Below are 72,089 nucleotides of genomic sequence, written 5' to 3'. Positions count from 1 at the left end.
GGAGAGTGCAGATGACTCTGCAACACCGATTGAGCAAACATGAGGTCCTCCTCAGCCAGGATATCAAACTTATAGTATTTTGCAAAGGTGTTTGAACCCGACCAAGTAGCGGCTCGACACAGCTGTAGTGCCGAGACCCCTCGGGCAGCCGCCCAAGAAGAGCCCACTTTCCTGGTGGAATGGGCCTTGATCGATTTCGGTAACGGCAATCCAGCCGTATAATGCGCCTGCTGAATCGTGTTACAAATCCAGCGAGCAATAGTCTGCTTTGAAGCAGGGGCACCAATCTTGTTGGTTGCATACAGGACAAACAGCGCTTCAGTTTTCCTGACTCTAGCCGTCCTGGCCACGTAAATTTTCAAAGCCCTGACCACATCAAGTAACTCGGAATCCTCCAAGTCACGCGTAGCCACAGGCACCACAATAGGTTGGTTCATATGAAAGGATGAGACCACCTTAGGTAGGAATTGAGGACGGGTCCGCAACTCCGCTCTATCCATATGGAAAAACAGATATGGGCTTTTATGTGATAAAGCCGCCAATTCTGAAACTCGCCTAGCCGAAGCCAAGGCTAACAACATGACCACCTTCCACGTGAGATATTTCAACTCCACCATTTTAAGTGGTTCAAACCAGTGTGATTTTAGAAAACGTAACACCACGTTAAGGTCCCAAGGTGCCACCGGAGGCACAAAAGGAGGCTGAATATGCAGCACTCCTTTTACAAAAGTCTGAACTTCTGGAAGAGAAGCCAATTCTTTTTGAAAGAAAATGGATAAGGCCGAAATCTGGACCTTAATAGAGCCTAATTTTAGGCCCAAATTCACTCCAGTTTGTAGGAAGTGAAGGAAACGGCCCAGATGGAATTCTTCCGTAGGAGCATTCCTGGCCTCACACCAAGAAACATATTTTCGCCATATACGGTGATAATGTTTTGACGTTACATCCTTCCTAGCCTTTATCAGCGTAGGGATGACCTCAACCGGAATGCCATTCTCTGCTAGGATCCGGCGTTCAACCGCCATGCCGTCAAACGCAGCCGCGGTAAGTCTTGGAACAGACAGGGCCCCTGCTGCAACAGGTCCTGTCTTAGAGGAAGAGGCTACGGATTTTCTGTGAGCATTTCCTGCAGATCCGGATACCAGGTCCTCCGTGGCCAATCTGGAACAATGAGGATTGTTCTCACTCCTCTTTGTCTTATTATCCTCAACACCTTGGGTATGAGAGGAAGAGGAGGAAACACATAGACCGACCGGAACACCCACGGTATCACTAGGGCATCTACAGCTACTGCCTGAGGGTCTCTTCACCTTGCGCAATACCTCTGTAGCTTTTTGTTGAGGCGGGACGCCATCATGTCTATCTGTGGCAGTTCCCACCGACTTGTAATCTGTGTGAAGACTTCCTGATGAAGTCCCCACTCTCCCGGATGTAGGTCGTGTCTGCTGAGGAAGTCTGCTTCCCAGTTGTCCACTCCCGGAATGAACACTGCTGACAGTGCGCTTACGTGATTCTCCGCCCAGCGAAGAATTCTGGTGGCTTCTGCCATCGCCACTCTGCTCCTTGTGCCGCCTTGGCGGTTTACATGAGCCACTGCGGTGACGTTGTCTGACTGGATCAGAACCGGTTGGTCGCGAAGTAAGGTCTCCGCTTGACTTAGGGCGTTGTATAGGGCCCTTAGTTCCAGGATGTTGATGTGAAGACAAGTCTCTTGACTTGACCAAAGACCTTGGACATTTCTTCCCTGTGTGACTGCTCCCCAACCTCGGAGGCTTGCGTCTGTGGTCACCAGGATCCAGCCCTGAATGCCGAATCTGTGGCCCTCTAGAAGGTGAGCACTCTGCAGCCACCACAGGAGTGATACCCTGGCCCTGGGGGACAGGGTGATCAACCGATGCATCTGTAAATGTGACCCGGACCACTTGTCCAGTAGGTCCCATTGGAAAGTCCTCGCATGGAACCTGCCGAACAAATGGCCTCGTATGATGCCACCATCTTTCCCAGGACTCGAGTGCAGTGATGCACTGACACCTGTTTTGGTTTCAATAGGTTCCTGACAAGAGTCATGAGTTCCTGGGCCTTTTCTATCGGGAGATAAACCCTCTTCTGGTCCGTGTCCAGAACCATGCCCGAGAAAGACAGATGAGTCGTAGGAACCAACTGCACTTCGGGATATTGAGAATCCAGCCGTGTTGCTGTAACACTTTCAGTGAAAGTGATACGCTGTTCAGCAACTGCTCTCTTGATCTCGCTTTTACGAGGAGATCGTCCAAGTACGGGATAATTGTGACACCTTGCTTGCGCAGGAGCTCCATCATTTCCGCCATTACCTTGGTGAAAATTCTCGGGGCCGTGGAGAGACCAAACGGCAACGTCTGAAATTGGTAATGACAGTCCTGTACCGCAAATCTGAGGTACGCGTGATGAGGTGGATAAATGGGGACATGAAGGTATGCATCCTTTATGTCCAGGGACACCATAAAATCCCCCCCTTCCAGGCTTGCGATGACCGCTCTTAGCGGTTCCATCTTGAACTTGAACCTTTTCAAGTATAGGTTCAGGGATTTCAAATTTAATATGGGTCTGACTGAACCGTCCGGTTTCGGGACTACAAACATGGTCGAGTACTATCCCTTTCCTTGTTGGAGGAGGGGAACCTTGACCACCACCTGTTGAAGATACAATTTTTGTATTGCATATAACACTATCTCCCTTTCCTGGGGAGAAGTTAGTAGGGCCGATTTGAAAAATCGTCGAGGAGGCACTTCTTCGAATTCCAGCTTGTAACCCTGAGAAACAATTTCTATTGCCCAGGGATCCACCTGGGAGTGAACCCAGATGTGGCTGAATCTCCGAAGACGTGCCCCCACTGGGGCGGACTCCGCCAGTGGAGCCCCAGCGTCATGCGGTAGATTTTGTAGAGGCCGGGGAGGACTTCTGTTCCTGGGAACTAGCTGTGTTGTGCAGCTTTTTTCCTCTGCCCCTACCTCTGGCAAGAAAGGATGCACCTCGGACTTTCTTGTTTCTTTGTGACCGAAAGGACTGCATTTGATAATGCGGAGCTTTCTTATGCTGTGAGGGAACATAAGGTAAAAAATTAGATTTTCCAGCTGTAGCTGTGGAGACTAGGTCCGAGAGACCTTCCCCAAACAATTCCTCACCCCTGTAAGATAAAACCTTCATATGCCTTTCTGAGTCGGCATCACCTGTCCATTGCCGTGTCCATAGGACTCTTCTGGCAGAAATCGACATAGCGTTTATTCTAGAACCCAGTAGACTAATGTCTCTTTGAGCATCTCTCATATATAGGACAGTATCTCTTATATGCCCCAGGGTTAGTATCCTTATCTAGGGTATCCATCCCCTCAGATAAGGTATCCGTCCATGCCGCTACAGCACTATACACCCAGGCCGACGCAATTGCCGGTCTGAGTAAGGTACCTGAATGTGTATAAATGGACTTCAGGGTAATCTCCTGTTTGCGGTCAGCAGAATCTTTGAGGGAAGCGTGTTAATGCTTTGTCCACCCTAGGGGAGGATTCCCATCGTAACCTATCCGTTGACGGGAAAGGATACGCCATAAGAATCCTTTTGGAAATCTGCAGTCTTTTATCTGGAGATTCCCAAGCTTTTTCACATAACTCGTTCAGCTCATGTGAGGGGAGAAAGGTTATCTCAGGCTTCTTTCCCTTGTACATATGTACCCTCTTGTCAGGGACAGGGGGTTCCTCTGTGATGTGCAAAACATCTTTTATTGCCATAATCATATATCGAATGGATTTTGCCAATTTTGGCTGTAACTTTGCATCATCGTAATCGACACTGGAGTCAGAATCCGTGTCGGTATCTGTGTCAACAATCTGGGATAGTGGGCGCTTATGAGACCCTGACGGTCCTGCGACATAGTATCAGGCATGGGTTGAGACCCTGACTTTCCCAAAGCTTCAGCCTTGTCTAATCTTTTGTGCAATGAGTTTACACTAGCATTTAAAACATTCCACATATCCATCCAGTCAGGTGTCGGCGCTGTCGGCGGAGACACCACATTCATTTGCTCCCGCTCCTCTCTAACATAGCCTTCTTCCTCAAACATATCGACACACGCGTACCGACACACCACACACACAGGGAATGCTCTTTCTGAAGACAGTTCCCCCACAAGGCCCTTTGGAGAGACAGAGAGAGAGAGAGTATGCCAGCACACACCCCAGCGCTATATAACCCAGGAATAACACAGTAACTTAATGTTTACCCAGTAGCGCTGCTGTATGTAATTTGTGCCGAATTATGTGCCCCCCCCCTCCCTCTCTTTTCAACCCTCTTGTCTACCGTGGCATAAGCAGGGGAGAGTCCGGGGAGCTCCCTCTCAGCGGTGCTGTGGAGAAAAATGGCGCTGGTGAGTGCTGATGGAGAAGCCCCGCCCCCTCGGCGGCGGGCTTCTGTCCCGCTTAAACTGTAAAATTGGCGGGGGCTCATACATATATACATATATATATATATATATATATATATATATACACAGTGCCCAGTTGTATATATGTTATATTTTTGCCAAAACAAGGTTTATATTGCTGCCCAGGCCCCCCCCCCCCCCCCCCGGTACCCTTACAGTGAACCGGAGTATGTGAGGTGTATGGGAGCAATGGCGCACAGCTGCAGTGCTGTGCGTTACCTCAATGAAGATCATGAAGTCTTCTGCCGCCTCTGAAGTCTTTTTTTCTTCTCATACTCACCGGGCTTCTATCTTCCGGCTCTGCAAGGGGGACGGCGGCGCGGCTCTGGGACGGACGGCGAGGGTGAGATCCTGCCTACCAATCCCTCTGCAGCTAATGGTGTCCAGTAGCCTAAGTAGCAGGACCTTGCAACTCAGAGAGTAGGGCTGCTTCTCTCCCCTCAGTCCCTCGATGTAGGTAGTCTGTTGCCAGCAGTGCTCCCTGAAAATAAAAAACCTAACAAAATACTTTCTGTCAGAAAGCTCAGGAGAGCTCCTGAAAAGCACCCAGTCTCCACTGGGCACAGTATCAAACTGAGGTCTGGAGGAGGGGCATAGAGGGAGGAGCCAGTGCACACCCAGAACTAAAGTCTTTCTTAAAGTGCCCATGTCTCCTGCGGAGCCCGTCTATCCCCATGGTCCTTACGGAGTCCCCAGCATCCTCTAGGACGTTAGAGAAACAAGTTTGTATTAATAAGACCCTGACTGGGTCAATCAGTGTGAGGGAAGACCCACTCACTAGATTCTCAATGCTGATTATTCCTGTTGCGGAAAAGATGTAATGCGTCTGTGTTATTGACTGTTGTCCCATCTACCATTGTGGGATAGAAAATACCCTGAAGTTCAGAAAAGAATATTAAGTGGTGATTCTACTGTTAGTGTTACGTCAAAGGATTGAGCCTTCCTACTTCACTGGATATTCCCTGGAGGTCACCTGTCCAGGTACTGATCCAGCCCACCACCGTTTGGCTTCCAAGGTCAGATGAGATTGGGTATAGGCATTGATGTATGGTAGTAGAATAAGGCTAGTATTCCTGACACACTAATGAGAGTGCACCGAAAAAGGAAAGCTTGTTCCCACCTAGGTTGGGGTGCTAGAGACAGCCTGGAAACAGCAAAAAAGGAGGGGAAAAAAGGTAAATTGGGAAAGGGGAAACCGGGGACTGGAAAAAGGGGGGGTAAGAAGAAAAAGGAGTGGATCTGCTGTCCACGTTAGACAGGGGTGCGTAGCCCCAGGTCAAAAGACAGGGATGCGCTACCCTGAATCGTGGATGAGAGTCCACTGAGTGAATCAAAATAAAAAAAGGAAATAAAGCCACTATGGTTATGTGTGAGTTGGTGTTAAATTGAGAGCCATCAGTGTGACTAAGAATTATGCAAGAATTATGCATTATGTTGTATCAACAATAATTGCATTACAACTGGTAAGTCCCAACAGCAACACTTACAATAGGGTATAGGCCAGTGTGTTGTTTTACATGTCATACTCAGTATTGTCGTCTGTCACAGGATTCCTGTGTGGCACACACCAACATAAAATGACCAGCAAAAAAAACAGCAACAACTGAACAGGTAACCACAGAAGAGAAAACCTGCAGAAAACTCAACGCACCTAGGTAGGCGCCCAATATCCTTTATGGACTATGAGAAAAGGATTTACCGGTAGGTAACTAAAATCCTATTTTTCTAATATCCATAAGGGATATTGGGGAATTAGTACGATGGGGACGTCCCAAAGCATCCAGAATGGGCGTGAATGTGCTGAGACATCTGCAGCACCGCCTGCTCAAACTGGGTATCAAACCTGTAAAACTTCACAAAGGTGTTCTTCCCCGACCAGGTAGCAGCTCAGCACAGTTGCAAGGCTGACTCTCCACGGGCAGCCGCCCAGGAAGACACCACTGATCTTGTAAAGTGGGCCTTCAGAGATTGTGGAACAGGTAAAGCTGCCGACACATACGCATGTTTCATAGTACGCCTAAACCAACGAGCAATTGACTGCTTAGAAGCAGGGCAACCCTTTTTCTCTTTCATCCACTAGGGTACACTGTAGTCTTATACAGTGGGGGTGAAGCTTGCAACAAGAGGTGTGGCACCATCTAAAAATTAGCATTGTCTGCACCGCCGGCTCCTCCCCTTCACATCCCTCATTCCCCAGTTTGAAAAATTGTGCTGGAGGTACAGCACGTGGAGCACTGAGCTCCTGACTCAAATTTCTAAAACAGTGTGCTGCGTCCACCTAATAAAAGGGAGACAAGGGTTATTTATATTGGAGAGACAATGATCCCTTTTGAAGGGACCTGAATCTCTCAACTGGAGATCCTCTTCGTTTCACAGCAGCAGTCTGAGTGAGTACTGGTTATAAAAGAACCCAAGTACTGTTAGTTTTTCATTATTTTATTTTTATTTTTTGTATTTTTTCCCTAGAGTAAAGTGGCTGGTTTTTACATATGAAGCGCCACAATAATAGCTCAGTCGGATCCCCGCAGCAGCGCGCCGGCTGGCGCCCACCCCCTTCCTTAGAAGTTAGCGCCTTACACTGGAGTCATGAGCGCTGACAGGCGCCGCTACGGGACATGGTTAGAGCGGTCCCGGCGCGTGCCCACTGGCGGGGAGAGGCGCTGCAGTGTGTGCTGTCGTGCGGCTGAGATTCCCTTAGCCGCGTGCGGGGGGTATCGAGAGCACACAGGGGAGGCAGAGCGCGACTGTGGACTCTGGCGCCAGGGCTCCGTTTTCAGTGGGGAACACAGAAAAGTTTAGGTGTCCACTTTATTCCAATAGCGGCCATTTCATAATCCCATACAGGCGCCAATATGAAACTCAAGATAGCCCTCCCCCTCTTATGGATTATCAAATAGGATGGAAGAGGGACTTTTATTATGGCAGCAGCCCCCTCTGCTGGCAAACCTGGTCAGAGACTTAGTATCAGAGGGATTTTTTGTTATAGTATCAGCTCCTCTGCTGGTAAAACTTAAGTACTGTGAGGATCTCCTGAGAAATAATTTTTACTATTTATATTTTCAAAGGAATTCTACTACAAAGATCCTGAAGAAAATACTAGGAAGCAAGCGGATACAAACTCTACCATCGTAGCTGATTTACAGTTGGTGTGAGGGTTACAAGTCGGCAGGTGTTTTAAAAAAAAATTTTTATTATTTCTTTTTTCCTGTTCCTTTCTCTATATAAGGACAGGAAAAAGAATTCCAGCCGGATCCGATACCGTTCCGTCATCTCTCACAGTCTTTCTCGCCCTAGTTTAAAGGGTGAAAGCGCTGCGTAATACCCTGGTAAGGTTTTCAAACAACATGTCTAAACCAACTAAGAACTCCAAAACCTGTTATGTTTGTATGAAATGTAACAAGAAGAGCACGCGGGTTGGCAGCTCCGGGGTGTGCGAATCCTGCTTAGACAAGGACGCTGCACCTGGGAGCAGTGCTCTGGCTAGGTCATGGGAAGACAACCTTGCAAACAATCTCCAAGGAGATGGCAGAATCACGCAAGCAGCAATCGGAATGGGCTGCGGGATTCTCAAAGATGATGGAGGAATTTCTTATCAGGTTAACACCGCCCGCACAAGCAGAAACAAATGTGCGCAAGGCAGTTTAAAGACCTCTTCCTATTATACCGGAAACAGAGGAGGAAGAGGGTCTTCTCATTGATACAGAGGAAGGCGAGTTAATTGAATCTAACCTAGACGCCGATTTTCCGGAAGAGGACACGGCAATCTCAGATCTTGATTCTTAAATTGACACGGTAAAGGAGATCCTAAACTTTAAGGTAGAAGAAGTAAAGGAGCCAGAAGATTTCGAATTGTTCGAACCCCAAAAACCGCGTTCAGCAATGTTTCCCATTCCTAAATCCCTCTAATCTCAAATGGAGGAGGCTTGGAAACAACTTGACAGACTCTTTCAATTTCCAAAGAGGATTCAAGTAACTTATCCCCTACCTAAGGGTGTAATGGATAAGTAGGAGACTCCACCAGTAGTGGATGCTTCCCGAAGAAGACAATCTTACCAATACCTAATGTAACGACTTTAAAGGATGCTTCAGATCGTAAGGTTGACACAGCTTTAAAGTCTATTTTTGTAGCAGCAGGTGCAGCACAGAGACCTACGATCGTCTGTGCTTGGGTTAACAAGGCCATGGGAGCATGGTCTGGACATATTGTATAGGCTATTGAGGAGGAAAATAGCTTAGAGATTACCCAACTGGCGGAACACAGTCGAGATCTGCTTCATATTTGTGTCAAGCCTCAAATATTAGCAGGATAACATCGCGCATCTCCACATCGGCCATATCGGCTAGACGGATTTTATGGCTCAGAGAATAGCAAGGAGCCTCTGACACCAAGAGGGCGGTAGAATCTATCCCCTTTGGGGGTGAGATGCTTTTCAGTCCAGAGTTGGACAAGTGGATTTCGCAAGCTACAGCAGGGAAGTCCACCTTTCTGCCTACTCCTTATACGAGAGCCACTCCACAGGTTAGGAGAGGTTATTCGTGACCAGCGTTTAATTCATTTAGATCACAGTCCTTTCGAGCCCGAGGAAGAAGTTTCGGTACACAAGTACGTGGGGGTAGAGGTAGAGGCCGCTCACAGGCAGCAACCAGAAAGCAGGAAAAACCTGCTAACAAAACCGTGGCATGACGGCATCCCAGCTCATCTGGGTTCCCCCTTGGTGGGCGCACGTCTGGAAGGTTTTCAGGACATCTGGGCCAAAACCTCTCCAGAACTTTGGATAAACAACAATCTCTCAGGGATACAAACTGGATTTTCAACAGAGGCCTCACAGTCAGTTTTTTACAACGGGATTGCCTCGGTGCCCTCAGAAAGCAAAAGCACTACTGACCGCAATTCAAAAATTGCTACGGTCAGAGGTCATTATTCCAGTTCCCGCCTCTCAGATAGGAACAGGTTTCTGCTCCAATCTTTTTGTCGTGCCAAAGCCAGACGGGACGGTCAGACCAATACTCAATTTAAAAGTTTTAAACCAGTTTCTAAGGGTCTACAAATTCAAGATGGAATCAATCCAGTCGGTCACTGCAGGCTTAGAACAGGGCAAGTTCATGGTATCCATGGACATAAAAGATGCATATCTGCATATTCCAATCTGGACTCCTCACCAGGCTTACTTAAGGTTGGCACTGGTGACGGATCACTACCAATTCAGGGTCTTGCCGTTCGGTCTATCAGCCCCAAGAATCTTTACGAAGATCATGGCAATCATGGTTGCAGGATTGAGTCTGTTGGGGGTCACGGTCTACTGATCAAGGCATCATCTCAGGAACAGCTGATCAAGGATGTTCAGACATCTCAATTTCTCATTCAACATGGTTGGGTTGTGAATTTCCAGAAATCCAACTTAATACCAACTCAACGGATTCAATTCCTCGGTCTCATCTTGGACACGGTACAATTGAGAGTATTCCTACCAGAGAACAAGGTCCAGGGCCTACAAAGATTAGTGGCTCAGGTACTGAGGACACAGTTTCTCTACACCTCTGTGTCCAGCTTCTCGGGAAGATGGTGGCGTCGTTCAAAGCTCTCCAATACGGCAGACTTCATTCCCGACCATTCCAGATGAACCTCATTGCTCAGGGAGCAGGTTCGCACTGGCTTCTCTATCGAAGAATCCGACTTCCACCACGCATACGAACCTCATTAATTTGGTGGTCGTTGCACAGGAATCTCGCAGTAGGCAAGAGATTCAGCATTTGGGATTGGAGGATCCTGACAACGGACGCTAGTCTCAGAGGTTGGGGTGCCGTCTTAGAGGATCAGTTTCAGGGCAGATGGACGTTACTGGAGAGCAGCCTACCCATAAACATTCTCGAACTAAGAGCAGTTTACAGTGCGCTTCTCTTAGCCGAAGACCTAGTCATGGGTCAACACTTAAAGATACAGTCAAACAATGTCACGACGACTGCTTACATAAACAGTCAAGGAGGAACAAAGAGCAGGATGGCGTTAAAGGAAGCGCCAAAGATCTTGTTGTGGGCAGAAAGGCGAAACATCATCCTCTGGGCAGTGTTCATTCCAGGTGTGGAGAACTGGGAAGCAGATTATCTCAGTCGCCAGGACATGCATCCGGGAGAGTGGTGCCTACATTCACGGATTTTCGACATGGTGGTGAGTAGTGATGTGCACCGGACATTTTTCGGGTTTTGTGTTTTGGTTTTGGATTCGGTTCCGTGGCCGTGTTTTGGATTCGGACGCGTTTTGGCAAAACCTCACCGAAATTTTTTTGTCGGATTCGGGTGTGTTTTGGATTCGGGTGTTTTTTTTAAAAAAAACCCAACAAACAGCTTAAATCATAGAATTTGGGGGTCATTTTGATCCCATAGTATTATTAACCTCAATTACCATAATTTACACTCATTTCCAGTCTATTCTGAACACCTCACACTATTATTTTTAGTCCTACAATTTGCACCGAGGTCGCTGGATGGCTAAGCTAAGCGACACAAGTGGCCGACACAAACACCTGGCCCATCTAGGAGTGGCACTGCAGTGTCAGGCAGGATGGCACTTCAAAAAAATTGTCCCTAAACAGCACATGATGCAAAGAAAAATGAAAGAAAAAAAGAGGTGCAAGATGGAATTGTCCTTGGGCCCTCCCACCCACCCTTATGTTGTATAAACAGGACATGCACACTTTAACAAACCCATCATTTCAGCGACAGGGTCTGCCACACGACTGTGACTGAAATGACTGGTTGGTTTGGGCCCCCACCAAAAAAGAAGCAATCAATCTCTCCTTGCACAAACTGGCTCTACAGAGGCAAGATGTCCACCTCATCATCATCCTCCGATTCCTCACCCCTTTCACTGTGTACATCCCCCTCCTCACAGATTATTAATTCGTCCCCACTGGAATCCACCATCTCAGGTCCCCGTGTACTTTCTGGAGGCAATTGCTGCTGGTGAATGTCTCCACGGAGGAATTGATTATAATTCATTTTGATGAACATCATCTTCTCCACATTTTCTGGAAGTAACCTCGTACGCCGATTGCTGACAAGGTGAGCGGCTGCACTAAACACTCTTTCGGAGTACACACTGGAGGGAGGGCAACTTAGGTAGAATAAAGCCAGTTTGTGCAAGGGCCTCCAAATTGCCTCTTTTTCCTGCCAGTATACGTACGGACTGTCTGACGTGCCTACTTGGATGCGGTCACTCATATAATCCTCCACCATTCTTTCAATGGTGAGAGAATCATATGCAGTGACAGTAGACGACATGTCAGTAATCGTTGGCAGGTCCTTCAGTCCAGACCAGATGTCAGCACTCGCTCCAGACTGCCCTGCATCACCGCCAGCGGGTGGGCTCGGAATTCATAGCCTTTCCTCGCACCCCCAGTTGCGGGAGAATGTGAAGGAGGAGCTGTTGACAGGTCACGTTCCGCTTGACTTGACAATTTTCTCACCAGCAGGTCTTTGAACCTCTGCAGACTTGTGTCTGCCGGAAAGAGAGATACAACATAGGTTTTAAATCTAGGATCGAGCACGGTGGCCAAAATGTAGTGCTCTGATTTCAACAGATTGACCACCCGTGAATCCTGGTTAAGCGAATTAAGGGCTCCATCCACAAGTCCCACATGCCTAGCGGAATCGCTCTGTTTTAGCTCCTCCTTCAATGTCTCCAGCTTCTTCTGCAAAAGCCTGATGAGGGGAATGACCTGACTCAGGCTGGCAGTGTCTGAACTGACTTCACGTGTGGCAAGTTCAAAGGGTTGCAGAACCTTGCACAACGTTGAAATCATTCTCCACTGCGCTTGAGTCAGGTGCATTCCCCCTCCTTTGCCTATATCATGGGCAGATGTATAGGCTTGAATGGCCTTTTGCTGCTCCTCCATCCTCTGAAGCATATAGAGGGTTGAATTCCACCTCGTTACCACCTCTTGCTTCAGATGATGGCAGGGCAGGTTCAGGAATGTTTGGTGGTGCTCCAGTCTTCTGTACGCGGTGCCTGAATGCCGAAAGTGGCCCGCAATTCTTCGGGCCACCGACAGCATCTCTTGCACGCCCCTGTCGTTTTTTAAATAATTCTGCACCACCAAATTCAATGTGTGTGCAAAACATGGGACGTGCTGGAATTTGCCCAGATGTAATGCACGCACAATATTGCTGGCGTTGTCCGATGTCACAAATCCCCAGGAGAGTCCAATTTCCAATTGGGGTAAGCCATTCTGCGATGATCTTCCTCAGTTCCCGTAAGAGGTTGTCAGCTGTGTGCCTCTTATGGAAAGCGGTGATACAGGAACGAGTTGGCGTTTGCGAGATGCTGCTACTGGTGCCGCCGCTGCTGTTCTTGCTGCGGGAGGCAATACATCTACCCAGTGGGCTGTCACAGTCATATAGTCCTGAGTCTGCCCTGCTCCACTTGTCCACATGTCCGTGGTTAAGTGGACATTGGGTACAACTGCATTTTTTAGGACACTGGTGAGTCTTTTTCTGAGGTCTGTGTACATTTTCGGTATCGCCTGCCTAGAGAAATGGAACCTAGATGGTATTTGGTACCGGGGACACAGTACCTCAATCAAGTCTATAGTTGCCTCTGAATTAACGATGGATACCGGAACCACGTTTCTCACCGCCCAGGCTGCCAAGGCCCGAGTTATCTGCTTTGCAGCAGGATGACTGCTGTGATATTTCATCTTCCTCGCAAAGGACTGTTGGACAGTCAATTGCTTACTGGAAGTAGTACAAGTGGTCTTCCGACTTCCCCTCTGGGATGACGATCGACTCCCAGCAGCAACAACAGCAGCGCCAGCAGCAGTAGGCGTTACACTCAAGGATGCATCGGAGGAATCCCAGGCAGGAGAGGACTCGTCAGACTTGACAGTGACATGGCCTGCAGGACTATTGGCTTTCCTGGTTAAGGAGGAAATTGACACTGAGGGAGTTGGTGGTGTGGTTTGCAGGAGCTTGGTTACAAGAGGAAGGGATTTAGTGGTCAGTGGACTGCTTCCGCTGTCACCCAAAGTTTTTGAACTTGTCACTGACTTATGATGAATGCGCTGCAGGTGACGTATAAGGGAGGATGTTCGGAGGTGGTTAACGTACTTACCCCTACTTATTACAGCTTGACAAAGGCAATACACGGCTTGACACCTGTTGTCCACATTTGTGTTGAAATAATTCCACACCGAAGAGGTGATTTTTTTTGTATTTTGACACAGGCATGTCAATGGCCATATTCGTCCCACGGACAACAGGTGTCTCCCCGGGTGCCTGACTTAAACAAACCACCTCACCATCAGAATCCTCCTTGTCAATTTCCTCCCCAGCGCCAGCAACACCCATATCCTCATCCTGGTGTACTTCAACAGTGACATCTTCAATTTGACTATTAGGAACTGGACTGCGGGTGCTCCTTCCAGCACTTGCAGGGGGCGTGCAAATGGTGGAAGGCGCAAGCTCTTCCCGTCCAGTGTTGGGAAGGTCAGGCATCGCAACCGACACAATTGGACTCTCCTTGGGTATTTGTGATTTAGAAGAACGCACAGTTCTTTGCTGTGCTTTTGCCAGCTTAAGTCTTTTCATTTTTCTAGCGAGAGGATGAGTGCTTCCATCCTCATGTGAAGCTAAACCACTAGCCATGAACATAGACCAGGGCCTCAGCCGTTCCTTGCCACTCCGTGTCGTAAATGGCATATTGGCAAGTTTACGCTTCTCCTCAGACGCTTTTAATTTTGATTTTTGGGTCATTTTACTGAACTTTTGTTTTTTGGATTTTACATGCTCTCTACTATGACATTGGGCATCGGCCTTGGCAGACGACGTTGATGGCATTTCATCGTCTCGGCCATGACTAGTGGCAGCAGCTTCAGCACGAGGTGGAAGTGGATCTTGATCTTTCCCTATTTTAACCTCCACATTTTTGTTCTCCATTTTTTAATGTGTGGAATTATATGCCAGTATCAATAGCAATGGCCTACTACTATATTTACTGCGCACAACTGAAATGCACCACAGGTATGGATGGATAGTATACTTGACGACACAGAGGTAGGTACAGCAGTGGCTTTCAGTACTGCTATATATAGTATACTGGTGGTCACTGTGTCAGCAAACTGCAAAACTAAAATGCACCACAGGTATAGAATGTAGATGGATAGTATACTTAATGAATGACGACACAGAGGTAGGTACAGCAGTGGCCTTCCGTACCGTACTGCTATATATAGTATACTGGTGGTCACTGGTCAGCAAAACTCTGCACTGTACTCCTCCTAAATAATATTAATTATACTGGTGGTCCCCAGTCCCCACAATAAAGCAGCACACTGAGCACAGATATGGAGTGTTTTTCAGGCAGACAACGTATACTGGTGGTCACTGTCAGCAAAACTCTGCACTGTACTCCTGCTATATAATACAGCTGCTCCCCAGTCCCCACAATTAAGCCGTGTGAGCACAGATATATTATGCAGCACACTGAGCACAGATATGGTATGGAGCGTTTTTTTCAGGCAGAGAACGGATAAAACTGGTGGTCACTTATCAGCAAAACTCTGCACTGTACTCCTCCTAACAGCTGCTCCCCACAATTAAGCAATAAAGCAATCAAGTTCAACAATAAACGGAGAGGACGCCAGCCACGTCCTCTCCCTATCATCTCCAATGCACGAGTGAAAATGGCGGCGATGCGCGGCTGCTTATATAGAATCCAAATCTCGCAAGAATCCGACAGCGGGATGATGACGTTCGGGCGCGCTCGGGTTAGCCGAGCAAGGCGGGAAGGTTCGAACCTGCCTCGGACCCGTGTAAAATGGGTGAAGTTCGGGGGGGTTCAGTTTCCGAGAAACCGAACCCGCTCGTCACTAGTGGTGAGGAGATGGGGTCTACCTCAGGTGAACCTAATGAGGTCTCGGCAAAACCATCAGCTGCCCAGATATGTGTCCAGGACAAGAGATCCAGCAGCAGGAGTGGACGCATTAACACTTCCTTGGGGTTGCAGAACGGTTTACATTTTTCCACCTTTCCGACTCATTCCCAGGGTTCTGAAACGGTTGAAACGAGAACGAGTGTGGGCAATTCTAATCGCACCAGATTAGCCCCACAGGTGTTGGTACTCCGTCAAACGGAGTCGCCATAAGTCTGGGTAGATGAACAGTCCTTGTTGAAGATCTCTTCTTATTGGCAGAGGCCAAGGGTCTTCTACGGACATGTCCAGAAAATCCGCGTACCAAGCCCTCCGAGGCCAATCCGGTGCAATCAGAATTGCTGGGACTCCTTGATTCCTGATTCGCTTTAGCACCCTTGGGAGCAATGGAATCGGAGGAAACAGACCAGCCAGTAAGGCCAAGGCGACGTCAGTACATCGACTGCCCTCACCTGAGGGTCCCTGGTTTGTGAGCAATACCAGTGAAGCTTCTTGTTGAGTCGAGAAGCCACCATGTCTATTTCAGGGCAGTCTCACCGGTCGATGATCTGCTGAAACACCTGATGGTGGAGACCCCACTACCCCAGGTGAAGATCGTGACGACTCGGTAAGTCCGCTTCCCAGTTGTTCTGCTCCTGGAATGAAGATTGCGGACATAGCTCTTGCATTTCTTTCTGCCCAGAGGAGTATCTTTGACACCTCTCACAAGCAGGCCCTGCTTTTTGTCCCTCCTTCCTGGCCTGACGTGACAGCTGTATTATCCAGTGCATCTGAAGATGTGATCCGGACCACTTGCTCAGGAGATCCAATTGAAATGTTCTGGCATGGAACCTTTCATACTGGATCGCCTCGTATGAGGCTAACATTTTCCCCAACAATCTTATGCAAAGGATGGATGGATATTTGAGTAGGCCGTAGTACCATTCGGACCATCTCCTGGAGTGTTCTCACTTTGTCCTCTGGTACACTTTCTGGGCCACAGTATCCAGCAACATTCCCAGGAACAGGGGCCGCCGAGTTGGCTCCAGTTGGGACTTCTGTAAACTGAAGATCCACCCATGGTGTGACAGAAGTTGGATAGTGTGGTCTATATGGAGCAATAAAAGCTCCCTGGATCTCGCCTTTATCAAGAGATCGTACAGATAAGGGACAATATTGACCCCCTGGACCCGGAGTTGGAACATCATCTCTGCCAATCACCTTCATGAACACCGTCTGAGCGATGGACAGGCCGAAGGGTAGCGCCTGGAACTGGTAGTGATCGTTCAGAAGGGCAAACCTCAGGTAAGCCTGGTGAGGTGGCCAAATCGTGATATGGAGATAGGCGTCCTTTGTATCCAGGGAGACCATGAACTCCCGGTTCTTCCAGGCCCGCAATCACTGCTCGCAAGGATTCCATCTTGAACTTGAAAAGCTTTAGATTCAAAATGGGCCTTACCAAACCTCCTGGTTTTGGTACCTCGAACAGGTTGGAGTAGTAACCCTTTCCCTGTTGTTGCAGTGGCCCAGGAACAATGACTTGTGACTGGACCAATTTTAGGATGGCCTGTTGCAGCATAACACACGTATCCTCAAAAGGTGGTAAGCTTGATTTGAAAAATCATTGGGAAGGAGCGCCGTCTAACTCCAGCTTGTAGCCCTGATAAATTAGGTTCTTTACCCAGGTATCCTGGCAGCTTTTGTAGATGCGGCTGAAGTGATGCAGCCGAGCTCCCACCTTGAGATCCCCTCGGGGTGGATGGGCGGGCACGGTCATGCTGAGACCTTAGTGGAAGCTGAACTGGTGCTCTGGTCCGGAGAACCTGCGGTTGCTAGGTTTCTTGTCTTACCTCTGGTGCCTCTAGCCACATTGGAAGCACCTCTGGCCCTAGATCTAAATCTGTTAGACCAAAAGGACTGGGTAGACGACCCTGGGTAGGAAAGTCTAGCCGGCGGGGCCCCAGACGGGAGAAACGTGGATTTACCCGCAGCAACTTTAGAAATCAATGTAACCAATTCCACCCCGAAGAGCCAATCTCCTGAAGAAGGAAGAGATTCTACACTGCGCTTGGACACTGCATCCACAATCCACGGATGCAACCACAAAGCTCTGCGCGCTGACACTGCCATAGCAGTGGTCCTAGCATTAATATTGCCTATCTCCTTGAGAGAGTCACACAGGATGCTAGCTGTGTCTTGAATGTGTTTTGGGAGAGTCACCGTAGTGACCAGGAACATATCCACCCCGAGAGGCCCTCTTGAATCTGAGTAGCCCAGGTATGAATCATCCAGCAACCCGCTATAACCGGTCTTTGTGATATACCAGCCACTGTGTAGATAGACTTCAGTGTAGGCTCTATTTCTCCAGCGGGGTCCACAGGTTATCCACAGGATAACAATGGGATATGATGGAGCGACGGCGGATTGGCACCAAATGATCACAAGCTTTCAGTCCTCCCAGGATGCAACGGGCTCGTCCATATATCCCCGCCCACTGACTCAGGCAAATCAGTTTTTAGTTTGGTGCGGCAGGAGCCGGACCATGGTCACAGGGCTGCTGTTCTTTGACAGCCCTAAGCTTTATTACTTTATTTTTATAGTTTTACTATGTTTTTTGAGTGATTTTCCCTAACAGCGTCTTACACGCATATCGGAAAGAGTCGCTCCAACAACTCTCTGCCGGGTCGCAACACTTACCCACGGTAGTGCTGTCTCGACGGGTGTCTGTGTCGGATATAACTAGCAGGTCCAGCAGACGTTACCAGGCTGTGGCCGGAGCACAGGGAGAAGGTAAGGCATTCACTTAGAAGGGGATTAACGGACACCGCCACGGGTGCTCCAGCGCTAGGCCTTAGGGATCATAAGGCGCCAGTAGTATGAGGTTAACTCCCCACGCTGACATCAACCCTAGGGATCGCCCCTAGGGTTGATTTCAGCGTGGGTAATTAGATGCTCTCCTGGTAGCCACTCCCCCAGTTAATGACCAGTTTCCGCCGGTCTCCCGCCATGAACCGATTGCCTCACTTCCGTCTCAGATGCTACCATGAGGGGTCTCGGTCGCAGCATAGGCTGCTGCGTCTGTGTACACTAAGCACTACTACAAGGAGACCGGGTCGTAGTACAGGCATGTGTGTGACCGGTGCGTCTGCATGCACAGTGTGTCTGTGTTCACTAAAAGTTCCCGGAGTGGCAGTGTACACTAGTAGCATCTGGATCTACTCAGCGTTCGCTAACGTATTGATTGATCTTGGAAGTGGGATGAGTCTCCCTGTATCCCACTCTGAGTACGGGTTATACAGCACTAAATTTCTATCTACCTTTATCAGTATGTATAGTTAAAGTTAGTGCCTATTGCATATGAGTCTGTGTACATTACTGTGGTTTTCTTCGCAATGCGTCTGAATACGTTAAATAACTGTATAGTACAAATGTCAGTAATATGTACTCCTACATACTTTGAAATGTGTTTGCAGTTAATATGCTCATATGACTAATATATAACATGTGACTGACTGCTAGTGTGATTGCTGACTTTATATATGTTTGTCAGTGGTTTCTTCGGAGCCTCAATGCTGGTGCATGGGTTGGGGTCAGATTGATATCACTTTAAATATAGTAAAGTGATTAGTCACAAATTGTGTAGTACACTGTGAAAAGCCGATTTATCATGTCCAAGAGCGGCATAGGTGACGAGGTTACAATAACAGTAACACCAACACTCATAACATGTTTATCCTGCAAGGTGTGATTATCCTCTTAGGATCTGGCACATGATGGGTTATGTACAAATTGTTTTGCTTTTCAACAAATTGAAAGGCAGGTCCCTGTTCAAGGGCAGGTAGATCCACCTTGGGCTATGTTTGCACAAACCTTGTCCAGTTTAGCTGAGCAGGTAGTCCCTACAGCTTCAATCTCAGATGTAGGGTATACTATAAACCCATACATGCAGCTTCCCTCTTACGGTATATGCCCAAGAGTTTCTCCAAGTAAACAAGCTGATAAACCGTGGGTAAATTTATCATCAAATTCACAGGCTACACAGGATGATACATCAGATGATGATAGTTCTATATACTCTCCTTCAGCATATGAAAAATAGGTAGAAGGTTTCAGCTCAGAGGATATAGCTGAATTAATTGGAGCAATGAATGCTATTCTGTCCCTAGAGGATTCAGCAGAGCCGGTAATAAAAACTAAGGCACCTGTGTTTAAGCGTCCCAAAACAGTATTGAGTTTCCAGGGTCAGATCAGCTGACGGAAATCATGGAGGAAGCTTGGGCTACACCCAATAAAAAATATAGAATAAAAAAAAATGGGATTCCTATTACCCTTTTCCTACTGCGGACTGTTTAAAAAGAGAAGTGTCTCCAAAAAGGTAGATACTCAAGTCATTTGATTAGTGCGAAAATCTATATTGCCTTTACAGTCTACATCTTTAAATGATGTCACAGACAGAAGAGTGGATGTTTTTTTGAAAACCATCTTTTCTCTGTCAGGGGCAGTCATAAGGCCAGCCATGGCATCAGCTTGGATGGCAAAGGCGGTAGCTGAATGGGCTGACAAACTAGAAAACGGGCTTTCGGCACCCACTAGGTAGCAGGAATCCCATTATAGCTCACATGAAGCAGGCTGCGGTATTCTTAGAAGCAGCAGCAATTGATATGGGTACTATTGCTTCCAAGGCAAACGCCTTAACGGTAGCAGCTCGCAGAGCAATTTGGCTACGTACATGGAAAGCTGATTCAGAATCTAAGAAGGTTCTGGAATCTGCCTTTTGTTGGGAATATTCTGTTTGGTAAGGAATTGACAGATATTCTGGAGTCAGAAGCAGAATCCAAGAAGGTCAGGTTTCCTGCCAAATATAACTCCAGGCCTAGGGGTTCTTGTTTTCGGCCATTTCGGTGGCAAGGAAAAACAAAAGGAAAGAGTGAGGCTAAGCAGCCCCAATACAATAAGTTTGGTAAGGCAAAGAAGCAATGGGCCACCAGAGGGCCAAATTCCAAACCAGAACAGAAACCATCTGCCTGATGGTGCGGGCCTCCGCCTGGGGGACCCCAGGGTATGGGGCCGACTTCTTCAGTTTGCGAACATATGGCATATGGTACCTCAACCATCAGGGAGGAACTCGCAGCCAAAAAGCAATGAAGGAGGCAAGTCACATACTAAAGTGGGCAGAACTTCATTTCCCAGCATTGTCCGCAATGTTCGTTCCGGGAGTCCTAAACTAGGAAACGGACTTTCTCAGTCGACACGCCATTCAAGCAACCGAATGGGCTCTACACCCGGAAGTATTTCAGACTCTTGTAGACAAGTGGCGGTTGCCAGAGGTAGATCTGATGGCGTCCCGTCTGAACAACAAAGTACCGGCATATGGGTTAAGAACAAAAGAACCCGGAGCGATCTTTGTGGATGCACTGTCAGTGAAATGGGACTTTCATCTGGCATATCTGTTTCCTCTGATCTCCCTGTTACCGAGGGTGGTGAGAAAAATAAAGCAAGCAAAGGGTGCCGTTATTCTATTAGCTCCGGCTTGGCCCAGAAGGCATTGGTACATAGATCTACAGAGGATGTCGATGGATGCTCCAATTCTGCTCCGTCAACGTCCAGATCTACTGATGCAGGGTCCTTGTTATCACAGGCATCTGGATTGACTGTCTCTGACGGCGTGGCTGTTGAAACCTCTATCCTGAAGTCAAGAGGATTTTCACAACAGGTAATTCAAACTATGCTCAGAGCAAGGAAACCCTCCTCAGCTCGCATTTATCACCGAATATGGCAAGCCTATATTCATTGGTGCAGTGAAAGTAGTATGGACACAAAATCTTTCAGAGTATCCAGAATCTTAGATTTCCTTCAGGCAGGAATGGATAAGGGTTTGAAGGTGGCCTCCTTGAGAGTGCAAGGATCAGAATTGACTGTATGGTTCCAAAAGAAAATTGCCAATTTTAGGACGTGTGTACTTTTTTCCAGGGAATGCTGCGCATTGAACCGCCTTTTGTTCCTCCTGCAGTGCCTTGGGATTTAAGCCTGGCACTCAAAGCTCTTCAAGTTGCTCCATTTGAACCACTTAATAAAGTGGATCTTAAATGGTTGACAGCTAAAGTTCTCTTTCTACTGACTATAGCATCAGCTAGAAGAGTATCAGATTTAGGAGCGCTGTCATGTAAATCTCCTTTTCTGATTTTTTATCCAGATAAAGCAGTTCTCAGAACTAGGTCTGGTTATCTTCCTAAGGTGGTATCTAAGTTTCACCTTAACGAAGAAATTGTGGTCTCGGCTTTTCAGGTATCGGGACTTTCTGCGGGAGAAGTGTCGCTGGACGTAGTCCGTGCATTAAGAATTTACGTGGATCGTACCAGTGCCATCAGCAAAACAGATTCTCTCTTCAGTCTTTACGGATTTCACAAGAGGGGATGGCCTGCCACTAAATAGACGCTAGCAAGATGGCTTCGAATGACTATTTCAGAAGCATATTCTCGAGCTGATCTCCCTGTCGGCTAATGTCTCTGCTCACTCTACACGTAAGGTAGGTCCTTCATGGACAGCACAACATGGTGCTTCAGCAGAACAGATATGTAAGGCAGCCACATGGTCTTCCATTAACACATTCATTAGACATTATGCCTTGGATACTTTTGTCTCTCATGACGCTGAATTCGGGCATAAGGTACTCCTGTCTAATCAGGAGTGTCCCCACCACTAAAAATTGCTTTGGGAAGTCCCATTGTTATCCTGTGGATAACCTGTGGACCATGCCAGAGAAAATAAGAATTTACTTACCGATAATTCTATTTCTCGTAGTCCGTAGTGGATGCTGGGGACTCCGTCAGGACCATGGGGAATAGCGGGCTCCGCAGGAGACAGGGCACATCTAAAAAGCTTTTTAGGTCACATGGTGTGTACTGGCTCCTCCCCCTATGACCCTCCTCCAAGCCTCAGTTAGGTACTGTGCCCGAACGAGCGTACACAATAAGGAAGGATCTTGAATCCCGGGTAAGACTCATACCAGCCACACCAATCACACCGTACAACTTGTGATCTGAACCCAGTTAACAGTATGATAACAAAACGAAGTAGCCTCTGAAAAAATGGCTCACAACAATAGTAATAACCCGATTTTTGTAACAATAACTATGTACAAGCATTGCAGACAATCCGCACTTGGGATGGGCGCCCAGCATCCACTACGGACTACGAGAAATAGAATTATCGGTAAGTAAATTCTTATTTTCTCTAACGTCCTAGTGGATGCTGGGGACTCCGTCAGGACCATGGGGATTATACCAAAGCTCCCAAACGGGCGGGAGAGTGCGGATGACTCTGCAGCACCGAATGAGAGAACTCCAGGTCCTCTTTAGCCAGAGTATCAAATTTGTAAAATTTTACAAACTTGTTCTCCCCTGACCACGTAGCTGCTCGGCAAAGTTATAATGCCGAGACTCCTCGGGCAGCCGCCCAGGATGAGGCCACCTTCCTTGTGGAATGGGCATCTACATATTTCGGCTGTGGCAGGCCTGCCACAGAATGTGCAAGCTGAATTGTACTACAAATCTAGCGTGCAATAGACTGCTTAGAAGCAGGAGCACCCAGCTTGTTGGGTGCATACAATATAAACAGCAAGTCAGACTTTCTGACTCCAGCCGTCCTAACTATATATATATATATATATATATATATATATATATATATATATTTTTAGGGCCCTGACAACGTCTAGTAACTTGGAGTCCTCCAAGTCCCCAGTAGCCGCAGGCACCACAATAGGTTGTTTCAGGTGACCACGCTGACACCCCTTTAGGAAGAAACTGGAGACGAGTCCCAGTTCTGCCCTGTTCAAATGGAAAATTCTAATATGGGCTTTTGTAAAACAAAACCGCCCATTCTTTTTGACAATCGCCTGGCCGAGGCCAGGACTAACAACATGGTCACTTTCCATGTGAGATATTGGTCAACAGCATGGTCACTTTCCATGTGAGATATTTCAAATCCACAGATTTGAGCGGTTCAAACCAATATGATTTTAAGGAATCCCAACACTATGTTGAGATCTCACGGTGCCCCTAGAGGCACAAAAGAACTGTATATGGAATACACCCTTTACAATCTGGACTTCAGGAACTGAAGTCAATTTTTTCTGGAAGAAAATCTACAGGGCCGAAATTTAAATCTTAATGAACCCCAATTTGAGGCTCAAAACACTCCTGTTTTCAGGAAGTGCAGAATCGACCTAGTTGAATTTCCTTCGTGGAGCCTTCCTGGCCTTACCCACGCAACATATTTTCACCACATGTGGTGATGACGTTGTGCGGTCACCTCCTTCCTGGCTTTGACCAAGGTAGGTATGACCTCTTATGGAATGCCTTTTTCCCTTCAGAATCCGGTATTCAACCGCCATGCCGTCAAACGCAGCCGCGGTAATTCTTGGAAAAGACATGGTACTTGCTGAAGCAAGTCCCTTCTTAGCTCCCCAGGCCCTTAGTCCTCTGTGAGCATCTCTTGAAGCTCCGGGTACCAAGTCCCTCTTGGCCCATCCGGAGCCACTAGTATAGTTCATACTCCTCTATGTCTTATAATTCTCAATACCTTGGTTATGAGAAACAGAGGAGGGAACCCATACACTGACTGGTACACCCACGGTGTTACCAGAACATCCACAGCTATCGCCTGAAGGTCTCATGACCTGGCGGAATACCTGTCCCGTTTTTCGGGCGGGACGCTATCATGTCCACCTTTGGTCTTTGCCAACGGTCCACAATCATGCTGAAAAACTTCCCTATGAAGTTTCCACTCTCCCGGGTGGAGGTCATGCCTGCTGAGGAAGTCTGCTTCCCAGTCGTCCACTCCCGGAAAGAACACTGCTGACAGTGCTATCACATGATTTTCCGCCTAGCGAAAAATCCTTGCAGTTTTGTCACTGCCCTCCTGCTTCTTGTGCCGCCCTTTCTGTTTACGTGGGCGACTGCCGTGATGTTATCCCACTGGATCAATACCGGCTGACCTTGAAGCAGAGGTCTTGCTAAGTTTAGAGCCTTATAAATTTGCTCTAAGCTTATTTATGCAGAGAGAATTCTCCAGACTTAATCACACTTCCCTGGAAATTTTTTCCCTGTGTGACTGTTCTCCAGCCTCTCAGGCTGGCCTCCGTGGTCACCGGCATCCAATCCTGAATGCCAAATCTGCGGCCCTCTAGAAGATGAGCACTCTGTAATCACCACAGGAGAGACACCCTTGTCCTTGGATATAGGGTTATCCGCTGATGCATCTGAGGATGCGATCCGGACCATTTGTCCAGCAGATCCCACCGAAGAGTTCTTGCGGGAAATCTGCCGAATGGAATTGCTTCGTAATAAGCCACCATTTTTACCAGGACTCTTGTGCAATGATGCACTGACACTTTTCCTGGTTTTAGAAGGATCCCGATTAGCTCGGATAACTCCCTGGCTTTCTCCACTGGGAGAAACACGTTTTTCTGGACTGTGTCCAGAATCATCCCTATGAACAGTAGACGTGTCATCGGAAAAAGCTGCGATTTTGGAATATTTAGAATCCACTCGTGCTGACGTAGAACTACTTAAGATAGTGCTACTCCGACCTCCAACTGTTCTCTGGACCTTGCCCTTATCAGGAAAGCGTCCATGTTTCCTTTTAAGAAAAATCATCATTCCGGCCATTACCTTGGTAAAGACCCGGGGCGCCGTGGACAACCCAAACGGCAGCGTCTGAACTGATAGTGACAGTTCTGTACCAGGAACCTGAAGTACCCTTGGTGAGAAGGGCAAATTTGGACCTGTAGGTAAGCGTCCCTGATATCCAGTGACACCATATCGTCCCCTTCTTCCTGGTTCGCTATCACTGCTCTGAGTGACTCCATCTTGATTTGAACGCTTGTATGTAAGTGTTCAAATATTTCAGATCTCACCGAGCCGGTTGGCTTCAGTACCACAATATAGTGTGGAATACTACCCCCTTCCATGTTGTAAGAGGGGTACTTTGATTATCACCTGCTGGGAATACAGCCTGTGAATTGTGTGAGGGGGAGATGTCTCGAATTTCCAATGTACACCTGGGATACTACATGTAGGATCCCGGAGTTCCCTTGCGAGTGAGCCCCCTGCGTACTGAAACTCTTGAGATGACCCCCTACCGCACCTGAGTCCGCTTGTACGGCCCCAGCGTTATGCTGCGGACTTGGCAGAAGCTGTGAGGGGCTTCTGTTCCTGGGAATGGGCTGCTTGCTGCAGTCTTCTTCCCTTTCCTCTACCCCTGGGCAGATATGACTGGCCTTTGCCCGCCTGCCCCTATGGGGACGAAAGGACTGAGACTGAAAAGACTGTGTCCTTTTTTGCCGATATGTGATTCGGGGTAACAAAAGTGGATTTTTCAGCTGTTGCCATGGCCACCAGGTCCGATGGACCGCCCCTTTATACGGCAATACTTCCACATGCCGTCTGGAATCTGCCTCACCTGACCACTGTCGTGTCTTCGTCTGGCAGATATGTAAATCACATTTACTCTTGATGCCAGAATGCAAATATCCCTCTGCGCATCACGCATATATAGAAATGCATCCTTAAAATGCTCTATAGTCAATAAAATCTTGTCCCTGTCAAGGGTATCAAAATTTTCAGTCAGGAAATCCGACCAAGCCCCCTCAGCGCTGCACATCCAGGCTGAGGCGATTGCTGGTCGTAGTATAACACCAGTATGTGTGTATATACTGTCATGATATTTTTCAGCTTCCTATCAGCTGGCTTCTTGAGGGCGGCCGTATCTAGAGACGGTAACGCCATGTTTTTATAAGCGTGTGAGCGCCTTATCCACCCTAAGGTGTGTTTCCCAACTCGCCCTTACTTCTGGCGGGAAAGGGTATACCGCCCATAACTTTCTATCGGAGGAACCCCACGTATCATCACACACTTCATTTAATTTATCTGATTCAGGCAAAACTACAAGTAGTTTATTCACACCCTACAAAATACCCTTATTTGTGGTACTTGTAGTATCAGAAATATGTAACAGCTCCTTCATTGCCCTTAACATGTAACTCGTGGCCCTAAAGGAAAATTACGTATGTTTCTTCACCGTCGACACTGGGGTCAGTGTCCATGTCTGTGTCTGTCGACCGACTGAGGTAAATGGGCGTTTTTACAAGCCCCTGACGGTGTCTGAGACGCCTGGACCGGTACTAATTTGTCCGCCGGCCATCTCATGTCGTCAACCGTCTTGCAGCGTGTTGACATTATCACGTAATTCCATAAGTAGACCATCCATTCCGGTGTCGACTCCCTAGAGAGTGACATCAACATTACAGGCAATTTGCTCCGCCTCCTCACCAACATTTTCCTCATACATGTCGACACACACGTACCGACATACAGCACACACACAGGGAATGCTCTGATAGAGGACAGGACCCACTAGCCCTTTGGGGAGACAGAGGGAGAGTTTGCCAGCACACACCAAAAGCGCTATAATGTATATAACAACCCTAGAAGGTGTTGTTTCTATATATGCGCTCTTAATATATCATTATATCGCCAATTTATGCCCCCCTTCTCTTTTAACCCTGTTTCTGTAGTGCAGTGCAGGGGAGAGTGGGAGCCTTCCTCACCAGCGGAGCTGATCAGGAAAATGGCGCTGAGTGCTGAGGAGAATAAGCTCCGCCCCCTTTTCGGCGGGCTTTTCCTCCCGGTTTTTTAATAACTGGCCTGGGTTAAAATACATACATATAGCCTTAATGGCTATATGTGATGTATTTATTTGCCAAATAGGTATTTATATTGCTGCCCAGGGCGCCCCCAGCAGCGCCCTGCACCCTCCGTGACCGTGTCAGTGAGCCGTGTGACAACAATGGCGCACAGCTGCAGTGCTGTGCGCTACCTCTCTGAAGACTGTGAAGTCTTCTGCCGCCTGTTTCCGGACCTCCGTTCCGCCGTCTTTCTTCAGCGTCTGTAAGGGGGATCGGCGGCGCGGCTCCGGGACGAACCCCAGGCTGACCTGTGTTCCGACTCCCTCTGGAGCTCAGTGTCCAGTAGCCTAAGACTTCAATCCTCCTGCACGCAGGTGAGTTGCCAGTCTCTCCCCTAAGTCCCTCGTTGCAGTGATCCTGTCGCCAGCAGGAATCACTGATTAGAAACCTAAAAAAAAACTTTACTAAATAGCTCCTTAAGAGAGCCATCCAGTTTGCACCCTTCTCGGACGGGCACAAAAACCTAACTGAGGCTTGGAGGAGGGTCATAGGGGGAGGAGCCAGTACACACCATGTGACCTAAAAAGCTTTTTAGATGTGCCCTGTCTCCTGCGGAGCCCGCTATTCCCCATGGTCCTGACGGAGTCCCCAGCATCCACTAGGACGTTAGAGAAATATACGTTATGGTAAGAACTTACCATTGATAACAGTATTTCTCCTATATCCACAGGTTTCCACAGGGATCCCACACTGACGCACCTGATTTGAGAATCTTTATACTCACTAAACTCTTCCCTCTTGCATGGAAGGGTGTGCATGTGTGTTCTTCTTGCCTGAATAGGGTTCTACATAATGCTCCAGCCTAAATGCTTTGGAATACAACTGATTTGCCTGAGCCAGTGGGCGGGGATATATGGATGAGCCTGTTGCATCCTGGGAGGACTGAAAGCTTGTGATCGTTTGGTGCCAATCCGCTGACGCTCTATCATATCCCATTGTTATCCTGTGGACATAGGAGAAATACCGTTATTAACGGTAAGTTCTTACCGTAACGTATATTTTTCTATCCTTTATGATAAAGGAGCCCGGAGCCGGCAGCACCGCCTATTTAGATAGGCGAGAGACTGATACAACAGCAGCCAGGGGGGTCTTCTCAGAGTTTCCTGCCTTCAGGAGCAAATGGGAAAGTGCAAAAACCGTTTTGTCACTTGATATTTCTTATCTGTGTTTTTCCAGGCTAACTAAAACAGGTCCATCCAGCTCTGCAAAATCAGGGAAAGTGACACTGAGTTTGTTCTGTGTTAAGAAAAACGACTGCTGTGCTGCAGCATCCTCTAGCGGGAGTTTTAACACGTTCCGTATAGCAAGAATGAGGGGGCTCAATACCCTGTGTAGAAGGGGCATCCTCAGTAACAAGATCCAAGTCCTCCCCATCCTTCTGTACCTCATCAGAGTCTGAGAGTAAAGCAGGTAACCCATGTTTTTGTGGTCCTGATCTAGAGAGATTTGGGGGGGGGGGGGGGCTGTGGAGCATCTGCCCTTGCAGCTAGGTCTGCAACAGCCTGCTGCAGTTGTTGTTGTTGTTTTCTGAGTATTAGCAGTGAGCCGAGATGACATATCTGATATCATGGATTTTATGGCACCTAGCCAGGAAGGCTCTTGAGCCGCCGCCCTTCCCCCCCCCCCCCCCCCCCCGAGTTGTGAGGACTGGCTGCATTGTTCACATGATTTGGAACCAGATGTTGAGGAAGAGAATCTGGTGTTACATACACTGCATAATTGGTGTTTTACAATGTTCACAGTAAACAACACATATACACAGACAATATAAACAAGCCTGCCCTTACTGTATGTGAGAGGGAGACAGAGAGAAGGGAACAGCACATCCAAAGCTTAACAGCCTCAAGTGAGAATGCAAGCTATTATATCACAGTGTTTCAGTCCTTTTCAGGACACAGATTGTGTACAATAGCGGCTCTCCCCCTTTGCTACACCCCTGTACCAGTTTTCCTGCATACCCTGTGTGTTTGGAGGAGCTGTGTAACATAGTAATTAAGGTTGGAAAGAGGCAATTTGCCCATAGTGTTCAACCTGTATTAAGTTGTGATGAATCTTCATACCCGTTGAGTAATGTTTTATGACTAGTTAACTACTATAACTCATATAACCCCCAGATTAACCATTTTTGATATTTTAATAATAACTTTGGATATCATTTTCATTCAGAAATGTATCCATTCCTTTTTTAAATCCATTTACAGAGTCCGCCATTACCACCTTCCCTGGCAGGAAATTCCACATCCTAATTGCCCTAACAGTGAAGAACCCTTTCCTCTGTCCCGTTCGGAACTTTCCTCCAGCCACAGCAAGTGCCCACGTGTCCTAAACGGTGTTCTTTTAATAAATAACTTCTCTGATAACTCTTTGTAATGCTCCTTTACATACTTGAAGATATTAATATCATCCCCTCTTAGACACCTCTTTTCTAGTGTGTGTGTGTATGTATATATATATATATATATATATATATATATATATACATACATACATGTACACATACACACACACATACATATATATACACATACAACCTATTAAGCCTTTCCCCATAATCCAGTCTCTCTAGGCCTTTAATCAATTTAGTAGCTCGCCTTTGAACCCGTTCGAGTTCACCGATATCTTGTTTTTATACAGTGGTGCCCAAAACTGAACACAATATTCCAGGTGCGGACGTACCAATGGTTTATACAGCGGCAGGATTACGTCCGAGTCCCTTGACTCAATTCCCCGTTTTATGCACACTAGCACCTTACTTGCCTTCATTATTGCGCTTTGACATTGTGTATGGTTATTAAGCCTATTATCAATGAGTACCCTCAAATCCTTTTCCAAATCTGTTTTACCTAGTTGTTCCCCATTAAGTATGTAGGCTGCAAATTTGTTTTTAGTCCCGAAATGCATAACCTTGTATTTGTCTGTACTGAACCTCATTTTCCATTTAGACACCCAGAGTTCAAGTTTAGATAGATCATTCTGTAAGGACTCCACATCCAATTCCGAGCTAATTACCTTACACAGTTTAGTATCATCTGCAAAGATTGACACTGTGCTTTCCAGGCCTATTTCTAGGTCATTGATAAATATGTTGAATAGTAGTGGACCGAGTACGGAGCCTTGTGGAATACCGCTGACTACTGGGGACCAGGTTGAGTACTTCCCGTTGACCACTACTCCCTGTAACCTGCTATCCAACCAGTTTCTTATCCATGTGCAAATAGTTTTTCCTAGACCAAGCTCCTTTCATTTTATGATCAGTCTCCTGTGAGGCACTGTATCGAATGCATTTGCAAAATCTAGGAAGACTACATCCACTGCTTTTCCCTGATCAAGATTATTGCTCACTTCCTCAAAGAAGCTAATTAAGTTAAACTGACATGACCTATCACTCATAAACCCATGCTGGTTCTTGCTAATAATCCTAGTGGTCTGCAGATACTCCTGTATGCTGTCCCTTAGAATTCCTTCCAATATTTTCCCCACTATAGACGTCAAACTATCTGGTCTGTAGTTACCCGGAAGATTTTTGGATCCCTTTTTAAATAATGGCACTACCTCAGCTATACGCCAATCCTTCGGTACCATGCCTGTTCTAATTAAACTATTAAAAATCAAGTATAGGGGTCGTGCTAGTTGTGAACTAAGCTCCATAAGAACCCCCGGGTGAAGCCTATCCAGACCAGGTGATTTATTAACCTTAATTTTACTTAGTCTCTCCCGGATTACTTGTTCACTTAAACAAGTTTCTAACCATGGATCTTTACTGTCACATGTTATGCTCTACTCCCACCAACAGTTCTTCTCTGGTGAATACTGATGGAAAAAAAATTGTTCAGTATTTCCGCTTTTATTTCGTCATCATTTATCAATTCACCAAATTCATCTTTTAATGGACCTATATTCTCCTTTTTTAGCCTTTTACCGTTTATGTATTTAAAAAAAAATTTAGGATTGGTTTTATTCACTATAGCAATTTGCTTTTCATTTTAGCTGCTCTTATTGCTTTTCTAATCACATTCCTTGAAATACTTGAAGGACTCCTCCTTTCCATTAGATTTAAGTGCTTTGAAAGCCCGCTTTTTTTTTTTTTTATCCATTTCTGCCTTAACCTTCTTGAGTTGAGTTTAATATTCCTGCGTTTACTGCCCAAGGGAATAAATTTATGAATATTGCTATCCAGCAACCCCTTTAAAACATCCCACATTTCCAAAGTATTCTTATTATTAAACAAAATCTCCCACTCTGTCGTTAAGTGCACATCTAAGCATACTGAAATTAGCCTTCCTAAAATTAAAAGTTTTGGTGGAACCCCTGTAGCTATGTTTCCCGAAAGTGATGTCAAATGTGATCATATAGTGGTCACTGTTACCCAAGGTCTCCCCAACTTTAGTGTTTGATATAATGTCTGCATTATTAGTAATTACTTCGATTTGTTGCAATAGTTGTTCTTCCTCATGTATGCTAATATCCGGCTGTTTGTAGCACGTGCCTGTGACTAGTGTCTTTGCATCAATACCCCCACTTGGAGATTTCAACCCATAGTGACTCCACATTATCACCAGTTTCCTCATAGATAACCTCCTTTAAGTATGGTTTAAGTGATGGTTTAACATAAAGACATACACCCCCTCCTCTTTTGCTTGCCCTGTCCCTCCTGAAAAGAGAATACCCCTCCAAGTTTGAAACCCAGTCATGAGTCGTCCCACCATGTACCGTAATACCTAGAATGTCATACTCAGCCTTTGATGCTAACAATTCCAATTCCCCCATTTTACCTGCCAGACTTCTAGCGTTTGCAAGCATACATTTTAATTTAGCTGTTCCTTTATTCGTTTTTTTTTTTTTTTAAAGATATCCTATCCTTTACTAGTGCATCCCTTGAGTTACTGATACAGACTGTCCTTCTTGCTCCCGCTCCAACCCCACTGTACTTAGTACTGTCCACCTTACATTTCTCTTTGATCAACCCAATATTCCCATCTAAATTTACCGCCCTGACATAAGTATTTTCCTTTATGTCCCATACATCATTTTCTATAGGCTGTCAAGATGACACATAATTGTTATTAGTTAATGCGTTGGCAATACCTTTCTTTATACCCTTATTAGAACCCATGTAAATGCCCTTGCCGGCTGCACTTTCCCACCCCCCAAGCAGAGGAAGGTGCCAAAACACCACTGGTCCCTCTCTGAGGAAGCTCCACCCCCGTGTAGTGGCGCCAGAGCTTTATAGATATTTATACTGGCAAAGTCTCCATAAAAGTGTAAAAACATCACAGAAGTGTTAGTTTCCACTACCGCTGTACCAGTGTACACAGGGGGGCTATAGCGGGTCCCGTATGCCGCCCCTGCGTTTTTGCCGCACCAAGAACTGGGGGACCCCCTTATGGGGGCCCCTGATTTGTACTCACCACTCTTCTCACCTTCAGGCTACTGTTATGCGTGTGCAGCGTGCTGCGATTGTGACCGATAAGGCGCAGTTCCCCCGCTGTACAACAACCTCTCAGGATGGTGGTCCTGCAGCAGGGAAGCGGCTCTGACATCTGAAGAGACCGGTAAACCCCCCCCCCCCCCCCCCCCAACTCCCATGATGCAGGTATGCTGTTGCCCGAGCAGCATATCGGAAATAATTACGTTTTAAAAGAAACTGAAGAAAACGTTCTGGAGCTCCAGTGTGTGCATCCTTTTCCAAATGTCTTGTGGGAGGGGGCATAGAGGGGAGGAGCCAGCACACCCAGTTGTAGAAATTTAAAGTGCTCTAGCTCCTTTGGACCCCATCGCACTAACTCCACAATATCCTTTATGGATGCAAGAGAAATTAGGTTTGGAGACAGGCTTTTAGTAACAAAGCTAACACTTGACAACTATATTACTTTTTTTTTTTATTTAGAAAAGTTGACATTCCAACACACTAGATATTCTAAGTGTTCTGTGTGGTTTGCAACTGTTCCTCAACTTGTTTTTGGATAAAAATATACAGAAATTGCACACATTTTCGATATTTACAAGAAGGGGGAAAAAAAGCATTACATGTCACCATAACCTTAAGGGAATAAACATTATGAAAGCAGTAATTACCTGTATCTTGTGCGAGTCAACCTTTCACATATTAATTATTTACTCTCATATTAAAAGTTCTCAATACTGAAGATTGACATCTAAAATATAGACTGTTTGTACCGCCACCCTCATTCAGGTTGAGAACTTTTCTTGGCATCTTCTATTTTGGAAACTGTAATCCTAAAACAAAACAAATTTAACACATTAGACAGTTTGGCTAGAACTTCAAAGTTTGTATTTTTCTTCTTTTCCAAAAATAAGTCAATGGAGACTGGTATGTGTTATGTCTCATTCTGATTCTGCTGCATACAGATGTTCTTAGGATGACATCTTGTGAACGGCTACAGTCAGACGATCGTGCTTCTGGATCATAATGGTTCTATACAGAAAGAAAATGAAAGTACATATTTAAGCAGACCGAAATGATCACACACAGTTTCCTGCTTTAATTTGACACATTATTTTTCACTTATTCTGTACTTTCAGCCAATGTTCTATATAGGATTAGCCTGGTTTAAAGAGAGATTCTCAAATGTGGTCCTCAAGGCACCCCAACGGTCCACGTGACTTAATTAGCACCTCAGTCAACTTGACTACCTAAAACCTGGACCGATGGGGTGCTTGGAGGACCTGCCATGCAATCAGGAGAGGTTGGCAGAAGTGAGTCAAGTAAGGATGAGAAAGTATCATGGTCAATCACCTCAAGGCGACGTTTGGCGATAGTGGGCCTTGAGAAGAAGTGAAGGGGTAAAAGACTAAAAGAAACAATGTGATGGTAAGAGAATGGAAAAGGAGGACTGGTCTACTCAGAGATATCACAATAATGATATCCAGATTAAGGAGCGCCTACTTACATGGAAGGGTGAGGAGGTCCATTGAGATGGACCAAAAGGTTATGTGAGGTCAAGAAATTTAGAGACAGAGGGGACACCACTCGCTACATTTAAGTCAATCAATATGAAGGAGGGAAGGTCAAAGTTATATAAATTTGGAGATAAGATAACAGAAGGGAGGGGGCGAGGCAAATGGCGTGAGTCCAGGAGGGAAACATTCTTTAAAGGGAGAGATGTATTAAAACATGAGAACATGCACTGAAACTGGACGGGTGCTTGAAAGTTTGTGAATGCTTCAGAATTTTCTATATTTCTGCTGAAATTTGGCCTAAAACTACATAAGATTTTCACACAAGTCCTAAAAGTAGATAATGAGAACCAAATCAAACAAACAAGACAAAAAAAAAAAAAGTAGACACGCTAATTTTTTTTATTGAGGAAAATGATCCAGTATCACATATCTGTTAAGAGTATATGAACCTTTAGGCTTAGCAGAAGGTGAAATTGGAGTCCGGTATTTTCAACCTATGGCACGACAATAAGGTGCGAGTGGACAACTTGTCTTTTTAAAAAGATCTATCAAAGTCCCATGTTGACAAGACGTTTTTGTGTAAGTGTATCACGCCACGAACAAAAGGAGATTTCTGAGGAACTCAGAAAGAGTTGTGGATGCTTACCAGGCTGGAAAAGGTTACAAAGCCATCGAGTTTGGACTTCACCAAACAGGCAGATTGTGTACAAATGGAGGAAATTCCAGACCTTTCTTCCCACCAACCCCCTTCTCCCCCAAGGAGTAGTCGACCAACAGAGATTACGCCAAGAGCAAGGCATCGACTTGTTCGAAGGTAACCTCTAAGCAACTGAAGGACTTTCTCACATTAGCTAATGTTCATGAGTCCACCATCGGGAGGACACTGATCAACAATGGTGTGCATGGCAGGATTGCAAGGAGAATGCAGCTACTCTCCAAAACGTACATTGCTGCCCATCTGCAGTTTGCTAAAGATCATCTGGACAGGAGCCCGCAAGGGGCTTCGTTGTGCTCGCTCCCCTGCCGTCATTCTAGTGGCCAGGATCCCGGCGTCTGGATGCTGCCATGCCGCCAGCATCCCATACCCAATGCGGACAAGCCAGACCGCTATTGGAACAATGTTTTGTTGACAGATGAGTCCAAAATAGAGCCGATTTAAAAATAAGATTTTACTCACCGGTAAATCTATTTCTCGTAGTCCGTAGTGGATGCTGGGACTCCGTAAGGACCATGGGGAATAGCGGCTCCGCAGGAGACTGGGCACAACTAAAAGAAAGCTTTAGACTAACTTGTGTGCACTGGCTCCTCCCACTATGACCCTCCTCCAGACTTCAGTTAGGATACTGTGCCCGGAAGAGCTGACACAATAAGGAAGGATTTTGAATCCCGGGTAAGACTCATACCAGCCACACCAATCACACCGTATAACTCGTGATACAATACCCAGTTAACAGTATGATAACAACTGAGCCTCTCAACAGATGGCTCAACAATAACCCTTTAGTTAGGCAATAACTATATACAAGTATTGCAGACAATCCGCACTTGGGATGGGCGCCCAGCATCCACTACGGACTACGAGAAATAGAATTACCGGTGAGTAAATTCTTATTTTCTCTGACGTCCTAAGTGGATGCTGGGACTCCGTAAGGACCATGTGGATTATACCAAAGCTCCCAAACGGGCGGGAGAGTGCGGATGACTCTGCAGCACCGAATGGGCAAACTCTAGGTCCTCCTCAGCCAGGGTGTCAAACTTGTAGAATTTAGCAAATGTGTTTGACCCCGACCAAGTAGCTGCTCGGCAAAGTTGTAGAGCCGAGACCCCTCGGGCAGCCGCCCAAGAAGAGCCCACCTTCCTCGTGGAATGGGCTTTCACTGATTTAGGATGCGGCAGTCCAGCCGCAGAATGTGCAAGCTGAATCATACTACAGATCCAGCGAGCAATAGTCTGCTTTGAAGCAGGTGCACCCAACTTGTTGGGCGCATACAGGATAAATAGCGAGTCAGTCTTTCTGACTCCCGCTGTCCTGGAAACATAAATTTTCAGGGCCCTGACTACGTCCAACAACTTGGAAGCCTCCAAGTCTTTAGTAGCCGCAGGCACCACGATAGGTTGGTTCAGATGAAAGGCTGATACCACCTTAGGGAGAAATTGGGGACGAGTCCTCAATTCTGCCCTATCCATATGGAAAATCAGATAAGGGCTTTTACATGACAAAGCCGCCAATTCTGATACACGCCTGGCCGAAGCCAAGGCCAACAACATGACCACTTTCCACGTGAGATACTTCAATTCCACGGTTTTAAGTGGCTCAAACTAATGTGACTTTAGGAAATCCAACACCACGTTGAGATCCCAAGGTGCCACTGGAGGCACAAAAGGGGGCTGAATATGCAGCACTCCCTTAACAAAAGTTTGAACTTCAGGTAGTGAAGCCAGTTCTCTCTGGAAGAAAATCGATAGAGCCGAAATCTGGACCTTAATGGAACCCAATTTTAGGCCCATAGTCACCCCTGACTGTAGGAAGTGCAGGAAACGGCCCAGCTGAAATTCCTCCGTTGGGGCCTTCCTGGCCTCACACCACGCAACATATTTTCGCCATATGCGGTGATAATGGTTTGCAGTTACTTCTTTCCTAGCTTTAATCAGCGTAGGAATGACTTCCTCCAGAATGCCCTTTTCCTTCAGGATCCGGTGTTCAACCGCCATGCCGTCAAACGCAGCCGCGGTAAGTCTTGGAACAGACAGGGCCCCTGCTGCAGCAGGTCCTGTCTGAGCGGCAGAGGCCATGGGTCCTCTGACATCATTTCTTGAAGTTCCGGGTACCAAGCTCTTCTTGGCCAATCCGGAACAAGGAGTATAGTTCTTACTCCTCTTCTCCGTATACCTTTGGTATGAGAGGAAGAGGAGGGAACACATAAACCGACCGGTACACCCACGGTGTCACTAGAGCGTCCACAGCTATTGCCTGCGGGTCTCTTGACCTGGCGCAATATCTTTCTAGCTTTTTGCTTAGGCGGGACGCCATCATGTCCACCTGTGGCCTTTCCCAACGGTTTACTATCAGTTGGAAGACTTCTGGATGAAGTCCCCACTCTCCCGGGTGGAGGTCGTGCCTGCTGAGGAAGTCTGCTTCCCAGTTGTCCACTCCCGGAATGAACACTGCTGACAGTGCTAACACGTGATTTTCCGCCCATCGGAGAATCCTTGTGGCTTCTGCCATCGCCGTCCTGCTTCTCGTGCCGCCCTGTCGGTTTACATGGGCGACTGTCGTGATGTTGTCTGACTGGATCAGTACCGGCTGATTTTGAAGCAGGGGTTTTGCCTGACTTAGGGCATTGTAAATGGCCCTCAGTTCCAGAATATTTATGTGTAGGGAAGTCTCCTGACTTGACCATAGTCCTTGGAAGTTTCTTCCCTGTGTGACTGCCCCCCAGCCCCGAAGGCTGGCATCCGTGGTCACCAGGACCCAGTCCTGTATGCCGAATCTTCGGCCCTCTTGAAGATGAGCACTTTGCAGCCACCACAGCAGAGACACCCTGGTCCTCGGAGACAGGGTTATCAGACGATGCATCTGAAGATGCGATCCTGACCACTTGTCCAACAGGTCCCACTGAAAGGTTCTCGCATGGAACCTGCCGAATGGAATTGCTTCGTAGGAAGCTACCATCTTTCAAGATCCGCGTGCAGTGATGCACCGACACCTGTTTTGGTTTTAGGAGGCCTCTGACTAGAGATGACAGCTCCTTGGCCTTCTCCTCCGGGAGAAACACTTTTTTCTGTTCTGTGTCCAGAACCATCCCCAGGAACAGTAGACGTGTCGTAGGGACCAGCTGTGACTTTGGAATATTTAGAATCCAGCCGTGCTGTTGTAGCACCTCCCGAGATAGTGCTACCCCGACCAACAACTGCTCCCTGGACCTCGCCTTTATCAGGAGATCGTCCAAGTACGGGATAATTAAAACTCCCTTCTTTCGAAGGAGTATCATCATTTCGGCCATTACCTTGGTAAATACCCTCGGAGCCGTGGATAGACCAAACGGCAACGTCTGGAATTGGTAAAGACAATCCTGTACCACAAATCTGAGGTACTCCTGGTGAGGATGGTAAATGGGGACATGCAGGTAAGCATCCTAGATGTCCAGTGATACCATGTAATCCCCCTCGTCCAGGCTTGCAATAACCGCCCTGAGCGATTCCATCTTGAACTTTATATAAGTGTTCAAGGATTTCAAATTTAAAATGGGTCTCACCGAACCGTCCGGTTTCAGTCCACAAACATTGTGGAATAGTAACCCCTTCCTTGTTGAAGTAGGGGCACCTTTACTATCACTTGTTGTGAATACAGCTTGTGAATTGCCTGTAACACTGCCTCCCTGCCTGAGGGAGTGGTTGGCAAGGCAGATTTGAGGAAACGGCTGGGGGGAGACGTCTCGAATTCCAGCTTGTACCCCTGAGATACTACTTGAAGGATCCAGGGATCCACCCGTGAGCGAGCCTACTGATTGCTGAAATATTTGATACGGGCCCCCACCGTACCTGGCTCCGCCTGTGAAGCCCCAGCGTCATGCTGTGGACTTAGAGGAAGCGGGGGAGGACTTTTGCTCCAGGGAACTGGCTGTATGCTGCAGCTTCTTTCCCCTACCTCTGCCTCTGGGCAGAAAGGACGCGCCTTTAACCCGCTTGCCCCTATTGGGCCGAAAGGACTGTACCTGATAATACGGTGCTTTCTTTGGTTGTGAGGGAACATGGCGTAAAAATGTAGACTTCCCAGCTGTTGCTGTGGAAACGAGGTCCGAGAGACCATCCCCGAACAACTCCTCACCCTTATAAGGCAGAACTTCCATGTGTCGTTTGGAATCTGCATTTCCTGTCCACTGCCGAGTCCATAACCCTCTCCTGGCAGAAATGGACATTGCACTAATTTTGGATGCCAGCCGGCAAATATCCCTCTGTGCATCCCTCATGTATAAAAGTGCGTCTTTTATATGCTCTACGTTTAGCAATATAGTGTCCCTGTCTAGGGTATCTATATTTTCTGACAGGGAATCTGACCACGCAGCAGCAGCACTGCACATCCAGGCTGAAGCACTAGCCGGTCTCAGTATAACACCTGTGTGTGTATATATAGATTTCAGGATAGCCTCCTGCTTTCTATCAGCAGATTCCTTCAGGGCGGCCGTATCCGGAGACGGTAGTGCCACCTTCTTTGACAAGCGTGTGAGCGCTTTATCCACCCTAGGGGATGTTTCCCAGCGTGACCTACCCTCTGGCGGGAAAGGGTACGCCATTAGTAACCTCTTAGAAATTACCAGCTTTTTATCAGGGGAAGCCCACGCTTCTTCACACACTTCATTTAACTCTTCAGATGACATCACGTTTACAGGCATTTGCTCCGCCTCCACATAAGCCTCCTCAAACATGTCGACACAGCCGTACCAACACACCGCAAACACACAGGGAATGCTCTGACAGAGGACAGGACCCCACAAAGCCCTTTGGGGAGACAGAGAGTATGCCAGCACACACCAGAGCGCTATATAACACAGGGATCCCACTATAAATGAGTGTTTTCCCTTATAGCTGCTTTTTTATATAATATTATATATATATATATATATATATATATATATATATATATATATATATATATATATATATCTATACTGTGCCTAAATTTAGTGCCCCCCCTCCCTTTTTTACCCTTCTGTAGTGTTCAGACTGCAGGGGAGAGCCAGGGAGCTTCCTTCCAGCGGAACTGTGAGGGAAAAATGGCGCCAGTGTGCTGAGGGAGATGGCCCCGCCCCTTTTTCGGCGGACTTTCTCCCGCTTTTTCTGGAATACTGGCAGGGGTAATTTTACATCTATATAGCCTCTAGGACTATATATGATGTAGATTTGCCAGCCAAGGTGTCATATATTGCCCTCAGGGCGCCCGCGCACCCCCCCCCCAGCGCCCTGCACCCATCAGTGACCGGAGTGTGAGGTGTACATGAGGAGCAATGGCGCACAGCTGCAGTGCTGTGCGCTACCTTGGTGAAGACCAAAGTCTTCTGCCACCGATTTTCCGGACCTCTTCGTTGCTTCTGGCTCTGTAAGGGGGACGGCGGCGCGGCTCCGGGAACGAACACCAAGGTCGGGTCCTGCGGTCGATCCCTCTGGAGCTAATGGTGTCCAGTAGCCTAAGAAGCCCAAACTACCACCTGTTAGGTAGGTTCGCTTCTTCTCCCCTTAGTCCCTCGCTGCAGTGAGTCTGTTGCCAGCAGATCTCACTGTAAAATAAAAAACCTAAATATACTTTCTTTCTAGGAGCTCAGGAGAGCCCCTAGTGTGCATCCAGCTCAGCCGGGCACAAGAATCTAACTTAAGTCTGGAGGAGGGTCTTAGTGGGAGGAGCCAGTGCACACCAGTAGTCTAAAGCTTTCTTTATAGTTGTGCCCAGTCTCCTGCGGAGCTGCTAATCCCCATGGTCCTTACGGAGTCCCCAGCATCCACTAGGACGTTAGAGAAAATCTATTTGTTAATACTATGCTATGTGTGTTAATACGGCAGCGCTACGATCTATTGGTGCTTGGGGCTTCACAGTCAAAATGTTTTTGCTTCACTTGTCTCCTAGGCAACCTGGACGGCTGCAGGAAGCCTGACGCCGGGCGCTGTACAGTGACGTCATGGCGACTGCATGCTGCTGGGAAGCCGCGCTCTGGGTGTGTTTGATTCACTGGTGACTGGTATCTATATAGGTAAGTTCATGTTATGTCTGCTTTTGTACTCTGATGAAGGATTAAACTATCCGAAACGTTAGTACTGTATGTGGTGGTACAGTGTCAGTTTATTGTTACAAGTCCAGAGAGTGCCGCCTCCATTGTTACACATATATATATATATATATATATATATATATACACATATACATATACATACATACATACACACACATTAATATATATTATATATATACACATACATATATATATATATATATATATATATATATTAGTTTTTACCATACAGTAGTGTAACCACTGTCTATAGGCTCCCCCCCTCACTATAAGGCCCTTTGTGCAAGTACAATTGTGATTATGGTCAGAACTTACCGTTGATAACAGTATTTCTCCTACGTCAACAGGTTCCACAGGATAACAATGAGACATGATGGAGCGATAGCGGATTCGCACCAAACGATCACAAGCTTTCAGTCCTCCCAGGATGCACCGGCCCTTCATATATCCCCGCCCACTGGCTCAGGCAAATCAGTTGGATTCCAAAGCATTTAGGCAGGAGCATTATGTAGAACCCTATTCAGGCGAGAAGAAAACACATGCACACCCTTCCATGTAAGAGGGAACAGTTTAGTGAGTATAAAGATCCTCAAATCAGGTGCGTCAGGGTGGGATCCTTGTGGAACCTGTGGACATAGGAGAAATACCGTTATCAACGGTAAGTTACCATAATGTATATTTCTCCGGCAGAGTCCACAGGTTATCCACAGTGGGATTTCCCAAAGCAATTTAGTGGTGGGGACGCTGCTGATTGGACAGGAGAACCTTACGCCCGAATTCAGCGTCATGAGATGTAAAAGTATCCAAGGCATAATGTCTAATGAATGTGTTAATGGAAGACCATGTGGCTGCCTTACATATCTGTTCTGCTGAAGCACCAAGTTGTGCTGCCCATGAAAGACCTACCTTACGAGTAGAGTGAGCAGAGACATTAGCTGGAACAGGGAGATCAGCTCGAAGAATATGCTTCTGAAATAGTCATTCGAAGCCATCTTGCTAGCGTCTATTTAGTAGCAGGCCATCCCCTCTTGTGAAATCTGTAGAGAATGAAGAGAGAATCTGTCTTTCTGATGGCACTGGTACGATCCACGTAGATTCTTGCTGCACGGACTACGTCCAGCGACGCTTCTCCCACAGAAAGTCCCGATACCTGAAAAGCCGGGACCACAATTTCTTCGTTAAGGTAAAATTTAGATACCACCTTAGGAAGATAACCAGACCTAATTCTGAGAACTGTTTTATCTGGATTAAAAATAAAAAAAATAAAAAATCAGAAAAGATTTACATGACTGCGCTCCTACATCTGACACTCTTCTAGCTGATGCCATAGTCAGTAGAAAGAGAACTTTAGCTGTCAACCATTTAAGATCCACTTTATTAAGTGGTTCAAACGGATCAACTTGAAGGGCTTTGAGAACCAGGCTTAAATCCCAAGGCACTGCAGGAGGAACAAAAGGCGGTTGAATGCGCAGCATTCCCTGGAAAAAAGTACACACATCCTGTAAATTGGCAATTTTCTTTTGAAACCATACAGTCAATGCTGATACTTGCACTCTCAAGGAAGCCACCTTCACACTCTTATCCATTCCTGACTGAAGGAAATCTAAGACACTGGATAGATGACTGAAAGATTTTGGGTCCATACTTCTTTCACTGCACCAATGAATATAGGCTTGCCATATTCGGTGATAAATGCGAGCTGAGGAGGGTTTCCTTGCTCTGAGCATAGTTTAAATTACCTGTTGTGAGAATCCTCTTGACTTCAGGATAGAGGTTTCAATAGCCACGCCGTCAAAGACAGTCGATCCAGATGCCTGTGATAACAAGGACCCTGCATCAGTAGATCTGGACGTTGAGTGAGCAGAATTGGAGCATCCATCGACATCCTCTGTAGATCTATGTACCAATGCCTTCTGGGCCAAGCTGGAGCGATTAGAATCACGGCACACTTTGCTTGTTTTATTTTTCTCACCACCCTGGGTAGCAGGATGATCGGAGTTAACATATATGCCAGATGAAAGTCCCATTTCACTGACAGTGCATCCACAAATACTCTGGGGGCTGTGGCTAACCCAAAGGATAAGGCCTGGAACTGGAAATGTTGCTGGAGGATGGCAAACCTGAGGTAACACTGATGAGACAACACTATAGGAACATGCAGGTAAGCATCCTGTATGTCCAGAGATACCATGTAATCCCCTGGTTCCATGGTCAAAACTGTGGAGCGTAACGTCCCCATGTGGAACCGTGGTACCCCAAATGTATTTGTTTAATGTTTAACATTTTGAGATTGAGAATGGGCCGAAACGACCCATTTGGCTTCTGAACCAAAAACAGGTTGGAGTAAAAACACTGTCCCCGTTGTGCAGGGGGTACTGGAATAATTACTCCTGACTGAAGCAATTTCTGAACTGCTTCTTGCAGGGCTCTGGTCTTTGCCTCTATTCGAGACGGACTGGTGCAGAAGAACCTTCGAGAAGGCTGCTTCTTGAAAGGGAAAACATAACCCAAAGATACCACTTCTTGCGCCCAAGCATCTGTTGACTGCTGCCATGTGTGTGCAAACTGAAGTCGGACCCCTACCCTGGTGTTCCCCAGGCGGAGGCCCGCACTACCAGGCTAATGGCTTATCTTCTGGTTTGGAAGCTGGCCCTCTGGTGGCCCATTGCTTCTTTGCCTTACCAAACTTACTGTATTGGGGCTGCTTAGAATCACTTTTTCCTTTTGTTTTTCTTTGCCACCGAAATGGCCAAAAAACCAAACCCTTAGGCCTGGGGTTATAATTGGCAGGAAACCTGACCTTCTTGGATTCTGCTTCTGACTCCAGAATATCTGTCAATTCCTTACCAAACAGAATATTCCCAACACAAGGCAAAGATTCCAGAAACTTCTTAGATTCTGAATCAGCTTTCCATGTACGTAGCCAAATTGCACTGCGAGCAGCTACCGTTAAGGCTGACACTTTTGAAGCAATAGTACCCATATCTATTGCCACTTCTTCTAAGAATACCGCAGCCTGCTTCATGTGAGCTATATGGGATTCCTGCTCCCTAGTAGGTGCTGAAAGCCTGTCTCCCAGTAACTCAGCCCATTCAGCTACCGCCTTTGCCATCCAAGCTGAAGCCATAGCTGGCCTTATGACTGCCCCTGACAGAGAAAATATGGTTTTAAAAAACCCATCCACTCTTCTGTCTGTGACATTTAATGATGTTGACTGTAAAGGCAGTATAGATTTTTGCACTAATCGAATGACATGCGTATCTACCTTAGGAGGCACTTCTCTTTTTAAACAGTCCCCAGTTGGAAAAAGGTAATAGGAATCCCATTTTTTTGGAATTCTATATTTATTGGGCGTAGCCCAAGCCTTCTCCATGATTTCAGTCAGCTGATCTGACCCTGGACACGCGACCCTAACTGTTTTGGGAAGTTTAAACACAGGTGCCTTAGTTTTTAACACCTGCTCTGCTAAATCCTCTAGGGATAGAATAGCCTTCATTGCTCCAATTAATTCAGCTATATCCTCTGAGCTGATACCTTCTACCTGTTCTTCGTATGCTGAAGCAGAGTATATAGAGCTATCATCATCTGATGTATCATCCTGTGTAGCCTGTGAATTTGATGATATATTTACACTCTGTTTATCAGCTTGTTTCCTTGGAAAAGCTGTTGGGGATATACCGTAAAAAGGGAGCTGCATGTATGGGTTAATAGTGTACCCTACTCCTGGGATTGAAGCTGTAGGGATTACCCGTTCAGCTATACTGGACACGGTCTGTGCAAACATAGCCCAAGGTGGATCTACTTGCCTTTGAACAGGGATCTGCCTTGCAATCTGCTGAAACGCAAAACAATTTGTACATAAACCATCATGTGCCAGATCCTGAGAAGATTATCCCACTTTGCAGGTCAAACATGTTATGAGTGTTGGTGTTACTGTAACCTCGTCACCTTTGCCGCTCTTAGACATGATAATCAGCTTTTCACAGTGTACTACACAATTTGTGACTGTAATCACTTTACTATATTAAAGTGATATCAATCTGACCCCATCCCATGCACCAGCATTGAGGCTCAGAAGAAACCACTGACAAACATATATAAAGTCAGCAATCACACTAGCAGTCAGTCACGTTATATATTAGTCATATGAGCATATTATCAACTACAAACACATTTCAAAGTATGTAGGAGTACATATTACTGAATTCTGTTTTATACAGATCTTAACGTATTCAGACGCATTGCGACGAAAACCACAGTAATGTACACAGACTCATATGCAATAGGCACTAACTTTAACTATACATACTGACAAAAAGTAGATAGAAATTTAGTGCTGTATAACCCGTACTCAGTAGAGTGGAATACAGGGAGACTCACCTCACTTCCAAGATCGATCAATACGTTAGCGAACACTGAGTGGATCCACATGCTACTAGTGTACACTGCCGCTCCAAGAACTTTTAGTGCAGACGCACCAGTCATACAGACGCCTGTACTGCGACCGGGTCTCCTTGCGGTAGCGCTTAGTGTACACAGAAGCAGCGGCTACGCTGCGACCGAGACCCCTCGTGGTAGTGTCTGAGACGGAAGTGAGGCAATCAGTTCATGGTGGGAGACTGACGGAAACTGGTCATGAACAGGGGGAAGGGGCGACCAGGAGAGCGTCTTACTCCCCACCGCTGATATCAACCCTAGGGATTGCAGCCTCATACTATTCCTGGTGCCTTATGATCCCTAAGGCCTAGCGCTGGAGCACCCGTGGTGGCGGCGCGCCAGCTGTTTGGTAGTCTCCTCCCAATACAGTGCGGCTGTGTCCGTTATTCCCCTTTTAAGTGGAACCGATGCCTTACCTTCTCCCCGTGCTCCGGCCACAGCCTGGTAACGTCTGCTGTACCTGCTAGTATATCCGACACAGACGCCCGTTGAGACAGCACTTGTACCATGGGTAAGCGTTGTTGCGACTCGGCGGAGAGTTGTTGGAGCGACTCTTTCCAATATGCGTGTAAGACGCTGTTCGGAAAAATCACTCAGAAAACGTAGTAAGACTATAAAAATAAAATAAAAAAGCTGAGGGCTGCCAAAAACAGCAGCCCTGTGACCATGGTCTGGCTCCTGCCGCACCAAACAAAAAACTGATTTGCCTGAGAAGTGGGCGGGGATATATGGACGGGCCCGTTGCATCCTGGGAGGACTGAAAGCTTGTGATCGTTTGGTGCCAATCCGCTATCGCGCCATCATATCCAATTGTTATCCTGTTGAACCTGTGAACCCTGACGGAGAAAAATAAAGCAGCACAGAAACGATATAACCCACCCAAATCTAACTCTGCACATGTTATATCTGCCCCCCTCTCCAACATTGCACATGGTTTTGCCCATTAGAGGAAGATTTTGTATTCGCAATCAACCTTGAATTAGGCCCTATGTAAACTAAGACTCAATAAGGAGGAGTTCTGCCTTTCTATTTCAGTATGAGAAAGCTCCCATGCATAAACCAGTGACAGACAATAACGTCTGGTCAGGTTTGATGTGGAAGAACTTGCTTGGCCTGCTGAGACCTGACCTCAATTCCATTAAACGTGTTTGGCTTGAAATGGACTGTCCAACAACAGTGTGCAACCTCACTAATGTTCCTGTGGTTAAAGGGATGGGAATCCATGCATCCAGGTTACCGTAAAGAAAGCCTTCCCAGAGAGTGGAGGCTATAATAGCAGCAGATGGGGGAGAGATCAAGCACATATACAAATGGTGTTGAAATGAGATGTTCAACAAGCAAATGTATGTTTGATGTTCAGGCGTGCACATACTTTGGGCCACATAGTGCATGTTGGGCTTGCTAACTGCTTCACTGTCTATAGTCCCTCCTACCACACCTCCCCAATCCTCCCACTCCTTGCAGCAGCGCACATGTACAGACTGCAAAGCCACTTGGTCCTCAGCCTCACTGCCCGGCTGACAGCTCCAGGCATGTAATGGTAAACCAAAAGGCTAGAGGTGGAAGGGGTGGCTAACCTTAGAAGGAGTGAGAAAAGCGATGCACTGGACTCTGAGCTTTAAGCAGACCAGCCAGAGTAAATAACTACTGTACCAAAGGTAATAGTAATGTGTACAGCATGGTATTGAACTTTGAGGAACTTTTACTTATCCTTTAACTGTAATTGTTTTCTTCACAATGTGCAAGCAATGGATATGCTTTTAGACAGCAGTTTTGTATTGCTTTTTTTTTTTTTTTACGAAACATATTTAATAAAATCTTTGCATGCAACATGTAGAAAAGATATTTATATATATATTATTGTATAAATAGGATTTTAATTACCTACCAGTAAATCCTATTTTCGTAGTCCGTAGAGGATGCTCGGGTCCACATTAGTACCATGGGGTATAGATGGGTCCACTAGGAGCCACTGGCACTTTAAGCGTTTAATAGTGTGGGCTGGCTCCTCCATCTATGCCCCTCCTACCAGACTCAGTCTAGAAACTGTGCCCGAGGAGACGACATACTTCGAGAGAAGGATTTTACACAGATAGTGGCGAGAGTCACACCAGCTCACACAAACAAGGAAAACCAAGCTAACAAGCTTGAAACTCAGCAACGGCTGAATAACATTACTGAATCAAGTCAAAACGCAGTACTTAAGAACAAAGCAGTACTGAACCAAGTAACCACTGCAGGATAACGAAGCACTGGGCAGGCGCCCAGCATCCTCTACGGACTACGAGAAAAGGATTTGCCGGTAGGTAATTAAAATCCAATTTTCTCTTACATCCTAGAGGATGCTGGGGGCCACATTAGTACCATGGGGATGTACCAAAGCTCCCAGAATGGGAGGGAGAGCTCCTGCAGAACTGATTGGCCTCCGAGGACCTGAAGTTTGTGCAAAGTATCGAACTTGTAGAACTTAGCAAACGTGTTCGACCCAGACCAAGTAGCCGCTCTGCAAAGCTATAAAACCGACACACCCAGAGCAGCCGCCCAGGAAGAACCCACCTTACGAGCAGTGGGGGCCTTAACAGATTTTGGACACGGCAGTCCTGCCATAGAATATGCAAGCTAGATAGTGAACCTGACCCAGCGAGAGATCGTCTGCTTAGAAGCAGGACACCCAAGTTTCTTGGGATCATACAGGACAGAGAGTCTGATTTTCTGTGACGAGCAGCCCTCTTCACATAGATTTTCAGAGCCCTTATAACATCCAAGGACTTTGATGGAATTGAGGAGTCGGTAGCAACTGGCACCACGATAGGTTGGTTAATATGAAAAGCCAACACCACCTTCAGAAGGAACTGTTGACGCGTCCGAAGTTCAGCTCTATCTTCATGGAAGATCAAATAGGGGCTTTTACAAGACAAAGCCCCCAACTCCGAAACACGTCAAACAGAATCTAAGGCAAACAAGGTGACCGCCTTCCACATGAAAAACTTGACTTCAACCTCCTGTAGAGGCTCGAACCAATCCGATTGGGGGAACAGTAACACCACGTTAAGATCCCATGGCGCCGTAGGCAGCACAGAGGGAGGCTGGATGTGCAGAACCCCTTTCAAAAAAGTCTGAACCTCAGGGAGAGAAGCAAGCTGTTTCTGGAAGAAAATGGATAAGGCCGAAATCTGGACTTTTACAGACTCCAACCTCAGGCCCATATCCACACCTGCTTGCAGGAAGAGGAGAAACCGTCCCAGTTGAAACTCCACCGTAGGAAACTTCTTGGATTCACACCAAGATACATACTTTTACCAAATGCGTTGGTAATGTTTAGACGTTACTCCTTTCCTAGCCTGTATCAGGGTAGGAATGACCTTGTTCGGAATGCCCTTCCGAGCTAATATTTGGCGTTCAACCTTCATGCCGTCAAACGTAGCCGCGATAATTCTTGATAAGCGAACTGTCTTTGTTGTAACAGGTCCTCCCGAAGAGGAAGAGGCCTCGGATCTTCCAGCAGTAGATCCAGAAGATATGCGTCCCAAGCCCTTCTTGGCCAGTCCGGGGCAACGAGGATTGCCTGAACTCTTGTTCTCCTTATGATCTTTAGAACCCTTGGGATGAGTGGAAGTGGAGGAAACACGTACACCGACTGGAACACCCACGGAGTTACCAGGGTGTCCACCGCCACTGCGTGCGGGTCTCTCGACCTGGAACAATACCTCTGAAGATTCTTGCTGAGGCGTAAGGCCATCATGTCGATTTGAGGAACCCCCCAAAGATTTGTCACCTCCGTGAACCCCTCTGGATGGAGGCCCCACTCTCCTGGACGGAGATCGTGTCTGCTGAGGAAGTCCGCTTCCCAGTTGTCTACACCCGAAATGAAGATTGCGGACAGCGCCAACGCATGTTTCTCTGCCCAGAGGGTGATTCTTGTTACCTCTGACATCGCAGCCCTGCTCTTCGTTCCGCCCTGTCGGTTTATGTAGGCCACCGCCGTTACCTTGTCCGACTGCACTTGAATGGCTCGATCTCGCAGAAGATGAGCCGCCTGAAGAAGACCGTTTTACACGGCTCCTAGTTCCACAATGTTTATTGGAAGACTGGATTCCAGATTTGACCATCTTCCTCTGAAAGTTTTCCCTTGAGTGACTGCGCCCCATCCCCAGAGACTTGCATCCGTGGTTAGGAGGATCCAGTCCTGAATCCCGAACCTGCGACCCTCCAGAAGGTGAGACATTTCCAGCCACCAGAGGAGTGAAATCCTTGCTTTCGCTGACAGACGAATCCTCAGGTGTAAATGTAGATGAGACCCCGACCACTTGTCCAGGAGATCCAGTTGGAAGGATAGAGCATGAAATCTTCCATACTGTAGAGCCTCGTAGGAGGCAACCATCTTTCACAGAAGGCGAATGCACTGATAAACCGATACCCGGGCTGGCTTCAGGACATCCCGGACCATAGTTTGAATCACCAACGCTTTCTCCACCGGTAGAGATACCCTCTGCACTTCCGTGTCGAGGATCATCCCCAGAAAAGACAATCTCCTTGTCGGCTCCAAATGTGACTTCGGAATGTTCAGGATCCAACCATGTTCCCTGAGCAGACGAGTCGTGAGAGCAATCAACCGCAACAACTTTTTCCCGGTCGATGCCTTTATCAGCAGATCGTCCAGATATGGAATTGTTTACGCCCTGTCTGCGGAGGAGAACCATCATCTCTGCCATCACCTTGGTGAACACCCTTCTTGCTGTGGAGAGGCCGAATGGCAGTGTCTGAAATTGATAGTGACTGTCTAGCAGTGCAAATCTGAGATAAGCCTGGTGCGGCGGCCAAATCGGAATGTGGAGGTACGCATCCTTGATATCCAGGGATACCAGAAACTCTCCATTCTCCAGACCTGAGATCACCGCTCTCAGAGACTCCATTTTGAACTTGAACTCCCTCAGATAGGGATTTAACCATTTCAAGTTCAAAATCGGTCTGACCGAACCATCCGGTTTCGGTACCACGAAAAGGTTTGAATAGTAACCCTTGTTTTGCATATGAGGTGGAACAGGGACAATGACCTCTGACCGTTCTAATTTTTAAATGGCCTCCTGTACGATGGCCCTGTCTGCCAGCAAAGCCGGCAAGCCTGATTTGAAGAATCGCTTAGGCGGGAGTTATTGAAACTCCAGTCTTTACCCCTGGGACACAATGTCCTGTACCCAGACGTGGCTGAAATGTCTGAGCCTCGCATCCACCAGTCCGCCTTCCAGGCTTCGCGGTCCACAGTTATGATGAGGCTTTTGAGGAACCAGAAACAGGTTTCTGGTCCTGGGAGCCGGCAGGTGGAGGTTTTTTGGATTTTGCACGACCACCTCTAAAGAAGGTGGTAGGAGTCTTAGACGTTTTTCTCTTAGCTGTCCGAAAGGACTGCGATGCAGATAAAGAAAATGGCTTCTTCGTAGAAGGCGTAGCTGAGGGAAGAAAAGGTGACTTACCCGCGATTGCCGTAGAAATCCACGCATCCAACGCTTCCCCAAATAGAGCCTGACCTGTGTAGGGTAGGTTCTCCACACTTCTCCTGGATTCCGCGTCTGCAGACCATTGGCGTTGCCAGAGTCCCCTGCGAGCTGAGACAGACATGGAAGATATCCTTGCAGTCAGCATACCCAGGTCTTTCATGGATTCCACCATGAACCCTGCAGAATCCTGTATGTTACAGAAAAATAATTCAATGTCACTTCTATCCATTGTATCTAAGTCTAGTAACGCGCCTGACCACTTTACGATAGCTTTAGAGATCCACGCACAGGCAATGGTAGGCCTCAGCGCCATCCCTGAAGCAGGGTATATGGATTTGAGCGTAGTGTCAATCTTACGATCCACAGGTTCTTTTAACGCAATAGACCCAGGGACAGGAAAAACCACCTTCGACAGTCTGGAAACAGATGCGTCAACTATAGGCGGGTTTTCCCATTTTTTTCTATCCTCCTCAGGGAAAGGAAAAGCAACCAGAACCCTCTTGGGGGATCTGGAATTTTTCTCCAAGGTTTCCCATGATTTTTCAAATAAATCGTTTAATTCTTTAGACGCAGGGAAGGTTAGCGAGGTTTTATTATTGTCTGTGAAGTAAGCCTCCTCAACCTGCTCAGCTGTGTCAGAAATGTTTAACACGTTCACTAATGGCCTTAATCATGAGCTGCACCACCTTAGCACATCTCCATCACAGTCAACCGTCACAGTCGGTATCCGTGTCATCCTGCATAATCTGGACAAGTGTACGTTTCTGTGGGTATATGCTAGGGGATCTTGAAGGTACAGAACCTGACAAAACTGCCATAGACTTCTTTAAAACCTGAGTTTCAGTCTCAGTATGAGCTACCCTAGTAGAGATCTGAGAGATCATTCCCTTAATAGAGGTCAACCACTCATGCTCAGTAATAGGGATCTGAGACAAAACATTACATTCCTGTGCACATGGAATGGATTCCTCCTGAGAGAAAATGTCCTCTGCAGCATAAGGCAGAGTCCCTGGACATGGCTATGTGAGAAACAAACACACACAGGAAAATGTCAGACAGTTTCCCCCCAAGTATGCCACAGAGAAACACAGAGCTTGGAGCCAGCACACACACAGCGCTTCCAAAGGTAGATATAATACAACTACCTGGCGCTGACTGTGTACCTAAATAGACTACACAGTAATATTACAGCCTCCCCCCCTTCTACAACCCCCTGGTACCGCACAGGATAGCTGGAGTTGCGTGGAGGGACAGCTCTCCCTGTCAGCGTCTCTGTACTGGATCTGCAATCAGGAAAATGGCACTGAACACTGCTGGGTCTGCTCTGAGAAGCTCCGCCCCCCTGAACATGGTGCTGCTTCCTACTCTTCATTCTTTATACTGGCCTGAGGTAATGTGCTGGCAGCGTTACCGAGGTACCCAACAGCCTTGGTGACCAGTGTAGGGTATAGGCGCTGGCTCAGGGCGCCCCTCACAGTGCCACACTATGTACCGTTGAGTCTCCGGAGCGCAGTTAATACTGTGCTCCCACCCTGTTGCCGCCATCTTCACACCGGCTCCCCGCTTGCGAGGGGGGCCGGTGACTCACTTGCCACCGGAATCTTCTGGCTGTTAGGGGGTGGCGGCATGCTGCGGGAGTGAGCGGATGCCTGGGACGACTAACGATCATCACCCTCAGGAGCTCAGTGTCCTGTCAGCGGAGATAGTAGCTTGAACCCCGCAGAGCGGAAACTTTCCCCCCCCCCCCCCCCCCACAAGTCCCACGAAGCAGGGAGGCTGTTGCTAGCAGCCTCCCTGTGCCTAACTAACTCTTAGAAAAAAATAAAACTAAAGAAGCTCTAGGAGCTCCCCTAGCTGTGACCGGCTCCTCCAGGAACATTTTCTAAACTGAGTCTGGTAGGAGGGGCATAGAGGGAGGAGCCAGCCCACACTATTAGACTCTTAAAGTGCCAGTGGCTCCTAGTGGACCCGTCTACACCCCATGGTACCAATGTGGATCCCAGCATCCTCTAGGACGTAAGAGAAAATAAGAATTTACTCACCGGTAATTCTATTTCTCGTAATCCGTAGTGGATGCTGGGTACTCCGTAAGGACCATGGGGAATAGACGGGCTCCGCAGGAGACTGGGCACTCTTTAAAGAAAGATTAGGTACTACATCTGGTGTGCACTGGCTCCTCCCTCTATGCCCCTCCTCCAGACCTCAGTTAGGGAAACTGTGCCCGGAAGAGCTAACATTACTAGGAAAGGATTTGGAATCCAGGGTAAGACTCATACCAGCCACACCAATCACACCGTACAACTTGTGATAACTATACCCAGTTAACAGTATGAACAAAAAACTGAGCCTCATTCAACAGATGGCTCAGAACAGTAACCCTATAGTTAAGCAATAACTATATACAAGTATTGCAGAAGTCCGCACTTGGGACGGGCTCCCAGCATCCACTACGGACTACGAGAAATAGAATTACCGGTGAGTAAATTCTTATTTTCTCTGATGTCCTAGTGGATGCTGGGTACTCCGTAAGGACCATGGGGATTATACCAAAGCTCCCAAACGGGCGGGAGAGTGCGGATGACTCTGCAGCACCGAATGAGCAAACTCAAGGTCCTCCTCAGCCAGGGTATCAAACTTGTAGAATTTTGCAAACGTGTTTGATCCCGACCAGGTAGCAGCTCGGCAAAGTTGTAAAGCAGAGACCCCTCGGGCAGCCGCCCAAGAAGAGCCCACCTTCCTCGTGGAATGGGCTTTTACCGATTTAGGATGCGGCAGTCCAGCCGCAGAATGTGCAAGTTGAATCGTGCTACAGATCCAGCGAGTAATAGTCTGCTTAGAAGCAGGAGCACCCAGCTTGTTGGGTGCATGCAGGATAAACAGCGAGTCAGTTTTTCTGACTCTAGCCGTCCTGGAAACATAGATTTTTAGGGCCCGGACTACGTCCAGCAACTTGGAATCCTCCAGGTCCCGAGTAGCCGCAGGCACCACAATAGGTTGGTTCAAATGAAACGCTGATACCACCTTAGGGAGAAATTGGGGACGAGTCCTCAATTCTGCCCTGTCCATATGGAAGATCAGATAAGGGCTTTTACATGACAAAGCCGCCAATTCTGACACACGCCTAGCCGAAGCCAAGGCCAAAAGCATGACCACTTTCCACGTGAGATACTTCAACTCCACGGTCTGAAGTGGCTCAAACCAATGTGATTTTAGGAAATCCAACACTATGTTGAGATCCCACGGTGCCACTGGAGGCACAAAAGGGGGCTGAATATGCAGCACTCCCTTAACAAATGTCTGAACTTCAGGCAGTGAAGCCAGTTCTTTTTGAAAGAAAATAGACAGGGCCGAAATCTGGACTTTTATGGATCCCAATTTTAGGCCCATAGTCACTCCTGACTGTAGGAAGTGCAGAAATCGACCCAGCTGAAATTCCTCTGTTGGGGCCTTCATAGCCTCACACCAAGCAACATATTTTCGCCATATGCGGTAATAATGTATTGCTGTCACATCCTTCCTAGCTTTAATCAGCGTAGGAATGACTTCAACCGGAATGCCCTTTTCCATCAGGATCCGGCGTTCAACCGCCATGCCGTCAAACGCAGCCGCGGTAAGTCTTGGAACAGACAGGGCCCCTGCTGTAGCAGGTCCTGTCGGAGCGGCAGAGGCCAAGGGTCCTCTGAGATCATTTCTTGTAGTTCCGGGTACCAAGTTCTTCTTGGCCAATCCGGAACGATAAGTATAGTTCTTACTCCTCTCTTTCTTATTATCCTCAGTACCTTTGGTATGAGAGGAAGAGGAGGGAACACATAAACCGACTGGTACACCCACGGTGTCACTAGAGCGTCCACAGCTATCGCCTGAGGGTCCCTTGACCTGGCGCAATATCTTTTTAGCTTTTTGTTGAGGCGGGACGCCATCATGTCCACCTGTGGCCTTTCCCAACGATTTACAATCAGCTGGAAGACTTCTGGATGAAGTCCCCACTCTCCCGGGTGGAGGTCGTGCCTGCTGAGGAAGTCTGCTTCCCAGTTGTCCACTCCCGGAATGAACACTGCTGACAGTGCTATCACGTGATTTTCCGCCCATCGGAGAATCCTTGTGGCTTCTGCCATCGCCATCCTGCTTCTTGTGCCGCCCTGTCGGTTTACATGGGCGACCGCCGTGATGTTGTCTGACTGAATCAGCACCGGCTGGTTTTGAAGCAGGGGTTTTGCTTGACTTAGGGCATTGTAAATGGCCCTTAGTTCCAGAATATTTATGTGTAGGGAAGTCTCCTGACTCGACCATTGTCCTTGGAAGTTTCTTCCCTGAGTGACTGCCCCCCAACCTCGAAGGCTTGCATCCGTGGTCACCAGGACCCAGTCCTGAATGCCGAATCTGCGGCCCTCGAGAAGATGAGCACTCTGCAGCCACCACAGCAGAGACACCCTGACCCTTGGGGACAGGGTGATCAACCGATGCATCTGAAGATGCGATCCGGACCACTTGTCTAACAGATCCCACTGAAAGATCCTTGCATGGAACCTGCCGAAGGGAATTGCTTCGTAAGAAGCTACCATCTTTCCCAGGACTCGCGTGCAGTGATGCACCGACACCTGTTTTGGTTTCAGGAGGTCTCTGACCAGAGATGACAACTCCTTGGCCTTCTCCTCTGGGAGAAACACCTTCTTCTGTTCTGTGTCCAGAATCATACCCAAGAACAGCAGACGTGTCGTAGGAACCAGCTGCGACTTTGGGATATTCAGAATCCAGCCGTGCTGTTGTAGCACTTCCTGAGATAGTGCTACTCCGACCAACAACTGCTCCATGGACCTCGCCTTTATAAGGAGATCGTCCAAGTATGGGATAATTATAACTCCCTTCCTTCGAAGGAGTATCATCATTTCGGCCATTACCTTGGTAAATACCCTCGGTGCCGTGGACAGACCAAACGGCAACGTCTGAAATTGGTAATGGCAGTCCTGTACCACAAATCGGAGGTACTCCTGGTGAGGTGGGTAAATGGGGACATGTAGGTAAGCATCCTTGATGTCCAGTGATACCATAAAATCCCCCTCTTCCAGGCTTGCAATAACCGCCCTGAGTGATTCCATTTTGAACTTGAACTTCCTTATATAAGTGTTCAAGGATTTCAAATTTAGAATGGGTCTCACCGAACCGTCTGGTTTCGGTACCACAAACATTGTGGAATAGTAACCCCGTCCCTGTTGAAGGAGGGGAACTTTGATTATCACCTGCTGGAGGTACAGCTTGTGAATTGCCGCCAGTACTACCTCCCTTTCCTTGGGAGTGGCTGGCAAGGCTGATTTGAGGTAACGGCGAGGGGGAGACGTCTCGAACTCCAGCTTGTATCCCCGAGATACCGCTTGTAGAACCCAGAGATCCACCTGTGAGCGAACCCACTGGTCGCTGAAGTTCCGGAGACGGGCCCCCACCGCACCTGGCTCCACCTGTGGAGACCCAGCGTCATGCGGTGGACTTAGTGGAAGCAGGGGAGGATTTTTGTTCCTGGGAACTGGCTGTCTGGTGCAGCTTTTTCCCTCTACCCCCCTGCCTCTGGGCAGAAAGGACGCGCCTCTGACCCGCTTGCCTTTCTGGGGCCGAAAGGACTGTACTTGATAATACGGTGCTTTCTTAGGCTGTGAGGGAACCTGGGGTAAAAAAGTCGACTTCCCAGCTGTTGCTGTGGACACGAGGTCCGAGAGACCGTCCCCAAATAATTCCTCACCCTTATAAGGCAAAACTTCCATGTGCCTTTTAGAATCAGCATCACCTGTCCACTGCAGAGTCCATAATACTCTCCTGGCAGAAATGGACATTGCATTAATTCTAGATGCCAGCCGGCAAATGTCCCTCTGGTGCATCCCTCATATATAAGACTACGTCTTTAATATGCTCTATGGTTAGCAAAATAGTATCCCTGTCGAGGGAATCAATGTTATCTGACAGGGAATCAGACCATGCTGCTGCAGCACTACACATCCATGCTGAAGCAATAGCAGGTCGCAGTATAGTACCTGAGTGTGTATACACAGACTTCAGGATAGCCTCCTGCTTTCTATCTGCAGGCTCATTTAAGGCGGCCGTGCCACCTTTTTTGATAAGCGTGTGAGCGCCTTGTCCACCCTAGGGGATGTCTCCCAGCGTAACCTATCCGTTGGCGGGAAAGGGTACGCCATTAGTAACCGCTTAGAAATCACTAATTTCTTATCCGGGGAACACCACGCTTCTTCACACAATTCATTTAACTCATCAGATGGGGGAAAAGTTACTGGCTGCTTTTTCTCCCCAAACATAATACCCTTTTTTGTGGTAACCGGGTTAATGTCAGAAATGTGCAACACATTTTTCATTGCCGTAATCATGCATCGGATGGCCCTTGTGGATTGTACATTTGTCTCATCCTCGTCGACACTGGAGTCAGACTCCGTGTCGACATCTGTGTCTGCCATCTGAGCTAGCGGGCGTTTTTGAGCCCCTGATGGCCTCCGAGACGCTTGGGCAGGCGCGGGCTGAGACGCCGGCTGTCCCAAAGGTGTTACGTCATCGAACCTTTTATGCAAGGAGTTGACACTGTCGGTTAATACCTTCCACATATCCATCCACTCTGGTGTCTGCCCCGCAGGGGGCGACCTCACAACTAACGGCTCCTGCTCCGCCTCCACGTAAGCGTCCTCCTCAAACATGTCGACACAGCCGTACCGACACACCGCACACACACAGGGAATGCTCTGACTGAGGACAGGACCCCACAAAGTCCTTTGGAGAGACAGAGAGAGAATATGCCAGCACACACCAGAGCGCTATATAATGCAGGGATTAACACTATAACTGAGTGATTTTTCCCCCAATAGCTGCTTGTATAAACAATATTGCGCCTAAATTTAGTGCCCCCCCTCTCTGTTTAACCCTTTGAGCCTGAAAACTACAGGGGAGAGCCTGGGGAGCTGTCTTCCAGCTGCACTGTGAAGAGAAAATGGCGCCAGTGTGCTGAGGGAGATAGCTCCGCCCCTTTTTCGCTGACTTTTCTCCCGCTTTTTTATGGATTCTGGCCGGGGTATTTATCACATATATAGCCTCTGGGGCTATATATGGTGATATATTTGCCAGCCAAGGTACCGACACACCACACACACACACAGGGAATGCTCTGACTGAGGACAGGACCCCACAAAGTCCTTTGGGGAGACAGAGAGAGAGTATGCCAGCACACAGAGCGCCCCCCCCCCCCCCCCCCCCCGCCCTGCACCCACCAGTGACCGGAGCATGTGGTGTGCTGTGGGAGCAATGGCGCACAGCTGCAGTGCTGTGCGCTACCTTATTGAAGACCGGAGTCTTCAGCCGCCGATTTTCTCCCGGAATCTTCCGTCTTCTGGCTCTGCAAGGGGGACGGCGGCGCGGCTCCGGGAACGGACGATCGAGGTCGGGCCCTGTGTTCGATCCCTCTGGAGCTAATGGTGTCCAGTAGCCTTAGAAGCAGAAGCTAGCTGCAAGCAGGTAGGTTTGCTTCTCTCCCCTAAGTCCCACGTATCAGTGAGTCTGTTGCCAGCAGATCTCACTGAAAATAAAAAACCTAACAAATACTTTCTTTATAGTGAACTCAGGAGAGCCCACTAAGTGCATCCAGCTCTGGCCGGGCACAGATTCTAACTGAGGTCTGGAGGAGGGGCATAGAGGGAGGAGCCAGTGCACACCAGATCTAGTACCTAATCTTTCTTTAAAGAGTGCCCAGTCTCCTGCGGAGCCCGTCTATTCCCCATGGTCCTTACGGAGTACCCAGCATCCACTAGGACGTCAGAGAAAGTGGCAATAGTGTGGGCATTATTTGTATAGGGGGTGCTGCTGTGGACTTTAGTTGTGTAAGCGCCACTACTGCCGCCGGCAGTGCGCGTGTAAGCGCCACTACTGCCGCCGGCAGTGCGCGTGTAAGCGCCACTACTGCCGCCGGCAGTGTCCGTGTAAGCGCCACTACTGCCACCGGCAGTGTCCGTGTAAGCGCCACTACTGCCGCCGGCAGTGTGCGTGTAAGCAACATTACGTGTATAAGCGGCACAACTCTGGTGGGAATTATGTGTATAAGCGGCACTGCTACTATTGGCATTATGTGTATAAGTGGCAGTACTATTGTGGGCATTATGAGTATAAGCGGCGCTACTACTATGGGTATTGTGTAGAAGTGTCACTACTGTGTGGCGTAACATGAATAAGAGGAGGTACTACTATGTGGTGTAATATGAATCAGGGTAACTATGTGCGGTGTATTGTGAATAAGATTGTGCTACTGTGTGTCGTAACATGAATAAGAAGCACTACTATGTGGTGTAATATGAAACGGTCACTGTGCGGTGTATTGTGAATAAGATTGTGCTACTGTGTGTCGTAACATGAATAAGAAGCACTACTATGTGGTGTAATATGAATCAGGGTCACTGTGCGGTGAATTGTGAATAAGATTGAGCTACTGTGTGGCGTAATTTGAATTGGGGTGCTATTGTTTGTGTGACCACGCCCTTCCTTGCGAGACCACACCACTGTTTTTCAGCATGCACTATACCTTTATTTAGTATAGGAGAGAGGGCGCAAATTTATAATTTGCAGGGAGGCGCCGAACACCCTAGCACCGGCTCTGATCCTACAACTAGTCAAACTCCCCACATGACACCTGGTATCTGGATGTAAGGTCGACAGTTAATAAATTAACCACAAATGGTCAACATGCATTAGGTTGCCATGTCGACCTTTGGAGCATGTTAATGTCAACACAGCATATGAGTTTTTTAAATTTTTTCTCAACTTAATCATTTTTTACCATCCACGTGGACTACGAATGGGAATAGTAACCTGTGGCGAGTGCTGCATTAGTAGAGCAAGGCACCTTGTCCAAAGCTTAGTGAGCAATGCGAAGAGACACAATGCACTAATTGGGATTCCCTGTGCTGTGACAGTGAAAACGACACCCAAAAAATAAAAAAAACCTCATGACACCCCCAGAACACATAACAGATGAAGGACAGTATGTAACAATCGCTGAAGTATCCAATAATAGAATGGGGTATGTTTTCTAACCCAACATAGTGGGCTCTGCCTTTAAAAACACATTTGCCACTTTAAATTGTGCTGTAAAAGTCAGCAATTTTGAAAAACCACACTATGTTAAATCCCAATATCTTTCTGACAGCAGAGTTACTTGTACTATGTGGGTTACAATCCAATGTACTTGACAATCAGGCATTAAGGATGTAATAAGTGTTGCATACCCGCTGTCAGATTCCAGACAAACAACAGGCACATCGGTTGGGTCGAGCGTAAGCTTAGCTGCCTGCTGAGGAAGGATAGAGATCACACCAGCATGCTCATCAGAGAGACTTCCACAGCCTTCAAGGAAAGAAGAGGTTGTTAAAAGAAATGTACTGTACGCCTTTGCAGGGTCCGTACCACAGGTGGAGGGTCCCTCCTTAATTTACACACGCATAGGCATCAAAGAGCAACATGGATTGCTAATAATATGGGAGTTACAACTCACATGTAACATACCCAATTATTATTATTACATTTTATTTATAGGGCGCCACAAGTGTTTCGCAGCGCCGTAACAAAGGACAGTACAGGGAGACAAAACTTAGCATAACAGTAAATAAATAACAAAAATGGAGTGCAGGTAACAAAGAGCACCACAATTCTCAAAGCATAATACAGCTTAGATGTAAGTAACGAAGGAGTAATCATTGTACTACTTGGGGCTGGCGGCCATAGATAGAGAGGGGCCATTTACCAGCAGGAGAAAAAGCAGGTAAAGATGGTCGCTGAGTGAAATGTGTCAAGAAGAGGGCTTAGACAAGAGGAAAGAGGGCCCTGCTCTGAAGAGCTAAAAATCTAGTGGGGAGGGGCAACAGACAGATGCACAAACCCCAACTAAATTATTTCAATGTAAGACACTTACACCCCAAGTTTAATCCCTGCGAGTCAGTGCATAAGATTCCAACAATAGATGGATTTTTCATCCTGCAATGAGAGAGATAAAGGAACCTGATCAGGGTATGTTTATAGGAGACAGAGAGAGAGAAAAAAAGAACGGGAAAAAAAGAAAAAAGTGGCAGATGAAACATGTCTATTTTATAAGTATAGAAATACGTAGTGAAAAGTTTATATATGAAAAAAATTAACTTTTTGTGCCATCATTGTAGAGCCTGCTATAAGCCTAGGTGGCCATCATTAAAATCTACAATTAAATGTGTGTTCGGCTGTCTATAGGACTATATAATTATTACTACAAAAGTATTACCCTTTTTCATTAAACACAGAAAACAAGAATGTTATTAACTTAGCTGATGATTGAAAAGACCCCCTTTATTTTAGGTAACTGTACCCAGGGATCCACCAATCATCTACAGTAGTCTTCCGGTCCACCCACTAGCACAAGAAATGTCTATATCATGTAAGCAAATTGGAATGAAATAAACGGAACCAGTTGTATCGCTTACATACTGTAATACAGTCTTTTCCTGCTCATAGGGCTAGGAGTGACCTCACCTTGATGAGCTACAACAGTGTTGTTATTGGATGTGTCTTCTCCTTAAGAGTTAAACAATATTAAATGAAAATAATGCGATCCATGACAACAGGATTATTGGGTTGTGTGCACCCCACTGAGAAATCCTGCTGTTTTGCACAATTGTCAGTTTGCAGATACATATTCTGCCCTCACTCTCCAACCTGAGCACCCCACTCCTACTGTTTGAGCTGTCCTACTGTTCAGGCATAACCTGTCTCACCCTTGCCACTTTTTGTTTTAATTGTCTACTTTTGTATTTTCCTGTCTTATGTACAATCTGTCCTATTTTCATCATCATTTATCAACAATTTTTTAAATTATACAACCACTACTATGGTATTTTAAGTCATGATTATAATAATACAACCTGATCTCCCCCTGTGAGCTTTTGATAATAAATTACAGGCGCTACGATTCCACTAGTGTCACACAGTAATCGGAGCCCATCACGTTGTCTAATTGGTCACGTGATAAACCGCTATATACGGGGTTAGAAAAGACAATGCAGCAGTTTCACCAGATAATGAGAGTTATCTTCCGCACAGCCTACACAGCCAAGTAACAATGTGAAAGAAGACGCATGCATTTGAATCTTACGTGTCCTCCAGATGCTGCTCCAGAGCCGCCTCCATTATGCCACCGTCACGTGATTCCGCTTCCCGTTGTGCGTGTGCTCACGTACCCCGTCAGGTGACTCCATTCCTCCGCCGCACAAGTGTCGTATATAGTCACGTGTCTCCGTCTATCACTTGTGCTTTGTTCGTCTCTGAGAGAGACAAGGACCTCTAGTGGTCAGTGTAGAAAGTACTGCATAGCTGGTATTCGATGTGCTAATACGGTATTATGGGGGTAATTCCAAGTTGATCGCAGCAGGAATTTTGTTAGCAGTTGGGCAAAACCATGTGCACTGCAGGGGAGGCAGATATAATAAGATTTTAAACCGACCGGTAAATCTTTTTCTCCTAGTCCGTAGAGGATGCTGGGGACTCCGTAAGGACCATGGGGTATAGACGGGCAGGGCCGGCTCTAGGCATGTTCGAATAGAGCGGCCGCGCAGGGCGCCACCCTTAATGGGCGCCACGCGCTGGCGCCGCCATATTCGATGCTGGAGCCGGCCCTGTGTGTGTGCTGCTGCAGCATTTGGCGGTCGCGCTGTGTATGCGCGCTGCGCGGCGCCGGTATCTAACGTCAGACGCCGGCGCCGCGCATAGCCCGCCTGCACAAGTGGCCGCCCGCCAGCCCGGACCCAGGCTCAGGCTCACTCGCCCGGCCTCCCGCCCGCCCGCCAGCGCTCCCACACAGGCGGACAGCAGTACTCCTCCCCAGCGCCGCAGGTATTTTTTTTTGGGGGGGGGGGGAGATCCGCACTGTGGGGGCATTTCTGGCACACGGGGCATTTTTGGTTATGTGGGGGCATTTCTGGCACTGTAGGGGCATTTCTGGCTCTGTGGGGGGCATTTCTGGCACTGTGGGGGCATTTCTGGCACTGTGGGGGCATTGCATATCTGGCTCTGTGGGGGCATATTTGGCACTGTGGGGGCATATCAGGCACTGTGGGGACATATCTGGCCCTGTGGGGGCATATCAGGCACTGTGGGGACATATCTGGCACTGTGGGGGCATTTCTGGCACTGTGGGGGCATTTCTGGCACTGTGGGGGCATTTATCTGGCTCTGTGGGGGCATTTATCTGGCTCTGTGGGGGCATTTATCTGGCTCTGTGGGGGCATTTATCTGGCACTGTGGGGGCATTTCTGGCACTGTGGGGGCATTTCTGGCACTGTAGGGGCATTTATCTGGCTCTGTGGGGGCATTTATCTGGCTCTGTGGGGGCATTTATCTGGCTCTGTGGGGGCATTTATCTGGCACTGTGGGGGCATTTCTGGCACTGTGGGGGCATATCAGGCACTGTGGGGACATATCAGGCACTGTGGGGGCATATCTGGCACTGTGGGGGCATATCTGGCACTGTGGGGGCATATCTGGCACTGTGGGGGCATATCTGGCACTGTGGGGGCATATCTGGCTCTGTGGGGGCATTTATCTGGCACTGTGGGGGCATTTATCTGGCACTGTGGGGGCATTTCTGGCACCGTGGGGGCATATCTGGCACCGTGGGGGCATATCTGGCACTGTGGGGGCATATCTGGCACTGTGGGGGCATATCTGGCACTGTGGGGGCATTTATCTGGCACTGTGGGGGCATTTATCTGGCACTGTGGGGGCATTTATCTGGCACTGTGGGGACATTTATCTGGCTCTGTGGGGGCATTTATCTGGCTCTGTGGGGGCATTTATCTGGCACTGTGGGGGCATTTCTGGCACTGTGGGGGCATATCTGGCACTGTGGGGGCATATCTGGCACTGTGGGGGCATTTATCTGGCTCTGTGGGGGCATTTATGTATCAGGCACCGTGGGGGCATTTATGTATCAGGCACCGTGGGGGCATTTATGTATCAGGCACCGTGGGGGCATTTATGTATCATGCACCGTGGGGGCATTTATGTATCATGCACCGTGGGGGCATTTATGTATCAGGCACCGTGGGGACATTTATGTATCTGGCACCGTGGGGGCATTTATGTATCTGGCACCGTGGGGGCATTTATGTATCTGGCACCGTGGGGGCATTTATGTATCAGGCACCGTGGGGGCATTTATGTATCAGGCACCGTGGGGGCATTTATGTATCAGGCACCGTGGGGGCATTTATGTATCAGGCACCGTGGGGGCATTTATGTATCAGGCACCGTGGGGGCATTTATGTATCTGGCACCGTGGGGGCATTTATGTATCTGGCACCGTGGGGGCATTTATGTATCTGGCACCGTGGGGGCATTTATGTATCTGGCACCGTGGGGGCATTTCTTGCACTGTGGGGGCATTTCTTGCACTGTGGGGACATTTCTTGCACTGTGGGGGCATATCTTGCACTGTGAGGGCATTAATGTATGTGGCACTGTGGGGGCATATCTGCGCTGTGGGGGCATTTATCCATCTGGAACTGTGTGGCCATTTATGTAGCTGGCACTGCTGGGGGGCATGTCACGTGTAGCTGGCACTGCTGGGGGGCATGTCATGTGTAGCTGGCACTGCTGGGGGGCATATCATGTAGTGTTCCCGCTAGGCGTCTGTGGCTGGGCAGTGTGTCTCAGTGCTCTACCTGGCGCAATGTGTCTAACGTGCTCTTATAGGAGGTTCTACCTGGTGCAATGTGTATTAGCTGCACTACTGTGTGGTGTAATGTGAATTGCCACTATAATGTGGCTACGCACCTTCCCCACGAAGTAACTCCCCTAAATTTTTGCTGCGCGCCTTCGGCGCGCACTGTCCATACTTTAGCGTGTGGAAATGGGAACAACAAGCATTACAGTATGTACATCATTTTGCCCACCTAACTTAAAAATGTGCCCTCCCTGTGATCAGCAACCTGCCCTAAAAAGTGAACACTAGCACGTGTAGCTGGCACTGCTGGAGGGCATGTCATGTGTAGCTGGCACTGCTGGGGGACGAGACCACGCCCACTTTTCAAGAGGCCACGCCCACTTTTCCAGGAGCGCGCGCGCCTTCGGCGCGCGCATGGGGGGGGGGGGGGGGGGGCACTTTTACATTTTCTCGCTCAGGGTGCTAGTAGGCCTGGAGCCGGCCCTGTAGACGGGCTCAGCAGAAAACATGGGCACTCTAAAGACTTTAGATGGGTGTGCACTGGCTCCTCCCTCTATGCCCCTCCTCCAGACCTCAGTTAAAGAACTGTGCCCAGAGGAGACGGACAGTACGAGGAAAGGATTTTTGTTAATCTAAGGGCAAGATACATACCAGCCCACACCATCCACACCGTACAACTTGGAACATACGAACCAGTTAACAGTCTAAAACAAAACAGCATCAGCCAGAGACTGATGAAAACTGTAACATAACCCTTATGTAAGCAATAACTATATACAAGTCTTGCAGAATTTAGTCCGCACTGGGAGGGGCGGCCAGCATCCTCTACGGACTAGGAGAAAAAGATTTACCAGTAGATTTAAAATTTTATGTTCTCTTACATCCTAGTGGATGCTGGGGACTCCGTAAGGATCATGGGGATTATACCAAAGCTCCAGACCGGGCGGGAGAGTGCGGATGACTCTGCAGCACCGTTTGAGCAAAGATGAGGTCCTCCTCAGCCAAGGTATCAAATAGAGATGAGCGCCTGAAATTTTTCGGGTTTTGTGTTTTGGTTTTGGGTTCGGTTCCGCGGCCGTGTTTTGGGTTCGAACGCGTTTTGGCAAAACCTCACCGAATTATTTTTGTCGGATTCGGGTGTGTTTTGGATTCGGGTGTTTTTTTCCAAAAACACTAAAAAACAGCTTAAATCATAGAATTTGGGGGTCATTTTGATCCCAAAGTATTATTAACCTCAAAAACCATAATTTACACTCATTTTCAGTCTATTCTGAATACCTCACACCTCACAATATTATTTTTAGTCCTAAAATTTGCACCGAGGTCGCTGTGTGAGTAAGATAAGCGACCCTAGTGGCCGACACAAACACCGGGCCCATCTAGGAGTGGCACTGCAGTGTCACGCAGGATGTCCCTTCCAAAAAACCCTCCCCAAACAGCACATGACGCAAAGAAAAAAAGAGGCGCAATGAGGTAGCTGTGTGAGTAAGATTAGCGACCCTAGTGGCCGACACAAACACCGGGCCCATCTAGGAGTGGCACTGCAGTGTCACGCAGGATGGCCCTTCCAAAAAACCCTCCCCAAACAGCACATGACGCAAAGAAAAAAAGAGGCGCAATGAGGTAGCTGACTGTGTGAGTAAGATTAGCGACCCTAGTGGCCGACACAAACACCGGGCACATCTAGGAGTGGCACTGCAGTGTCACGCAGGATGTCCCTTCCAAAAAACCCTCCCCAAACAGCACATGACGCAAAGAAAAAAAGAGGCGCAATGAGGTAGCTGTGTGAGTAAGATTAGCGACCCTAGTGGCCGACACAAACACCGGGCACATCTAGGAGTGGCACTGCAGTGTCACGCAGGATGTCCCTTCCAAAAAACCCTCCCCAAACAGCACATGACGCAAAGAAAAAAAGAGGCGCAATGAGGTAGCTGTGTGAGTAAGATTAGCGACCCTAGTGGCCGACACAAACACCGGGCCCATCTAGGAGTGGCACTGCAGTGTCACGCAGGATGTCCCTTCCAAAAAACCCTCCCCAATCAGCACATGATGCAAAGAAAAAGAAAAGAAAAAAGAGGTGCAAGATGGAATTATCCTTGGGCCCTCCCACCCACCCTTATGTTGTATAAACAAAACAGGACATGCACACTTTAACCAACCCATCATTTCAGTGACAGGGTCTGCCACACGACTGTGACTGATATGACGGGTTGGTTTGGACCCCCCCCAAAAAAGAAGCAATTAATCTCTCCTTGCACAAACTGGCTCTACAGAGGCAAGATGTCCACCTCATCTTCACCCTCCGATATATCACCGTGTACATCCCCCTCCTCACAGATTATCAATTCGTCCCCACTGGAATCCACCATCTCAGCTCCCTGTGTACTTTGTGGAGGCAATTGCTGCTGGTCAATGTCTCCGCGGAGGAATTGATTATAATTCATTTTAATGAACATCATCTTCTCCACATTTTCTGGATGTAACCTCGTACGCCGATTGCTGACAAGGTGAGCGGCGGCACTAAACACTCTTTCGGAGTACACACTTGTGGGAGGGCAACTTAGGTAGAATAAAGCCAGTTTGTGCAAGGGCCTCCAAATTGCCTCTTTTTCCTGCCAGTATAAGTACGGACTGTGTGACGTGCCTACTTGGATGCGGTCACTCATATAATCCTCCACCATTCTATCAATGTTGAGAGAATCATATGCAGTGACAGTAGACGACATGTCCGTAATCGTTGTCAGGTCCTTCAGTCCGGACCAGATGTCAGCATCAGCAGTCGCTCCAGACTGCCCTGCATCACCGCCAGCGGGTGGGCTCGGAATTCTGAGCCTTTTCCTCGCACCCCCAGTTGCGGGAGAATGTGAAGGAGGAGATGTTGACAGGTCGCGTTCCGCTTGACTTGACAATTTTGTCACCAGCAGGTCTTTCAACCCCAGCAGACCTGTGTCTGCCGGAAAGAGAGATCCAAGGTAGGCTTTAAATCTAGGATCGAGCACGGTGGCCAAAATGTAGTGCTCTGATTTCAACAGATTGACCACCCGTGAATCCTTGTTAAGCGAATTAAGGGCTGCATCCACAAGTCCCACATGCCTAGCGGAATCGCTCCGTGTTAGCTCCTCCTTCAATGCCTCCAGCTTCTTCTGCAAAAGCCTGATGAGGGGAATGACCTGACTCAGGCTGGCAGTGTCTGAACTGACTTCACGTGTGGCAAGTTCAAAGGGCATCAGAACCTTGCACAACGTTGAAATCATTCTCCACTGCACTTGAGACAGGTGCATTCCACCTACTATATCGTGCTCAATTGTATAGGCTTGAATGGCCTTTTGCTGCTCCTCCAACCTCTGAAGCATATAGAGGGTTGAATTCCACCTCGTTACCACTTCTTGCTTCAGATGATGGCAGGGCAGGTTCAGTAGTTTTTGGTGGTGCTCCAGTTTTCTGTACGTGGTGCCTGTACGCCGAAAGTGTCCCGCAATTCTTCTGGCCACCGACAGCATCTCTTGCACGCCCCTGTCGTTTTTTAAAAAATTCTGCACCACCAAATTCAAGGTATGTGCAAAACATGGGACGTGCTGGAATTGGCCCAGATTTAATGCACACACAATATTGCTGGCGTTGTCCGATGCCACAAATCCACAGGAGAGTCCAATTGGGGTAAGCCATTCCGCGATGATCTTCCTCAGTTGCCGTAAGAGGTTTTCAGCTGTGTGCGTATTCTGGAAAGCGGTGATACAAAGCGTAGCCTGCCTAGGAAAGAGTTGGCGTTTGCGAGATGCTGCTACTGGTGCCGCCGCTGCTGTTCTTGCGGCGGGAGTCCATACATCTACCCAGTGGGCTGTCACAGTCATATAGTCCTGACCCTGCCCTGCTCCACTTGTCCACATGTCCGTGGTTAAGTGGACATTGGGTACAGCTGCATTTTTTAGGACACTGGTGACTCTTTTTCTGAGGTCTGTGTACATTTTCGGTATCGCCTGCCTAGAGAAATGGAACCTAGATGGTATTTGGTACCGGGGACACAGTACCTCCAACAAGTCTCTAGTTGGCTCTGCAGTAATGATGGATACCGGAACCACGTTTCTCACCACCCAGGATGCCAAGGCCTCAGTTATCCGCTTTGCAGTAGGATGACTGCTGTGATATTTCATCTTCCTCGCAAAGGACTGTTGAACAGTCAATTGCTTACTGGAAGTAGTACAAGTGGGCTTACGACTTCCCCTCTGGGATGACCATCGACTCCCAGCGGCAACAACAGCAGCGCCAGCAGCAGTAGGCGTTACACGCAAGGATGCATCGGAGGAATCCCAGGCAGGAGAGGACTCGTCAGACTTGCCAGTGACATGGCCTGCAGGATTATTGGCATTCCTGGGGAAGGAGGAAATTGACACTGAGGGAGTTGGTGGGGTGGTTTGCGTGAGCTTGGTTACAAGAGGAAGGGATTTACTGGTCAGTGGACTGCTTCCGCTGTCACCCAAAGTTTTTGAACTTGTCACTGACTTATTATGAATGCGCTGCAGGTGACGTATAAGGGAGGATGTTCCGAGGTGGTTAACGTCCTTACCCCTACTTATTACAGCTTGACAAAGGGAACACACGGCTTGACACCTGTTGTCCGCATTTCTGGTGAAATACCTCCACACCGAAGAGCTGATTTTTTTGGTATTTTCACCTGGCATGTCAACGGCCATATTCCTCCCACGGACAACAGGTGTCTCCCCGGGTGCCTGACTTAAACAAACCACCTCACCATCAGAATCCTCCTGGTCAATTTCCTCCCCAGCGCCAGCAACACCCATATCCTCCTCATCCTGGTGTACTTCAACACTGACATCTTCAATCTGACTATCAGGAACTGGACTGCGGGTGCTCCTTCCAGCACTTGCAGGGGGCGTGCAAATGGTGGAAGGCGCATGCTCTTCACGTCCAGTGTTGGGAAGGTCAGGCATCGCAACCGACACAATTGGACTCTCCTTGTGGATTTGGGATTTCAAAGAACGCACAGTTCTTTGCGGTGCTTTTGCCAGCTTGAGTCTTTTCAGTTTTCTAGCGAGAGGCTGAGTGCTTCCATCCTCATGTGAAGCTGAACCACTAGCCATGAACATAGGCCAGGGCCTCAGCCGTTCCTTGCCACTCCGTGTGGTAAATGGCATATTGGCAAGTTTACGCTTCTCCTCCGACAATTTTATTTTAGGTTTTGGAGTCCTTTTTTTTCTGATATTTGGTGTTTTGGATTTGACATGCTCTGTACTATGACATTGGGCATCGGCCTTGGCAGACGACGTTGCTGGCATTTCATCGTCTCGGCCATGACTAGTGGCAGCAGCTTCAGCACGAGGTGGAAGTGGATCTTGATCTTTCCCTAATTTTGGAACCTCAACTTTTTTGTTCTCCATATTTTATAGGCAGAACTAAAAGGCACCTCAGGTAAACAATGGAGATGGATGGATTGGATACTAGTATACAAGTATGGACGGACTGCCACGGTTAGGTGGTATAAAAAAACCACGGTTAGGTGGTATATAATACAATTATGGATGGACGGACTGCCTGCCGAGTGCCGACACAGAGGTAGCCACAGCCGTGAACTACCGCACTGTACACTGGTTGATAAAGAGATAGTAGTATACTCGTAACAACTAGTATGACGACGGTATAAAGAATGAAAAAAAAACCACGGTTAGGTGGTATATATTATAATACAATTATGGTTGGACGGACTGCCTGCCGAGTGCCGACACAGAGGTAGCCACAGCCGTGAACTACCGCACTGTACACTGGTTGATAAAGAGATAGTAGTATACTCGTAACAACTAGTATGACGACGGTATAAAGAATGAAAAAAAAACCACGGTTAGGTGGTATATATTATAATACAATTATGGTTGGACGGACTGCCTGCCGAGTGCCGACACAGAGGTAGCCACAGCCGTGAACTACCGCACTGTACACTGGTTGATAAAGAGATAGTAGTATACTCGTAACAACTAGTATGACGACGGTATAAAGAATGAAAAAAAAAACACGGTTAGGTGGTATATATTATAATACAATTATGGTTGGACGGACTGCCTGCCGAGTGCCGACACAGAGGTAGCCACAGCCGTGAACTACCGCACTGTACACTGGTTGATAAAGAGATAGTAGTATACTCGTAACAACTAGTATGACGACGGTATAAAGAATGAAAAAAAAACCACTGTTAGGTGGTATATATTATAATACAATTATGGTTGGACGGACTGCCTGCCGAGTGCCGACACAGAGGTAGCCACAGCCGTGAACTACCGCACTGTACACTGGTTGATAAAGAGATAGTAGTATACTCGTAACAACTAGTATGACGACGGTATAAAGAATGGAAAAAAAAACACGGTTAGGTGGTATATATTATAATACAATTATGGTTGGACGGACTGCCTGCCGAGTGCCGACACAGAGGTAGCCACAGCCGTGAACTACCGCACTGTACACTGGTTGATAAAGAGATAGTAGTATACTCGTAACAACTAGTATGACGACGGTATAAAGAATGAAAAAAAAACCACGGTTAGGTGGTATATATTATAATACAATTATGGATGGACGGACTGCCTGCCGAGTGCCGACACAGAGGTAGCCACAGCCGTGAACTACCGCACTGTACACTGGTTGATAAAGAGATAGTAGTATACTCGTAACAACTAGTATGACGACGGTATAAAGAATGAAAAAAAAACCACGGTTAGGTGGTATATATTATAATACAATTATGGTTGGACGGACTGCCTGCCGAGTGCCGACACAGAGGTAGCCACAGCCGTGAACTACCGCACTGTACACTGGTTGATAAAGAGATAGTAGTATACTCGTAACAACTAGTATGACGACGGTATAAAGAATGAAAAAAAAACCACGGTTAGGTGGTATATAATACAATTATGGTTGGACGGACTGCCTGCCGAGTGCCGACACAGAGGTAGCCACAGCCGTGAACTACCGCACTGTACACTGGTTGATAAAGAGATAGTAGTATACTCGTAACAACTAGTATGACGACGGTATAAAGAATGAAAAAAAAACCACGGTTAGGTGGTATATATTATAATACAATTATGGTTGGACGGACTGCCTGCCGAGTGCCGACACAGAGGTAGCCACAGCCGTGAACTACCGCACTGTACACTGGTTGATAAAGAGATAGTAGTATACTCGTAACAACTAGTATGACGACGGTATAAAGAATGAAAAAAAAAACCACGGTTAGGTGGTATATATTATAATACAATTATGGATGGACGGACTGCCTGCCGAGTGCCGACACAGAGGTAGCCACAGCCGTGAACTACCGCACTGTACACTGGTTGATAAAGAGATAGTAGTATACTCGTAACAACTAGTATGACGACGGTATAAAGAATGAAAAAAAAACCACGGTTAGGTGGTATATAATACAATTATGGTTGGACGGACTGCCTGCCGAGTGCCGACACAGAGGTAGCCACAGCCGTGAACTACCGCACTGTACACTGGTTGATAAAGAGATAGTAGTATACTCGTAACAACTAGTATGACGACGGTATAAAGAATGAAAAAAAAACCACGGTTAGGTGGTATATATTATAATACAATTATGGATGGACGGACTGC

The 72,089-nt window shown here is 47.5% G+C and overlaps 1 protein-coding gene across 1 annotated transcript; it reads right to left on the bottom strand.

Moving 5' to 3' along the window:
* Positions 1-32,971: 32,971 nt before the first annotated feature.
* On the bottom strand, positions 32,972-62,009 carry LAMTOR5 (late endosomal/lysosomal adaptor, MAPK and MTOR activator 5). The gene is made up of 4 exons (XM_063955014.1): positions 61,893-62,009; positions 60,684-60,745; positions 60,001-60,118; positions 32,972-33,541 (listed from the first exon to the last, which is right to left on the bottom strand). Exons 1-4 carry the CDS (start codon positions 61,925-61,927, stop codon positions 33,481-33,483), a joined length of 276 nt encoding a protein of 91 aa, XP_063811084.1. The 5' UTR covers positions 61,928-62,009; the 3' UTR covers positions 32,972-33,480.
* Between the last annotated feature and the right edge of the window lie 10,080 nt (positions 62,010-72,089).

The sequence above is a fragment of the Pseudophryne corroboree genome, chromosome 2 (assembly GCF_028390025.1).
Source record: "Pseudophryne corroboree isolate aPseCor3 chromosome 2, aPseCor3.hap2, whole genome shotgun sequence".
In the NCBI taxonomy this organism is placed as follows: Eukaryota; Metazoa; Chordata; class Amphibia; order Anura; family Myobatrachidae; genus Pseudophryne; species Pseudophryne corroboree.
Note: the sequence above shows the minus strand (reverse complement) of the source record. Positions and strands in the feature narration are given on the sequence as shown.

Bases quoted from the DNA above. Each gene is read 5' to 3' on its own strand.
- LAMTOR5 (XM_063955014.1), bottom strand. From the start codon at position 61,927: ATGGAGGCGGCTCTGGAGCAGCATCTGGAGGACAC. The intron at 60,119-60,683 runs GTAAGTGTCTTA...CTTTCCTTGAAG, and splicing joins GCAGGGATTAAACTTGGGGT to GCTGTGGAAGTCTCTCTGAT. The intron at 33,542-60,000 runs GTATGCAACACT...CTTTCTGTATAG, and splicing joins TGTCTGGAATCTGACAGCGG to AACCATTATGATCCAGAAGC.